Source organism: Mytilus trossulus, chromosome 13 (genome assembly GCF_036588685.1).
Source record: "Mytilus trossulus isolate FHL-02 chromosome 13, PNRI_Mtr1.1.1.hap1, whole genome shotgun sequence".
Classification (NCBI taxonomy): Eukaryota; Metazoa; Mollusca; class Bivalvia; order Mytilida; family Mytilidae; genus Mytilus; species Mytilus trossulus.
The window spans coordinates 39,687,018-39,759,106 of record NC_086385.1 but is presented as its reverse complement, the minus strand read 5'-3'; the positions used below and the strand labels follow the sequence as shown (position 1 = coordinate 39,759,106).

Genomic DNA, 72,089 nt, shown 5'->3' with positions numbered 1-72,089 from the left:
TTTTTGTAACGGAACCAGTCTTACTTAGTGACTAAAGCCAGTCCCAACTATTAGCTTGCGTTTATAGACGCAAGTGGATACTTGGGACTGGCTTTTATTATTATTTTTTTTCCGAATAAAGTTGCTTTGTATTTTCAGCCTACGGTAACCTTCTCAGGCCTGATTCCGATGTAACTGTATGTCCTGTGTATAGACTTGGTCTAGCTAGCACTTTATTTTTAAAATGTTTCCGAAACTATAACGGATTTATGAGACTGTTTACATTTGGAACACATAGAATGTTATTCAGCAAAATAACCAAGTTAAACCACTTTTTAACATTGAATTTCCATACTAACAAACTATTTTCTGTTTGAGTTTCAAAGTCTGCTTGTATTGTACTTATTCGCCTTATTCTATCCGTATTCTCATCCAAATAAATTTCCTTTTTCCATTTTGACCGAGCGGTGATTTTGACGACCGTTTTAACACGAATTAATAGTTGTACGGATTCCCGTTTTTTTATGCATCATTCTAAGTTTCGATAGATACATATAAGATTTCTATTTTCAAAAAAAATAATTCATGTAGATACGGCAAGCATCATGAAAAGTATTTATTGCAAACTAAACTAAGAATGAAATAAAGTGATAAAACTCAGTCTGTTTTGCATAAGAACATATAGATAAATCGTGCAGATGCTTAAATATTTAAAAAAAAACAGAATATAAATTAATAGTATATAGTAATTCATTTTTAAAGGTTAAAAATTAGCAGAAGAATTGCTGAAACACGACAAAGCAACCTATGTCAATGTAAATTAAGTTAAGAGGGGGTGTGTGGAGGTCAGTAAAAAACCTATGTGAATTCAGTTTTGTATCCTTCATTGAACTTTCGATGTCGTCCCTTACCAGAACAACAAAAACACACTAGCTAAGAGTACTTAAGTTACTGACAGCTATAGTTCACACTCTTACGTTTGAAGTCTTCCTGTCCATCATCCCGCAATCGTTATTGTTGAAGATCATATAAGTGAATGAATAATTCGATTTTCTGCCTCAGGACCTGCGCATATATGAAATACTTTACACTGAACATTGAACCTGGTTGTAATTTGCAATTTTTATTTGTAATTTTTCCTCACTAGGTAGGTGAAATTATGTATAACATCAAATGTATTGTAAATTGCGAAAATGCATTACGAGCATATTCTATACTTTTAAGTTTGAATTATAAAGAGTTTAATTTTTTTCAAATATTGAATACGCAACAAAATCTCTGTAATTTTACCCATGTATTATTTATGTTTATGTTAAAGGCGTTTGATTGGATATTAGTTAAAGGTAGGCGTGGTTTTCGGTAACTTTCCTCCAATCAACTGGCCTATTCGACAAACATGTGTGCGCTGATGCGTGCAAACTGGCTATTGTAACGGCACATGTCTTACATCAGAATCTATCGTGCGTGACCAATGTTTATTGTAAAATTTCTTGTCATGTGAGCAAATTATCTGACATACAAGTTCTAAAGGTTACAACTTGAATTTGCTTTTTGAAAGATTATTTTCTGCAGTGCCCCTGATATACGATGTAAAGTGTTTAAGAAAAACAAGACTTTAAATGAAGGATGCATATTACCAGAGAATATAATCTGGGACTATGCCAGATATAATACATGTATATTATGGCTCGGATATTAACAATAAAATGTTCTGAAAAAAATTAAGTGTCCGATAATTTGAATTATCTGATAAAGTTATCTCGATCACTGTCGACAAAATATTATTGCATGGATGGTAAACTGCTGATTTTTATTTCTAGACATGGTTTGTGACTGTTATAATAGACAACTATATGCATTCTGGTTTACGTTTACAAAGAACACACTATACATTTTTCTGAAATATCAATCCTTTTTGGACAGACTTGCTTTTTCCTTGTATTTGTAAAAAATATAAGACGTTTCATTTTATTTGAATACTTCAAACATTGCTTCAAAATACTATAGGCCTGTATTGTTGTTATTTTTTAGGGTCAATGACTTCCCCCCCCCCCCCCCCAAAAAAAAAAAGTAGTAAAATAATTGTATATTTGATTTGAATAATTGTTTTAAAACGTAATAGAAATAAAGGTCAGCCAAACCCAAATTCAGCAATAAGGAGTGTCATTCACCGGGTTTAATTTCTTTTACCGGTTTTGAACTTCTTGTTTTGTTCAATATATAATAGTAATCTTCTTATCTTGTTCAATAAAAAATAGTAAAATTAACTTTCCATACACATGTTTGACTTCCTAAATAACACTAGGAAATAAAATTTGTCACAATTTCGCTTTTGTCGTCTGCTCAAGTTAGTTTAATTTGGTATTGTAATATGCACATGAGATACTTGTCACTGAACGTTGAACAAACAGTAGCTATCCACCAATCCATCAGTGATTGCGATACTTCTGTTACATACCCGTCCTTTTGTCACATGTTTGGTACTATTATTTGAACAAAGTTCGTGTTGTAAGCCGAATTTGTCCTACATTTTAATTGTTCTTGTCAAGTAATACATTCCTTGAACTGGTTTAAATGTTTAACTAAATCCTATGATATCAATTTTGTGCATTGGTTTTTTGAAACACAATTTTGTTAATTTGAGCGTGTCAACACCTAGTCTAGTAGTGATTTCGGTTTGTATGACCATACAACATATTTACATATTAGTATTACAGTAAGTTATTGTTTCATTTTACATGTTTACCATTGATAACATCAAATAAAATGTGTTGCAGGTTGAACTAAACCATAGAGGAAGGATCTAAAATTTAAACTATGTATGTTTAAACTATTATGAATGCGGAGTGGGGGTATTGCACGATAGCCTCAGTAGTAGTATGATACTTTGATATCAAATGGACTACAGTTAAAAAGTTGCATTTACTACCAATCCATGCACAATAGTAAGATGTATGTTCCTGAGCGTATTATGGACAAAGAAAAGGGTTGTGGTGTACTTTAAAATTTTGAACTAAGTATGGTAGAATGGTTGCCATACGCCTTCATATTACAGAAACCACCAGCGTACACTACAGCATAATTACGACTTCAGTTGTTATAGTTCACACACAAATTAATTGGGCTAGTTTAATCTCCTGCATGGTTTATTCCATTGACAATCATATCCAAGAAAATTCATATTCTGTATGAAGCTTGATTGAGCCGTAGATTCACACAGATACCGATCATAGTTATCTTTTCTTCATTTACATAAATGAATGTCGGGAATTCGGAATATGGCAGTTATACATGTATCCTCAGTTTATATTTATTTTGAAGCATTATCGAACTAATACGACTTAAATTTCTCTTTAAAATTTACTTTGCACTAAATATCTAGTAAATGACTTTACATGGGAATAACTTGGGGTGTATTCTTGTATACTAGTATGTAATGATAATAAAAAGAAACCAACAACACTATTTGACGAAGACGAAATTAAGGATTGAATTTTAACGTCCAGTGACATATATTACAATGATGTCGAAACAGAACTTGAAATTGACAATAGGTATTCCGTCACTTTTCCAAAGAATTCACGCTTAGTTGCGATTTCACGTGCTATTTTGAAGAGACATGTTTTGTCGAAATGCACCTCTGGTGCAAGAAAATTGGTACCGTTAATTTTATTATAACTTCGGGTTCGCATTATAGTTATATTTGTACAAAATAACTAACAATAAAAAAATTGTGATGATTTCTTTAACTGTTCTTGAACGTTCTAGTTTTAATATTATAAATCTGTGATTTTTCTATATTCGTACTTTCGACGAAGCAAAGCAAGTTCGATCTAGACCTGGACAATTTGATGCATTTAGCAATATTCAATCGATTGTAGAACATGTAGAAAATCCGTCTTTTTCGGATAAAAAAATCTACTTTGTTAACTCGGATCGAAAACTTACAATATAGTTTATCCTATTGAAACATGAACGCGGACTACATTGAGAACATCTTGGATTAAAAGATTGCAAATCTACTGACCAATGAAATGCTTTAGATTTAGAACGCAGACCTCAACGAGAACACCTAGATGGATAACACACTGTAATCTTTAGACCGTCGAACAGATAGCGATAATTCCAGACTTCTTCTTCTTCTTTTTCTTTTAGTTCAAATAAGGTCACAATATAGAAGAATACAAAGTCATACTGCCAAGGAATTGTATATTAGGAATTGTATATTTACAATCCCTTGATGCTGCTGTACATGCCTGATTGACAAAGATTTAATAAAATTGAATTATTCATAAAAATGTGTATCACAATTTCAGTTTCTATATTAAGATTGTGATTAAAAATATGCATTTTATGTACTTGTTTTGGTTTGGATTTGTTCATTCAAAGCTCGCGAGAACAGCTGATCTCTTAAGGCCGTAACAGTGGTGGTGGATATTCACAGATTTTTTTTACATACAAACACACTATTACATATTCATGTGACAATAATAAAGTGTCTGTTTTTTAAACCAATTTAGAATTGATGTATATATGTCTCCGCTGATAATAATTCTATGTTAGATAAACATAATTATTTGGAATTAAAAGTTGTATAGTTACAATAAGTACATTTTCAAAATCATTTATTTATTTAGGCTTGATGAAGATCTACATGATTTAACGAATAAATGTAAGAAGATGTGGTGTACTTGCCAATGAATTAGATCACCGTACAGCCTTCAACAACGCGCAAAAACCTAACCGCATAAACGTTTATATCATTTCCCAAAATTACAAATATGAATTCAAACAATTCAAACAAGAAAACTATCGGCCTGATTGATGTACAACACTTATAGAAAAATATATACAAAAACGACAACCACTGGTCACTGGGGATTCAAACCATATGTCCCAATCGAAAAATAATTTCGTCAAACAAACGGGAGTTCTTATCTACAGAACAAAACCTGGGGCCTGTTTATCGAAGCTCTCTTAGGATTAGGACGTGTCCTAAGACCAACTTAGGACACATCTTAGTCCTAAATGGGTTTATCAAACATGTCGCAACTAAGGAAAATCCTAGGAATTGTCCTAACTTTAGGATACCAATTTAGGTGTCTTAAGATGGTCTTAGGATGGTCCTAACTTTAGGATACATTCGAATTTCGTCTTTTGTTCATTTTCACGCGTATTATTTTTAAAGCAGTAGTAAAAATATTTGAAATTCTCCGTAATGATATGAGTAATGCACGAGATTTGCATTTGAACTATTAAAGAATGAAAAGGTGACACTTCGAAATCAACTCACTCAAAAACATGTTATGATATTTACGTATTATATATCTTGTTTACACGTAGTTTGTTATTTTTTTGAATGTTTGTGTCATGTTTTGTTTCATACAGTTTAAATGAACAATTAGTTTACAAAAAAATATGTATTTAATTTAAAACTACATATTAGTTATTAGATTCTAATTAACCATGTTTGAAATAAAATTATTGATAAAATACATGTATGATATCATAATTTTTTTTTTCATATTCGGTTTGTATTTTCTTTTCCGCCAATACTTAAGACATCAGTTAGGACGTCCTAGCTAAGATATTCCTAAGATAGCTTCGATGTGCATGCTGAGACGTGTCGTAAGTCGGTCCTAACTTTATCCTAACTTCTGTCCTAAGAAATTCTTAGGACCGATCTTAGGACAGTTTCGATAAACAGGCCCCTGGATCCGCCATTGTACAGTCTCCTGGCTAGTATACCTGTAGGATAGTCAAAGATAATGGCGTTAAACAAATATTGTTTTTATTTATGTTTTTTATTCCATTCAGATCTTCAATTTATCGATTGATTAATAAAAAAACGAAGCAAATATTTTAGTTAATCTACCAGTAATTAAATGTCAGTACGATCTTTCTGATAAGATTGTAAGACTATATATTGCTATTTGGCTGTGAAATTTGGAGATTTAGTTTTATTGATGCATTAGAAAGTTAAACTTGAAAAAAATCAACCCTAGCTTTATGGTTTATGGAGAGCTAGGCGCTTATCCTAGGTCAGTATATGTGGAACACCGTATGGTATATTTTTTGGTCTAACATTGTAAACAGTTCTGATAGTAAACTATATAGATATATTTATAAACTCAACGTAGATGGTGGATTTACTTAGCTATAGAAAGTGGAAGATTTAATGGTATAGCAAGAAATAATAGAATATGTACTTTTTGTAAAAATGATATAGAGGATGAGTTTCATTTCATCCTCAAATGTCCACGTTTTCAAGGTTTTAGAACAATTTATATTAAGCCATTTTATTGGAAAAACCCGTCGATGTACAAATTTACTAAACTGATGAGTACTAATAATGTAACACCTTCTGCTGTCACATAGTCTGTGTTTATGTATGTATTATATGTATTATTGCTGTTGATATAATTGTATACCTATAGTTTATATAGACTTTGGTAATAAAGATATATACTTTCGATTGGTTGATTTGTATAAAAAATATCTTGAAAAAATATGGATTTTAAAATATTTGGTTAAATCAGAGTAACTATAGTTTTAATCCAAACTATTAAACAGATTGTTTTATCATTTTCAGCGGACTTGGAAATCAGAAATGGAATATTCTCCAAAAGTATTATGTTTAAAACTGTTTAAAGAAAACTTTGAATTTGAAGAATATTTAGACGTATTACGTTATAAAGATAAGATAACGTTATGAAGGTTTAGAACTGAAAATCATCGGTTACCTATAGAAACCGGTAGATGGCGTAGAATTATGAGACAGGAAAGGTACTATGTACTTTGTAACTCTCAAGAGATTGGTTGATATATTTCACTATATTCTAAACTGCACAGCTCTTACAGAAAGTAGAAGACCTTTTCTTAAACCTAACTATGTAAGCAGAGTAAATGTTTCGAAATTGGGCACTTTATTTATTTAAAAAAATATTGTGTTTTGAAAATTTTGTGTAAATTAATTTGAATCATATATAAATAAAAGTATGTTCTCAAGTCTGATCACCAATCGCTCATTCTTGTTGCTCGTTTCAAGTTGTGCAAATTGTCATACGCAAAATCTGTATGTTAATATTATATGTAAAAATATCTTTCTTTTTACCGTTAACTTGGTTTTATAAGAAATAAAGAATCTAAATTAAATAATACAATTAATTTTATTTAGTTTTTTGGATTAAATTACCTTAAATTAAAGGATGTGAAAAGGTATATAATTGTAACTTTTTCAAAGTTCAAGTTGATCAATTATTGATTTAAGTGAATATATCAAATTTATTTTCTCGAGGAATAAATCAAATCAGGAACATATATATTGTAAGGTATACTGTTCCCAAATTGAATAGTATACAAATCATAGTAATAATTATTCATCAGCGAAAAGGATAGTATTTGTATTGTGTTTGAAGAATCGTAAAAGTGTTTTATTTTCTAAATTCTATTTATTCACTCGGACATCGTTTAAAATATATTTTTTTTTTTACCATATCGGACTTCATATTGTGTATTGAATTGAATCACGAACGCGGACCTCGATGAGAACACCTGGATTGAAAGTGTTCAAATGTTCCGACCAATGAAATTCATTTTACTATGTAACGCGAACCTCAACGAAAGCACCTAGATGAAATATTGTGTATTGAATTGAAAAATGAACGCGGACCTCGATGAGAACACCAGGATTGAAAGTTTGCAAAAGTTCCGACCAATGACATTCATTTTGATATGTAACGCGAACTTCAACGAAAGCACCTAGATGAAATATTTTATTTGTACGACAATTAGTTTTTTTTAGACATTACCCCTTAAATATAGTTAATAAAAAATATATCAAAGCAACAGTGCATGATTGTTTCTTTTCCATTCTTGTTTATTTTAATAATGTTGATGTTGATTTTAATTTTGTAGGTAGACTTATATTATATGCCCTGAACGTAAATATACGTTTTTTTTTTAAAAATGCATTAGACGTAAGAGAATGTCGACTTAGAGCAAGTCAAGGTCGTAAAACTTAAATCAACCAACCCATCGTTATCGCAGACTAAAATTTATCTCAAATAAACAGAATATATGTTCATTTATAGCAAGACTTGTTGTAAGTCACGGTGCATGACAGCACAATAATCCCTTTACAGATCGGAACCACAATTCACAATTTTCGTAGTGTGTACTTTTCCACAATTAACGCCCGTTTCGCGTCAGTGACCGATATTACAATTTGACACAGTTTTAAAAGTTTATTGAGCTGTTCCTTCATTTACAATGTTGTGTGCAATACTCAACAAATGTCAACATTATGTTCATTAATTTTATTATGTAACACATCATTGTTTTTATTACAAGCTATTTCATATATCAATATGCAGCTAGGGAATATTTGTTGTTGACCGAAACTATAAGATACATCGATTTAAACTATGTGAAAAATAAATAATTTTTGTAAGTTACTTTAATTTCCGTGTCTATATTTAATTAACGAGTACACTATAGTAAGACAGAAAATGAGAAAAGGAAATATACAGGAATACCTAAAGTTTCGTAAGACATTGCAATGGACCATACGTCACTTACATGTCACAAGTTTTCATAGCACTCAGCGAGTTTTGCAACGAATATGTGAGATAAAGATCTACTGCATTTGGGCAAATCAAAAATATGTTAAACATCTAACTATTTTATTTTTAACAGATTCATAAGTTTTGATTTTTTTAAACCGTGCATCAATATTTTATAATTTTTTTATTTACATTCCTTATATGTTACGTGTATTGATCATTCATTTGTTTAAATTGTGAAGTATATTACTTTAATAAGAATACACGCATTTATATATATAATTTTAAGTCGATAAAGTTTGAAACAAATAAACGAAAGATACATCGATGTTGTTTTGCTTGAGTGATTTACCTGTTAAAAGCTCGGGTCGCAACACGGTTTAAAACGAATTGATACCAGTTTGAAATAGTTTAACGGGGGCGTGGCCTATTTGTTTGACGTAACTTACCACCAACTTGATTTAAATTGAACGACTGCAAGCGAAGCTATTTGACTGGCATTAAAATGATTTGATATACATTGAAATAAATTAAAAATGATTTTTAATTTTTGTCAATCTTTATCAAATGACGATTAATTTCATTTAAACAGCGTTAACACGTTTTTGTCCGATCAAGTTAAATTCGGGTTACTAGTGTATGTATAGTACCAAATGGAACATATATTCATGTATGGTAAAATAACACAAATTTCTTTATAAATGAGTTCGGTTCTGAAGAGATGGTTGCTCGGGATAAATATCTAAAAATTTTATTTCCCCGAGAATAAATTCCCGCATTGGAATGAAAAGAAGTGCCTTTTACACATTGTTTTAATTGAACCAAGTTTTCTCTTAACATATCAATTTATGCATGGTGTTTAGTACTTCTGACGCCCCCAACGCATCTTTACTAGTAAATAAGATGACCTTGTTTCGTATGTCGCTTCTTTACCTCCCACAACAAATTTATCAACATGCTTTTATGTCCTATAGGTATCATGCATGATCGGATGTGACATCCTCGCTAATGATTATTAAAGGCTAGTATTTCCGTCGTCGGACGTACTTTTAAATCATAGACAAGACTTCCGTTCAGGACTGTTTGAAAATTAAACATACTAGTGGACAAGTCAAAACTTTCGCTTTTTCTGTATACTATGCTCCTTCATATACTATAAATACAGTGTGTGTGTGTTATTTATTTTTTTCAAATCCAAGTTTACTATCATTGACCGTCATACATTATACAGACCATTGTAGTGTATTGACATGGCATATCAACGATCTAAGGAAAAGGCTAAGAAACGGGGAAATGCAAGGCTCTGCCAAAGCAATACACTATTATTGTCTCCATACTGCAGTCTAGAAAACAATTTTTTGTGTATTGTATTATTGTTATTCATTTGGAAAATGTTTGAAACTCTCCTTTACAAAATGCTAAGTAATATTATTGATCTGTTGAAACCATTGCGATGGTGAACAAATGTTGCTTGAGTATGAACTAAAATATCAACAATAAGCATAAAACATAATGATTTATATGATTTAAACAAAAAATATTAACAAGTGAAATATGTTAACCAAAAAGTTGAAAAAAATAAGTTTGTGTCGTTCCACGCTTCTTTGTTTACATTGATAATTCCGGATTTAGATATGCAGAAGGAAAAGGTTTGATTGGGTCAGTGACTGTATATGACACAGAAATATACAGTAAACGCAGTATGACTTCTCAAATGGAACAAGTGCAGTATAAATGGAAATTAAAAAATATGTCTGTTCATAGTACAAAAAGCGCAAAAAATAATTGAAATGAGTTAAAAAACCACAAAAATATAGAATTATGAAATGAGGAGCAGGGGTAAATAAAAAATGTTATATTTAGCAACAACGACAACCCCTGAATTATTGACTTAGGTAACAAATAAAGCATGAGGCTTGGTTAAACTAGTTTGAAGGCGCCAACACTCCACTTACCATGGAGCGTGGTTTTACAGTACAACATAAGAAAAAACTGAACGAGTCTGTTATTAAGGGCATAACTAATCAGATAGTTACCTACATAGGTAAAATACTTATTTTATTTAAGTGTCACAGTTCATTAAAGTATCATTATATCACAATTTATATGTGGTTCATTTAAATTCAACATTGAAATTGGAAGATATAACAACGTGCCTCTTACTGAAAGACTATGTTAATGTTGCAGTATGAAAACCATTGAAAACGAATATCATTTTGTAATGATGTGTCCAGTCTAAATATTTTTGACCTAATATTATTGTTTTTCGACCTGATATGTCAAAATGTTTATCGCTGATACATGTTCAATAACTTTGGTATTAAGTGTTAACTGAAAAATGGAAACTACGGTCCCAATTGATAAAGTAGATTATAAGGTACTATATGTTGAGACACAGATTTTAGAGCCATGCATGTTCATATAATATTAAATAAGTTTGATTTTAATTAACTGATAACAAAATTAATATCAATACCAATAAAATCAATATTTCAATGATTTCATTACTGTAACAGTATGCTTTTTCATAAGTTGTTTTGTTTTACTTGCAGATTGGAGAAAGGAGAAATGTATCCGTTGATTGCAGACAAACTCTATGTTCTTATCATCAAACCTGTACTGTTAGTTGCAGTTTTAAGCACAAACATTATAGTTGTAGTAGCATGGTTGACGCCGAAAAACAGATCATCGGTTTCCGTTATTCTATCTCTCATAGCAATATATGATACAGCCACGATAGTTTTTGGAACCATGCATACTTTTTCATCGTACATAGCTGGGAATCTACTAAGTGTAAGTGGTTGCTATATCAACCATGTAGCCGGTTCTTTAGCATTTATCTTTCATTCTTCATCGATTCTAACAACAACCTATCTGGCTTTTCAAAGATGTGTTATTTGTCTTTTCCCGTTCTCTGGACCACGTATATGCGGACAGAAAACCACGGTAGTATTTTCAGTTGTTTCATTTGTATTGGTCATAAGCATGCAAATTCCTTCCCTTTTAGTTCGTAGAATTGAAGGAGTGACGAAAATAACGTATTACAACAGTTCGGTTTTGTATTGCAAAAAACATTATATTATCAACAAAGATATTATGGATAACATTCCAAACATTATTTGGTTAATTCGGCTTTTTACACTTCATCTTATGCCAGCATTTGTTGTGACTTTTTCTATGATTGCATGTGTGCTTACTGTAAACAGAAGGAAGATGGTTTCCGGAAGGTCATCTGACCAGCGAAGCAAAAAGAAAACAACGGTGATGCTTGTCCTAGTGATGCTTATATTTGTCCTTGGAGAATTTCCGACAACATTTGGCATTTTCCTTGATGCGTTTTTACCTGCAGTACCAAACTGGTTTTCAACAGAAGATGGGATACAGTTTGGAAATTTTGTACTTGTTATTTCCTTTTTGCTAAATATATTGGTATATGTGGGAATGTCAAAGCAGTTCCGAGATAGTTTGAAAGAATTGCTCTGTAGGTCATCAACAGAACCAAGCGCGTCATAAATCACAGCAGACATTCTTAACAGGAATCAGCATATGCATTGAATGGTGAAAAGAAACTTCATGCTATTAGCAAAAACCTCGATACATGTATGCTTAAAAAAACCCAACAGAACTGGTAGATATGTCCACATCTGTAAAATTTCAGCAAATTAAAGATTAATTAAACGAATGCTGATACTGTAGATTCGTTGATATTCATGGGAACCAATCTAGTTTTGTCGATATAGGATTTCATGATTTGGGTAACGTTGCCATTCAAGATTAATCATAAAGGAAATGTGACTTTTAATTTTATTAATTTGATAACTGAGTAACAATTTCGGACTCGTAAAATACATACTGATCTTAGTCTATCCATGTTAGTGTAAGCAATATTTTATTTAGAAACAGATAAATAAATACGTGCATTAATACAATGCATGAATACTTTTTCATCTTACCTTCCCTGTTAAACTACATAAGTATGAACATATAAAAAAAATACACCTGTCTAAACCTCAGACGGTATCTAATCATGTTTATGTTTATACAAATGTATATATAAATACTTACTGATATAGGGAGTTACTGTGTCAGAATATTGTTTTTGAGTAAAAATTATTATAACATTACTGACGTCTTTGTTGATTTAATCACAATTAAAATGTGTTACTTAATGATAAACACATTTGTAAGTTGTATGAAATTCAAGTCAATGCGTAGTTTTGTCCGTATCTTAAACCAGACATAAAATCATTTTTTTTAATTGGAAACAGTGAGCCTATATGTGCATTTGAGATTCAGCATTTTATTTAGAAACGATGAAGTATGATTGCCAATGAGACAACCACTGGAAGTTTATAACTAGGAATACCCGTACTGCCGTCAACATTGAGGGAAACCAATACCTTGAAGTAAGCTTTAAAAGACCTGAAATCTAAATGTGGAACATATCAAACGAGAAACTGTAGAGACCTATAAACACATATACAAAATCATATACAGCAACGAACGTTAACAACAAGGGAGGTGAAGGTATAGTTCTGACATAAAAGCCCAAAATAATTACATTTCACACAGAAACTAACGAGCCATAAATACGTACTGTAAATTTCGCCCTTGCATTTTATTTAATAATTTTTTCGAGGACTGTCAGTATAAGAACAGTGGTATAGTCATAAGCAGCATTGTCAGAACATATACCTGTCTATACATATGTAATATAGGGGCCAGCTGAAGGACGCCTCTGGATGCGGGAATTTCTCGCTGCACTGAAGACCTGTTGGAGACCTTTTGCTGTTGTCTGTTCTATGGTCGGCTTGTTGTCTATTTGGCACATTCCCCATTTCCATTCTCAATTTTATATATGTTTTATAATGCCGTGCAAGGACTGTGATCACATTTCCATACTTAGTAAACCATGCAATAACCCATATCTGTCATACATTAGTCTACTACCTTTTGTGTATTAAAATTAAGTTGACGCAAAGCTTCGCCCTTCCTTCAAACTAACCCATATTCTGATTCGAATCGAAAGAACAGACGGAATCAAAGGGTTGATAAAAGGTCATAAATTTGGTTGGTTCGAAGCACTGTTTGTTATAAATCTGTATCAGGAACAATCAAGCATATAATCACAAAAGCCAATAATGTATACATACTTGTAACTGTGATGATAATGTAAACAGACCTTAAACGAATAGGTACCCTCAACTAATATAACTTTCATATGACGGAGTCTGAATAATTTACTAATATATCAACGAAACATGTTTTTTTTTGTTTTTTGTTAATTTTTTGTACATAAATTAGGTCGTTAGTTTTTCGTTTGAATTTTTTTCGATGTCATTTTAGAGCCTATTATAGCTGACTATGTGGTATGGGTTATGATAATTGTTGAAGGCCGTACGGTGACCTATAGTTGTTAATTTCTGTGTTATTTTGGTCTCTAGTGGAGAGTTGTCCAATTTGCAGTCAAACTTTTTTTAATATGGAGAGAAGTACCGCCACATTTGGTGCTCATAATGAAAAAACAAACCAAAACAACAACATTAAGATGATAGCTTCTGGTTTGGTTGCTTACTTTGAACATATACCTCAATACGTGGTAAAGACGTTTTGTGATTTGTGTCTTTTCTTGATAATCGCGTTCAATTGATATACCAACTTAAAGTAATATGAACAAAATACAATAAAAAACAAATTGCTCACCGAACAATTGAAAGTTTTTCTTTGAATCGTTCCCCATCGTTATATGATTGTTACTTTCATACTGATTCCAAAATGTATATGGTTTCTAAGGACTAAACATAATATAAGAGAGAATGTTGGCTTCTTCTGATTTATATAGTGCCACCTCTGGTCTCATTAGAGATCTGATTAAAAACAATATATGGTTTCTAAGTTCAATCGCAATCAGAATGATTATACTAGGGCATATCCTTTTCCAAAGATAGCTTACTTTACACTTTACAAAAATAAGGTGTCTATGAACTTATCTTTTCAAATAAGTGACAATAAGCTACTTCGTGTTTACAAAAAGGTAATTTCCAGTGTCGCTATAATACTTGGTTTCTGTGTGCATATTAACTTTCCTAATTCTTTTCCCTTGAAAAAGTGAAACCATAAATAATTGCTAATTCTAGTCTACAAAAGGTTGTATTACTATTTGTTCAAGATCATTTGTCGTCCTATGCTTTGAAATTTAGACGTTTAAGGGGCAATAATTCATTTTTACTGTCATCATAAAATGTTATCTCAGCTACGTAAATCTTGGACATCAGATTGTGTTTGTCTAACCTTTGTAGTTTGGGAGGAGATGCACACACATGCAAGTGGAAACAATGTTTACCTTTAAACTATAACCTTGACCAAATATTTCTTTTCTGTACGATTTATGAGTTTTTTTTATACATCACTTACAAGGTATTGACATTTTACTTGGAAACTCAGCATAAACCTCAGTGACTCATAATTAAGAGGAAATTGTGGATAATCATAGGTTTATTCTGTGTTCCTCTAGACTTTCAAACAAAGACAAATACCTGGAGCTTCCATTACTGTATCTTAATAGCTATTTCCTTACAAACAACGGTATGTGTGTCTTCCAAGTGCTCCACGAAATAAACTGCTTTCTAATTTATTAACATCAATTGTATCAGCAATCAAAGTTGGACTTCAAAGATATTTTTAAACTTCATATTCTAAAGTTGGCGTGAAACAGCTGTGGATTCTAAAATCATCTTTGAGAGTACATACAATCTAAGACCTTTTCATCTTGCAATAGTTTTAACACAGTTGACTGTATACAATTTACACAATTATTCCCCATTCCGAACTAAAAGAAAACTAAAAAATGTTTGGCCAACGTAAAACAGGTATCATCTGTTAGGGAAAGATTCTACTTTGTAAACAATCAGACACAATATTCTTTAAAACTGGCATGCACAAACCTGCTGCATTTGTTTGCACCTGTCCTTAGTCAATCACCTGATTGTCGTTTGTTGATGTGGATCATTAATGTTTCCCCGTTTCTCTGTATTTACAAAGATTAGACCGTTGGTTTTTTAGAACAGAATTACGCTTGTCATTTTGTGTCCTTGTTAGCTTGCTGTTCGATCTGAGCTAAGGCTCCGTGTTGAAGGCCGTACATTGACCATAATAATTGACTTTTACATATTGTCACTTGGATGGAGAGTTTTCACATTGGCTCTAATACCAATCTAAAATACATTAACATTTGGTTGCAATGTTGAATGCAGCTATTTCTCCGAACTAGAGATTATAGATAAACAGATTCAGAAGAGTCTGTCTCATATCTTAACTTAAATTCACATATTGAAAATAAAAGTCTATCAAAAATAACAAGTTACGAAAAAAGAGAAGATTTCAGCTTCACAATTGGGAACTTTTCATGTGTATGTGGCAACATTCCTACAACACCTGCAAGTTTTTAATCGTGAATTTACTGATTAAGGATTGCCGTTCACAATGAGTCATAAGTACAATCCCTTTTGCTATGCACAAAGGTGACCCACCGATTTTACATATTATAGGTTTTGTTATGAAATGAGCAACACGGTTGGTGCTACATGTGGAGCCAGATTTTCGGACCTCAGACGAATTTTTGAACCTTTCCGACACATGTGCGTTAACCCTGAGTTTTAACTTCGCTGTATGTTGTGTTTTGTATACTATTGTTTGTCTGTTCTTTTTTAACCATGTTGTTGTCAGTTTATTTTCGACTTTTGCCTCTAATATACAATATTTAGAACAGGTGTTTTTTTTTAACAATTACTTTACTATTTAATATTTCGTTAAGTAGTGTGTATAACTGAGCCTACCTTCATGATTTTGGTTATGGATTTTAAGATTTGACATTTTGAGTATGTGGAGTGAATATTGTAACCGACGGTACCAATTAAGTGTAAACAAATTCTAACATTTTTAACGTCCACAATTAACACCCTTTTCAAGAGCAAAGTTTTATAACTTAGTTTGTTTCAGGATTTATCCTTCTTTAAACGTTCAACTATTAACTATAAGATCAATCAAGCAACAAAGGAATAATTATTTGTTAACTTTGAAGAAATGCAGAAATAGTAAATACCGAAGAAGTTTCGATTGTATTTATCTTTTTGTGATAAAAACAGCATACATACGCCTCCGGGTGCGGGAATTTCTCGCTACATTGAAGACCTGTTGGTGACCTTCTGCTGTTGTGTGTTTTTTTATTTTGGTCGGGTTGTTGTCTCTTTGACACATTCCCCATTTCCATTCTCAATTTTATTAGCTTCACTTTACTATTTAGCGTCACGGTTTCCTTTTTTGAACAATTTTTTCTTTAAGCAGCAATACGTCTTTCCTGTGACATTCAAGATAAGAAATCAAATAGGTAATATATGAATGCGAGATAGACACAATCGATGTTTCTGCTTTGTTTAGTTTCTATTGGGAAACACAAATCTTAATTTATATAGATCAAAAAGTTGATATTCTTTTTGTTATTACAACTCGGGAGGGAAATATCTTACAGAGATATGTGCCCAATGTTTCTGGTTATAATTTATTCATATATCAACCAATGAATTGACTTTAGAATGTAACCGTTTCAGTTATTTTAAGGCGACGGGTAATACTTGCGTTTTTTTTGGGTCATTTAACGCATGTTGTCACTTGATTTGTCATATCTAAATAACGATGCACTTATTTTTCGTTTCTTTCTTTCGTATGATATAATCTATTTCAATTAGTACTGAACTACAAATAATGTTTAATGATAAGATGTTTTGATAAATGTGTTGTCTGTAACATTGGCTACATATTTGTGTGTACGCTTATTACAGCGCCATTCCTTAAATTTTTGAGAATGTCCGGTTTTCCTTTTCTTGAACACCGGAAAACACTCGTTAATGTCATAGGCTGTCCCACTGATTGTTTACTACGTTTCAATAGATTCGTGTTTCTTTTCCATTTAAACCTAATTCCAAGACTGAACAGTGTATGAAACAAACCATGTGTACCTTTAACAGGTTTAAGCTTAACAATAAAGCATAATAAACATGTTGAATTGCAACAAACAAAATCCAACAAATAACTGTTTCCGACATTGAAAAAAAATGTAAGAATATGGCGAGGTTTATCATATGTGTAAGCGTCCAATTCTCTAAAACCCCCAAAATAACAATGGAAGAGTACTCAAACTACTAGAAACCAGTACAGTGCCAGAGCTCTTTATAATTATTTGCCAGTTCATATTCAGGAGGTTTTCATTGATAACCAACTTATTCAAATATTTTTCAAATATTTCGAGATGATTCTTTTTATTTTGGTGAAGGAAGCCAGAATGCCCGGAAAAACCACTGACAATCTTAGTCAATTCAGATTGAAGTCGCGTGCACCTGCAAGACCTGGGGTCGTTCTCAAAGCCTCAGTGTTGACTGGCTAGTGTTTACAGTAGTTACTACTTAGACCACTCGGCCACCGAGTCCCTTTCGGTTCAGATTGAAGTCGGGTGCAACCGCACGACTGGCTAGTGTTTACAGAAGTAACAACTTGGATCACTCGCGATCGGCCACCGACGCCCTTTCGGTTCAGATTGAAATCGAACTCAAAATCTTAGTGTTGACTGTCTAGTGTTTACAGTAATAACTATTTAGACCACTCGGCCACCGCGGTTCTTTCGGTTTTGTGTTCATCAGTCATTCTCTAATCAACATATTAGATAGCAATAGACATACGCGGGTTATTCAGTGTGCAGCACAGTTTTGATGTTATTTCTTCATATACAGAATTCTTGAATAAAAAAGCATAGTTCCTTACGGGAAGAATTGTGCCTGATATTCTTATGATAAAGACATAATCTTTCAATCAGTTTAATTGAAGTCTGGAGCTGGCATGTCAGTTTACTGCTAGTAGTCTGTTGTTATTTATGTATTATTGTCATTTTGTTTATTTTCTTTGGTTACATCTTCTGACATTAGACTCGGAATTCTCTTGAACTGTATATTAATGTGCGTATTTTTTTACTTTTCCACATTGGATAGAGGTGAAGGGGGAGGGTTGAGATCTCATAAACATGTTTAACCCTGCCGCATGTCCCAAGTCAGGATCCTCTGACCTTTGTTAGTCTTGTAGTATTTCTAATGTTAGTTTCTTGTGTACAATTTGGAGTTTAGTATGGCGTTCATTATCACTGAACTAGTATTTGTTTAGGGATTAGCTACAGGACGCCTTCGGGTGCGGAAAGTTCTCGCTGCATTGAAGACCTGTTGGTGACCTTCTGCTGTTGTCTATTCTAAGGTCGGGTTGTTGTATCTTTGACACATTCCCTATTCCCATTCTGAATTTTATTGTTCTACTTGACCAGTCAATACATGTAGCTTCCATATATTCGCCTTTCATGAAACTGTTTGACTGCAGGCGACATTGTATTTCGAGTAATTTTAAATGCAGCTACAGGATAAGATAGTGTTGATAATATTACGGAATGTACGACGTGGCGTTTAATCTGTTGAATATTTTGGAATGACGTCAGTGCGGGACGTAGCTTTAGACACGAAGAACAATAGTGTGGTTGTCTTTCTGATTTTTATATTACGATACAGCCCTTGGATGGTGTAAACTTCCCACAAAAACGTGTATGGTGTAATGGTGTATGGCATATGGTGCAATGGTGTAAGGTGTATGGTGCTATGGTGTATTGTGTAAGGCGAATGGTGTAATGGTGTTTGAGGAATGGTGTAATTGTGTAACGTGCGATCGGGAATGGTGTGAATGATGCTGTACGACATTTCATTGGTTGAAAATGAAGTTTTTATGTCTTCGAATTGTAAACATAAACCATAATAATAATCTTAATATTTGAAATTTAATTGCATTATGGGTAATTTCGGATTATTTAGATAGAATGGGGAATGGTGTATGGTGAAATATGTAAGGTGTATGGTGCAAAGGTGTAACGTGTATGTTGTAATGGTACAAGGTGTATGGTGTAATGGGGTATGGTGTATGGTGTAATGTGTAAGGTGTATGGTGCAAAGGTGTAACGTGTATGGTGTAATGGTGTATGGTGTATGGTGTAATGGTGTATGGTGTAAGTGGGAAGTTTACACCATCCAAGGACTGTAGCTGATGAAGCCCCGACAATTATTATATGTTGTGTCTTCCGGATCACCTGAGATCACCCCCAGTTTTTGTTGGGGTTCGTGTTGCTCAGTCTTTTATTTCTATGTTGTTTCTTGTGTACTATTATTTGTCTGTTTATCTGTTTCATTTTAGCCATGGCGTTGTCAGTTAATTTTCGATTTATCAGTTTGACTGTTCCCTCGGTATCTTTTGTCCCTCTTTTAGTAATATGATAAAACATCTACTGACTGGATATTCGTGGAATAATAAGTTTAAAGTCCCTTCTTGCCCTGAGACTGACAATAGACTTACTATTCCATACAAACCCAATCAACAAGAATGGAATGTGCCGTATCCATACAAAAGCATTGACTTATTAGAAGATAAAATAAGACTTCATTATGTTTATGAATAAGCTTTTTCAAATAGACTTCTACCTTATTGAATTTCAAAGGTTAAATTATAAATTAAACCAATAATATGAGAAACCATTTTTTTCAAAGGTGGTGATTGCTATTCATTAAAAAAAATCTTTTTAATTTTATTGACATAATTATGGTTGTTTTTTTCATCAAAATTTAAATTAAAACAAGAAAGGCTTTTTATGTCGAAACACAAATGGGAAATGGTCTTACAATGTTATTTATCAAAAGTTGATCAATGAACCCTGATTTTTACAAAAAAACATGAAATTGATGGTTTGATAAGAAAATTAAGAACAAATTGAACTAGACTTTTTCAGTGATTACTAGGAAAGAAATTACCATAAAAAAACCAATTGGTTCTACTTTGTCATTTAGTTAATTTCATATTTTGACAGACACACATCGGGATAAGTAATCTGCGATTCATCAATCATTTTGTGCCCACAATATAATTAGTCATTTACATTTTTCAAATGCTTTTCACTAAGACGCGATTGGTATAAAAGTCTTAAGCACATAGTTTAAGCATCACGATTTTTTTTCTGCTTGCAAGGTAAGTGTTTTTTTAAGTTTTGTAGAGCTTGATGTAGTGCATATTGAGAAACAGCATTTTGGAGAGCATAATATAACAAAATCAAAGAGTGTATTTTATACCAATGTAATTCAAATTAAGATATCATTATATTGGAGCCATACGCACGTTTCGTCTACAAAACATTCTTTAAGGACGCTCGAATGAAAACAAAATTAAAAAACTGAAGAGAATTGAAGTAGTTTTGAATTCTTCTGGTGACTGATGATAAAACCCATTTGTTTTTATATATATACTTATTCATGGTTATACTTTGATTAAAAGCGACTGATGTGTAGTTTAATATTAAGACTGTTTGTAAAGTTTTCGAATCTACTTTAAAGACGATAGAATTGACAGTGGATAAATAAAAATGAAAAGCATCTTCTTTTTTTTACTCTGATATCTGACATGAATTAAATGCCAACGCCTTATGTACGTTTTGAATCGATGCAATATCTAAAAACTCCGTTATATTATATGATATAAGACAGAGTTCCTCTTTGAACTAGTTACCTTCATTTTATATATTACTAACAAAACCTTAAGCTATTTTTTTGTTTCAATTACTGAATACCTTGCACATAAAAACTTGTGTCTTTTTACGTATACCATGCATATATTAAAAATGAAATCACAAAAGTACTGAACTTCGATGAAAATTCAAAAAGGAAAGTCTCCAATCAAATGGCAAAATCAAATGCTCAAACACATCCATAAAATATTAAAAGTGTTTTCAAATATCTGTCAATGTATTCAGCAATCGGAAAATATATGGTAAACGCATATGTCAAATGTTTTGACCATTTCGACTTGAATGTACTTCAACATCGTATTTTAAAACTTCCAACTGTTTCATTCGAAAGCCTCTGACGAGTCTTATGTGGACAACGAGCGTTTCTTTATAGTGTCATACAGTGGAAATTTCGTTGTATATTTATTAGACGACAATCCAAACGTGTAATTTAAAGCGAAGCAAATAAAAATTGCATTAAACAATAATAATAAAACTAAAACATGACAGTAATTCTACAATGCATCAATAAAAATTGCTACATATTCCATACTGTTTAAAAGTGTTTTGGTTTACTTGTAGGTTGGAAAAAGGAGAAATGGATCCGTTGTATAAAGAACAACTCTATGTTCTTATCATAAAACCTGTACTATTAGTTGCAGTTTTAAGCACGAACATTATAGTAGTAGTAGCATGGTTGTCGCCGAGAAACAAATCATCGGTTTCCGTTATTCTTTCTCTCATAGCAATATATGATACAGCTACGATATTTTTTGGTACCATGTATACTTTTTCATCGTATATAGCTGGAAATCTTCTAAGTGTAAGTGGTTGCTATATTAACCTCGTAGCTGGTTCTTTTGCATTTATTTTTCATTCTACGTCGATTTTAACTACAACTTATCTTGCTTGTCAAAGATGTGTGATTTGTCTTTTCCCGTTCTCAGGACCACGTATATGCGGACAGAAAACCACGGTGGTATTTTCAGTTGTATCGTTTGTATTTGTCACAAGCATGAAAATTCCGTTTTTTTTAGTTCGTAGAATTGAAGGTGTGACAAAAATAACTAATGACAATAGTTCTGTTTTGTATTGCAAAACACATTACCTCGTCCACAACGATATCATAGATGAAATATCAGACATAATATGGTTCATTCGGTTGTTTACTCTCCATCTTATTCCAGCATTGTTCGTGACTTTTTCTATGATTGCATGTATGGTAACTGTTAACAGAAGAAAGATGGTTTCCGGAAGGTCATCTGACCAGCGAAGCAAAACACGAACAACGTTAATGCTTGTCCTAGTCTCGCTTATATTTGTTCTGGGAGAATTTCCGACTACATTCAAGATTTCGCTTGCAACGTTTTTTCCTACGGTACACAATTGGTTAAGAACTAGTGATGGTATACAGTTTTCGAATCTCATACTTGTGGTTTCCTTTCTGTTGAATGTATTGGTATATGTTGGTATGTCAAAACAGTTTCGAGTCAGTTTGAAGGAATTGATCTGCAGGTCATCAAAAGAACCAGTCTCGTCGACCTCACAACAGGCAATCTGAATAACCACTGCATAGTGAAAAATTACGTCATGCTAATAATAAACAAAACCTTACGGGATTGATTTTTCTGCAACTGTAAAATCAAGCAAACTTTGTGTAAATTTGTATTTAAGCATTATATTCATTTAGAGAAAGTGTGTACTTAAAAGTGTGTAATTTAACTATATAGTTTAGCAACCGTTTTAGTCTAGAGATATATCTAATTATCCATGTGATACCACATACGTATGGCTATATAAAACTACTGTACCTGTTAAAACAGCTAAACTGGGGAGAAAATGTCTGATGATATTTATGTTTTAACTACTGTAGTTTTTGTAATGAACAATGTTAAAAGGGGTTAAATAGGTTAGAACAATATTATTCGAGTAGAAATAACACGATTCATTGGTGTCTTTGTTAAATTTATGTGAATGTTTATTTGAATATTGTTGTCCTTTTGATGTAATATTACAAAATATATTCTGTTTGATTCCAAATCTTATATCAGGTACCTATTTTGCCTTCTTGTAGTATAACCCATTTTGTTTTTATGAAGAATATACGTCTGGCTTACACGTGGGATGTTTAGCAAATCCCGATTTTTTCGAAAAGTGTCTGAACCGAGTCAAATATACATAATATATGACAGCTGTATTTTACTCGTTTTAACATTTTTTTATGGATTTGACAGTTTTTGTTGAAAAGTATTTTAAAATTGTATATTTTCAACAAATGTTTTTTTTTGTGTTCTTCGTAATATCCGTTTATTCTACCAATCTATTTTCAGCTTGAAAAAAAACCAATATTCGACCTTTATGTCTTTTTGAAATAAAAAAATATATGTTTAAATGGATTAAAATTTTTTTTTTTTAAAAACTATGAGCCGATTTATTTTTAATAAACATATGAGACGTATAGTTTACATAAATTTTATCTGCGCTTCACTATGTCTTTAAACAAATATAAAATGTTTGGGTAATTATGGGAAAGGCAATCTTAAGGATCTGACATCACTAGTGTTGTACCATTTTGAATACAGATCTAGATATAAAATTAAACAAATGTGTGGGATGCTGTCTACTGAGATTACTTTCCACCAGCGACAAAAAGGAGTTAAAATTTTCATATTTAGGTGGTACATGTACCTACCACTACAGAGAGATAACTCTGTAAAATCAGCTAAACGTTTTGATTACGTTGTGTTGTTAAGGGAATATTAAGCTTTTCAATGATCAAAATAAGTGTCTGTCAAACTGCTATATAACAAGTGTAATTTTTCTTATAAAACGGTTGGTTTAAAATTTTGGAAATTTTTATATTTTTGTCAAATGGTTAAAGTTAATAAACTGTCAGAATTTTAAGAAAATTAAACGTGCCAAATTAATTTTAGTTAAAGTGTTGGGTTCTACCTTAAGATCATTTGTAATTGTTTTTAAATAATAAAAAGGTTGTAAAACTTCAAATCGAAAGACATGTGTTGACTCTCTTTTAAATCAGATGAACTTGGTTTTTAATGCCAGACTTCTGACATTTAGCGCTTCAGTGTAAATAAAGGTATTCATATTCAACACGATATATAATGATACAAAGAGCTGTACCAGCATCTCTGATGTTCGCTAAAACTATGTTTGTGTAAAAATTTATAGATTGTGCTAGTTTTATAATCAAAATAGATTGTCATGTTTCATTTAATATCGTGATCATACTGATGGAGGAGATCTTTTATCCGAAATATCTAACATTTGTTCATGTTATTGTTACTTTATGGTTATTTGTACCCTTTTAAACTTTTATAAAAAAATCTCGATGACAAATAAAAACCTAGGAACATACATTAACTATAACGGAAAAACAACGACACAACAGAAACACTTACGTGCAACAAAACTCAAATGGCAATCCAACACACATTTAATCGAACTATAAAATAACAACATATTTAATATGATATCCGTTGATTGCTGACGGGGTGTCAGATTTTGTGAAAAACGTAGTATAGTAGTCCCTTAGATGTTAATCTTTTCCTTTATAGCGTTCAACAGACAAACTAACTTAAAGCTAATTCTAAAATATGAATGGTTTCTATATAGTTTTGCTTACAATAAGGGGATACTTTACTTATTCTTGTTTATGAATTGTCACATCTTGTCTCAAAAGATAATCTTTGTTGCACTTCTTAATAAAGAAAAAGATGATCAGCCACTCCTGGTTTACAACAGGTCACATCCTGTTTCTTCCCTTACGCTGATTTAAAAAAGAAAAAAAAAATCTATGTTATTGTTTTTTTAATAAGAGGGATAATTACTAGAATGAGGGTATACAATAAAATTGAGAATGGAAATGGGGAATGTATCTAATAGACAACAACCCGACCATAGAAAAAACAACAGCAGAAGGTAACCAAAGGGTATTTAATGTAACGAGAAATTCCCGCACCCAGAGGCGTCCTTCAACTGGCCCCTAAACAAATATATACTAGTTCAGTGATAATGAACGCCATACAGATTTCCAAATTGTACACAAGAAACTAAAAAGTAAAATAATACAAGACTAACAAAGACAAGAGTCTCCTGACATGGGACAGGCGCAAAAATGCAGCGGGGTTAAACGTGTTTATGAGATCTCAACCCTCCCCCTATACCGCTAGCCAATGTAGAAGAGTAAAGAAAAAAAAGATCATTTCCGATGCCAATTAATATTTACGGAATGCTGATTAAAACATATTGTATCGTACTTCTTCTACCTTGATTAAGAAAACAAACCAAAATCTATTTTGAAGAAAGTCATTTCCGTTTCATATTTGTTCGCTTTTTGTCACCCTACCCTGTAAAATCACAGGGCTGACACTTTTGTCAATTAGAAAAAAAAATCATTCCTTAACCTTACAAATTCCAAGTTCAAGGTCAATAACTCCGGACTCCTAAGATGTAATAAGATCACTATAGATGAAATATACATGTATCATAACTACCACAACTTCCAATACTATTGTACACCTTTTGTTTTCTATCTAGTTAATGAATTTTTGAAGAAAATGCACAAACAAGCAAAACAAGCATTTCTTTTACCTTGAATTATGACCTTCAGGTGGTATTGGAGTCTAAATTAAAAATGACAGAATTTGTTGAAATTTTGACAAAACAAAGTATTATTTTGATACATTTTCTTAAGCTACAGGTTATGACAAAATGACATATTTTGTATGAATTGTTCAGGAAAAATCATTATTATGTGATAAGAAGCTAAACTGAATGATAGAATTGCAAAATAAAATACGAAAGCTTTCCGAAAACGTTTTGAGAATATCAAACGAAAAAATATGGTCACCGTTTTTTCCCGACAGGAATCATCCATGTAGACTATTTCAGAGTTACCGCCCTATAATATTCCAATAAAAACCATTAAAAATCAAGCTAAAATAATTAACACTTGTACAAGACAATACAAATCAAAACAAAGGAGTAGACAAAGACTCATAAACCCAAAAGACATTTACATCAACAGTTACAAATAATAGATAAGAAACACCACGAAATCAACTAAAACCGGAAGTAAAGTCAGGTGCTCCGAAAGGGTAATGATATGATATCTGACACACTTTTGTCATAATGGCCAATCAATTCTTGATGGCGTTCGTAAAATGTCTTGAGTGATGACCTTAATTTGATTGATTCATAGCCCTGTCTAAGCATTTTTTGAGAAAGCAGTATTCCTCATTCCACAAAATCAACATACTTTGATCTAGCTCTAGAGTAACGTATCAATTGAGACACATATACTCCATATGCTGGTGCCATTTGGATGTAGCTATACAGAAATGGAAAGTTGACTATAGAAAAATGGTTGTCATAAATTTTGTTATTCAACCTTCCATCAGTAGTCATTTCGAGAAAAAAGGTATAAATATGAAGCAGATTTATCTGTGTCGGTAGTATCTTTATTTTTATGTTCAGTTGAATATATTAAATGTAAGTGACCACTGAAGCTATTATTATTAAGAGACAGTACAACATCAATATACCGAAAGGCGAAATTAAAAGACTGGGCTTATTTTCTTTCTCCTTTCTGTACAAACCCTTGGATAAATTAATCATATTTATAAGTTACAATCTTTTATTTTTTCCTTTTAAATGAATATTTACATTTGGTAACTACTTTCCTGCATCACATTATGATAACTTGATTGAAAATCTGAACCTTAGATTATCTGTTTCCATAATCCAAGATCGCGAAAAACACCCATACCACCTTAATCTAATTTTTATGTTAGACGGTTCATGAGTTTCTTTTCTCTATCATTTATACAACACTTATAACTATATAGATGATGTTCCTTAACTAAAACATTGGTGAATTTGATCAACGCATCTATCCCATCGAACTAGAGAAAAGGGATACTGCAGATACATTTAAGTCATCATCATATCTTGACTTACATCTGGAAATAGAAATGGACAATGATGGTCGGTTGAAAATAAAACTTTACGACAACATAGTTGATTACAATTTTCTATGTCTTTGTAGCAACATCCCAGCAGCGCCTGCATACGGATTACACATAATCTAATTGATACGATATTTACGGGCTTGTATTTCCTATCATGATATCCTTGATGAAAAAAACTAGTTGTACATTTGTAACTATAACTTCATTCCCTTTTTTCGAATGTGATCTAGACTTATTCCGTTGTCGTACTTACATGATCAACACGACGGTTGCCACATGTGAAATATGAGCTACGTTCCCTTACAGATTATCTGAGATATACCCTCAGTTTTTGGTGGAGTTAGTGTTACTTAGTCTTTAGTTTTCCAGATGTAGCTTGTAGGCTACATGTATTATTTGTCTGTTTGTGTTTTTCTTTTTAAGCCATGACATTGTCACTACTGTTACTGTTACTTAGTTGGTAATTGATATCAATCTCTAAATGGATAAACCACGGTAAAATTTTCAAGTGCGTTTGTTGATCATAAATCCTTGAACTTCACACATTTCAAAGCGTGAAGAAGTTGTCACGTGTTGTATGATTACCAGATGTATTCGGGTTTGATAAGATTTGATAATGTATCCTTTATATGGGACAAGGTGATGAACCACTTAACCATTTTTCCTTTCACATTGGTCTACTGAACAAGTGCTTTTTAAAGGTAAGATATCTGTACAGTAGTAATAACACAGAGTCATATGTCCATTTATCGTAGTGAACATATGAAATTAATAGTATTTCGAAAATACTTATCAGCCAAAGACCAAATTGTGCATGTTTTTTTGGCGAGATTGAAAAATGAAGTTAAATAATACAAAATGTAAACCATTGATGAAAATTTCTATAATTGTCGAATCATATCGACTCGTTAAAGGGGAAATAAATAAAAAAAACATATGATTTGTATCCGTTTTTGGCGTCCGCTTATCCTGAAACCAGGCTTGAAAGAAGTTAAAACTATAACAGCTACGGGGACATGGGCATTTTATTCAATCCTCAGCCATTGATTTATTCGTTTCGATGTATGTTTTTAGATAAAATGTTTTGAATAATAATTTGAACATAAACCATGGAACTTAAACAATGCTAAATTAGTATAATGGATAATGAGAGAGAAGAAATAAAATCCAAAAAACATCCACCTTTTAATTAACTAAGATAAACAAAATTCTTACAAAAAATATTTCATTTATTTATTCTGCATTTCCAAATATAGTTACATTTTCATTATAACTTTGGCAATTGTACAATGATAAATAACGTGCATACATAGCATATTGAGTTGTCCGTTACCTTATAATTTGACGTTGTGCGTACTTTTATACCTTAACGCCCCTAATAAATGTTTGATGTTTTCGGTACAGTTGGATACTATTTTTAGCAAATATTTACCGGGGATCACACTTGGTGACGATATATTAGTCTAATGATGCATTTATTTTTACGATCGATATTTGAGTTTACCCGGTCACCTTTCAGTGTACATTACAACACAGTTAAACTAGAAAAACTTAGTTTCAATTGATCGTATTCATCGTGAATAGGGACAAGGAACATATAAGGGAGTCTACTCTATAATACTCAACTGAACGCTTTAGTAACTTACTGTTGTTTAATAGAAATTAAGCTTCTCATTGATAAAAATAAATGGTTGTCAGATTGCTATACATGCGTGTTTTAATTTTCTTGTACTTTTATGTTTTCGTCAAAAAGTCAGAGAAAAATGTAATGAAAAAAACCTAGCGAAATCTATTTCAGCTGGCTACCCTCAGAAAGATCAATTTAAATTCACGAGTATACGTTGAACTCTTATGCTGCTTTTAGACAAGGATCACTGTCAGGTTTTATAAACATGTTCCCGGAGCAATTTGACATTTGACATGTTTGACTTTCATGACTGTAATTGGGTAACTAGATGTACCATTTGACCGTAAGACCTATTTTTTGACTGATGTCAGAACAGTCTAAGAAATTCATGCAAATAGTGTTTACAAACGAGGTCAACATATATGCCTTATATCAGAGACACATACTTTTTAATACTTGATAAAATGCGAGGTCAATAAATATGTTCTAGAGGGTCTACGTTCTTACATATGGAAAGTTCTATTATAACAAAAATTATGTTGATTATTCGAATACTGGAACATGATCTGTTTGATGTACTTTGATCTTCGGACTCTCGACATATGAACTACATGTGTGAGAGTGGGTTCTGGAATCTTATATTTTGTGGAAACTAGCTTTGAACATCTTGATGGGGGTACTAGCCGTGGACAATGCCTTGGATGGTATTTGGCATTGCCGCCGATGTAAAGGCAGTCCGGCGTTGTTGCCGATGAAGAGGCAGGCCGGGATCGACCGACACCTATAAGTTTCAAAATTCAAACTTTGACGTCTCAAAGCAGAATTCCTACTTATATAGCAATCATTAAATTGATGTTATGCCAACGTGGCTTTCTTTGTCACGATTTGATTAGAACATATCTACTATGGTTACTGTCCGAAATAAGATCAAATGTTGCATAAGTGAATATTCCATATATAATAGAGAGGTCAATTTGACTTTGGGGATAACAAATAATCTTTAAATGACCAGAGAATTGTTTGCATTATCTAACGGTATACATATTGATTAAGATAATCAATACCTTTCTTATTTAAATAAAATTTTATTAATAATTTTAAGGTCAAAAATGTAGTTCAAATATCTGTCACAATACATCACTCTCCTTAGAAATTTTGAACTCCAAAATAAAATAAATAATAAAAAATATTTAAGAGAAATTGTTTAAATTCTATGTTTACTATATTAATTTGAAAATGGATTTATAACTTTTAATTATTAATGTAAGTAAATAATCAATATCCATATTTAAACCTCAAAACAATATAGAAGACAAGCAATTGAGTGATGAAAAATCAATGGATGTTTAAACATATAGCATTTAGTATTTGATTTTAAGCGATAAAAATTTTGAACTTATTTTTAATATTTTTCTCTTTTTTTCTTTTCTTTTTTTTTCATTATTTAGATTCCTTAATCATACTATTCAATTGGTGTTTTCGTTTTCCTTTTTCCTTTTTCTTTTTAATTTAATTGATGTTATGATGATAAGATACTATTAAGTATCAATTATAAATCGTTGTTCTTTAAAGTTTGTTACACACATGCTTACAAATGAACGTTTATCTTTACAGTTGATGAAATGTAGTTATAAATATATGAAAAGTGTTTAAACAAAATGTTGCAAAAATATATGAAATATGATAAACTTGAACAAATCTTAAACAGAATTTGATTTTGCTTTTATCAGTCTCTAATTTACTGTCTTATCATTTTGTATGGCGTTCCTTCTTGTGAGGTAACCCATTATATCTATTATTTGTGGCGTCCCTTCTCCTGAGGTGACCCATTATCTATTATTTGTGGCGTTCCTGCTATTCAGGTAGCCTGAGCAATATGCTTGCCTACATATGTATATATTAAATTAGTATAACTCTGATTTTTTCAAAAATGTACAGTAAACGGCAACAAGAATTTGACTAACTTGTTCCTTGTAGGTATCTTACAAACAAGGATATTTACGTTATGTAACTCTTAATGAAGTTTGAACCTATTCTTAAAGACGACTGATTGCAAATATTAATATTGACATACGTTTGATACATATTTTTGTACAAACAAAGTTCAAATTAACATCATTCATTCTGAAAAGTTATTCAATGGATGATTTAAATGAATAAAATTTTACAACATTTTATGAAAAACATTAATTTTATAACTTATTTAAACAGTCTTTAGAAAAGTTTTTCTTAAAATTTTGAGACATGAAACGCAATACGATTTGTGAAATGAAAATGAACATTTTGTTTCATATCTGTCACAATAGTTCACCTTAATTTAACCTTACACGAAAAGGTAGAAATATAATACAATTCATCTGAGTGTAAATATTTATATTACTCTAATGAATCAAACATTTAGAAATTATCCCACTGTATATACATGCGGTCATCTCAATTAATTCATACCAGCCACGGTAAAGTCATAAGTCATAACAGATCTATATTATTGCAAATATATCTTACAGTACAACTTTTCTAGACATATTCTTGTTCATATATCTCAAAGTACATTTAAATTGGTCATGTTAGATAAAACAAAAATGAGACTTTTACTTGACTTACTATTGACAGTTGTAGTTCTATCTTACGGTCTGACTATCCATGCCTCAAATTGCACATGAAATATTAATTTATTTTGTTGTTAAATTGATTATATAACCATGGTGCTAAAAAAAAAGAGAGAATTCAATTTTAATTACAAACTGTGTACACATTGTATAAAATATATCTTCCTTGAATATATTATTTCATATTACAGTTACAAAGAAGTATGTTATGATTGAACCTCTAATCTCAATTATAAACAATGTATTTTCTAATTAATTAAATGGAATACGTTTTTTTTACAAAAAAACAACTTTAAAAAAGAGAACAAAGCAGTCCTCTGGAAAGTGAGTTTTAGCCTGTGTATTTTTTGGTTAAAGTCAAAATGATCGAACGTGATACATATTTTAGAGAAAACATCTTTCAAAGAATGCTGAACAACCCATAAAAATTTCAATCCGTTCGTTTATGGCACTTGTCTCTATAATAATTATTTCGAAAATATTTAGAAATTTTTAATTGATGTTTATATTAATGTTTTATGTTCTGTCCGACTCGGCTTCTGTTAAAATCATTATTTATTTAGGTGGACGATAAACATTTTATTACTAGATTTATTATGTCTGTGGTAGAGACGGCAATGTTTTCTTAACCGTCTCATGACTTGGTGCACGTGTTAAATTTTCAATCTTTGTCAGGTTTATTCAGTCAGTTGCATTGATAAGATAGTAACAGTATAGAAGTGCAAACAATTCAAATCAATATTACTAGTATTTGGTTATTTCATAACTTTTAACTACTTCTTAAAAATGCCGCCAGTTCGTAAAAAGCGTGTTTCCAGTAAGAAAAGTAAGAAAAGTGACACACCAGTTATACAGAATTCTAATACAGAATTGACACTTGACGAAGTTAAAGGAAAACTAAGAAAGCAAGGCATCAGGGCTCCATCAACTTTCACAAAAGAGCAGTTATTGGAACTATTAAATGAGAATTCAGGACAGGATAATACAGTTATGCCCGAAATTCCAGCATTAACTCAACTTACCACCAGTTTAAACAACATGGAGCAAACTGTTCAAAATCAAGGAACTTTAATTCAGTCGCTATTAGTTAGAGAATCAAATATCATTAGTCAACCTGCATTCGTGAGTGATATAAATAATGGAGTACATCATGATACAGGATCTTATCACACTACCAAGGTTTCCTCAGGCATGTTTCCGCATGTTCAAGCAGTGGCACCGAACGTTCGGAAGCAGATTTTAGAAGGCAAGTACATTAATCTGGCTACCCTTCTTAACAATCAAGAAAACGTACAAGATTACAAAACCGTTGATGAATCTGACGGGTCCGTATTGTTAATCAAACATCGCGATCCCCGCCTTCAAAGAAACTTGTCTATACAAGAGTTTCTAGAAGCTTTTAATATTTACAAAAATATTATCTGTGAAAAGCAAGACCGACGAATCGAATTCGATATGTATATTCAAGATATCATTGATATCTCTGCAAGATATAAAGGTCCCGTTTTCTACGAGTATCACAAGGCTTTCGCAAATAAGGTAGCTGCTATCAAACTGACCCATGGTAAAGTTGTAGATTGGTCCATCAGAGACGAAAAACTCTATTCATCCATCACAAGTGGACAAATAATTAAAGAATGTGAAACATGCGGTAGTCTTGGGCATCTCACAGCTGTTTGTCAAACGTTACCAAGCTTTGGTCAATCGAATAATCGACCGAAACCAACTTATAATCAAACTCATTTTCAGAAATCACAAGTTGGGAGTAACGATCGTGTTGATTCCAATACAGATATACGAGGACGCCCTGTTCTTTTCTTTCGTGGTCGGGAAGTGTGTAACAATTTCTTATCAGGAAAATGTTTCAAGGGGACAAAATGTTCATTCGCCCATGTTAATACTAGATCATCTACTGGTGCTACTCCGAACAATGGGCCGTCACAAGAACAAGCGCAGGCCAAGAATACGCCTATTGATATCGATCAACTTGAATTTGAACTTTATCCAGATAAAAATTTTGTTTTTAATTTAATTAATGGACTTCGATATGGTTTTGACACAGGCATAAACGTACTACCAAGTAAATCTTTGGAATGTAAGAATTTATTGTCTACCAAGAAATTTCCCGATGATGTTACGAAACTGGTAGATGACGAACTTCGTAAAGGATACCTTATTGGACCATTTACAAAACCTCCGTTTGATACTTATAGAATTAGTCCGATAGGTATTGTTGAAGGATGAAGGAAAATATTCAAAAAAGAAAAGATTAATTCTAGACCTCTCGGCTCCTCACAACAATGATGAGCATCACAGCATCAACGATTTGATAAATAAGGAAGACTATTCATTAACCTATGTAAGAATTGACGACGCTATAAATATAATTAAGTCATTAGGAATTAAAAGTCAATTATGTAAGTGTGACGTAACCGATGCATTCAAATTAATACCTGTACATAATTCTTTATGGCGATTTTATGGATTAAAATGGAATGACATGTACTATTTTTATACTCGTTTAGCATTTGGTTGCCGTTCAAGTCCCAAGATATTCGATACATTATCAGTGGCAATATGTTGGATCTTACAAAATAATTACGGTTTGCGGCACGGTTACATTTGTTAGACGATTTTCTCCTGATTAACAATCCTTACGTAGATGCTACAAGGAATATGAACACAATGTTATATGTATTTAATAGTTTAAAGATTCCTCTCAGCGCTCATAAAACAGTTGGTCCATCTACTTCATTAGAATATCTCGGCATCATTCTCGATTCAATGCATATGATTGCTAAATTACCTGATGAGAAGCTTGTTAGAATTAAGGATATTTTATACAGCTATCTTAATAGACGTTCATGTACTAAGCGTGAAATGTTAAGTTTATTGGGTCATCTCAATTATGCATGTAAAGTAATTATACCAGGGAGATCGTTTGTGTCGTATTTATTGACATTAGCACACTCCGTTAAAGAACTTTATCATCACGTTACAATTACAAAGGGATGTAGAGATGACATGGCAATGTGGTTTAAATTCCTAAGTCAGTGGAATGGTATATCATTTTTTATCAGCGATAACGTTATTAATGCGTCCGATTTTCATTTATTTACGGATGCTTCATCAACAATCGGATACGGAGGTTATTTTAGGAAAAGGTGGTTTCAAGGCAGTTGGCCCGACGATTTTATTCGGCCCGATGAGGAGTCTTTCTCAATGGCTTACTTAGAATTGTATCCGATTGTTATATCTGCTATTTTATGGGGGCATGAATGGTCTACTAAACGCATTCTTTTTCATTGTGATAATATGTCTAGTGTGTACATTATTAATAAGGGTCGTTCAAAGTGTAACGTAATTATGAATCTTGTTCGCCGTTTAACTTGGTGTACGGCTAAATTTAATTTTGTTGTACATGCTGTACATGTACCAGGGAAAGAAAATAACATAGCAGATGCTCTTTCTCGTTACCAGATGAAGCGGTTTCGACAATTGGCTCCAGAAGCTTCGCCAAATCCATGCACCTGCCCTCCTCATTCCGAAATTGTGTGGAGTTAGACCAAGCAGTCGACAGCTTATGGAATAAAAGTATCAACGTGAATACCCGCAATGTTTATTCAACAGGATATAAATGTTTTATTCAATTTTGTGGCAATCATATCACTGGATTCAACTCAAGGACTTTCAATATGTCTAAAGTTTCGGAAGATTTATTGATCTATTTCGTGGCCCATTGCCAATCAGTGTTAAAACTGAAATATTCAACAATCAAATTATATCTCGCTGGAGTTCGTTTTCATGGAGTTAATTTTGATAATGTGAACCCACTTTGTGATAAATTTGGTCATACATACCAACGCTTGCAAAATGTGTTAAATGGAGTTAAAAAATCTGAGAGTAAGCCATTACGACAAAAGTTACCAATAACGTTTAAAATTTTACAGGAAATAGTAACTTGTTTGCAATGTGGATTTTTCAATCATGATTATATGGATTTAACATTTCAAACAGCGTGTGTTCTGGCATTTTATGGTTTTCTGAGATGCAATGAGTTTAAATGTAGAACTGTGTTTGATCCAGATTCAAATTTATGCGTTTCTGACACAAATTTCGTTTCAGAATGCGAAGTAACTGTTAATTTAAAAGCTACAAAGACAGATATATTCCGACAAGGTATTATAATTTCCTTGTTCAAGATAGAGGGCGTCGTTTGTCCGTATAAATTGCTATCCCAGCTGATGAGTGTAAGATTAAACCTAAACGCAAAGCAGAATGATTCGTTTCTCGTTGAAGAAACCGGAAAACCACTTTCCCGGAACTATTTTATAAGCAAGCTGAAAACAATACTCATAGCATTAGGATATAGTGACAAGGATTATAGCGGACATTCTTTTCGATCAGGTGCGGCCACAAGTGCTAGTTCTCAAGGTATTGAGGACAGCATGATACAAACACTGGGACGTTGGAAATCAGATTGTTTTAAACGTTACATTAGAACTTCCAAATTGGATATTAAATCCGCGCTGGAAAAGATTAAATGACAAGATACAATGCCGAAAACGTTTTTTACCATCGGTTATAACTTTGTAATTTGTCCTCCATCCTAGCCTTGTGTCTTTTCTTCTCACGTTGATCTCAATATTGTGGTTAAGGATTTTTATATTGACATTAATTTTTCTCTAGATCAACTTTAATTTTAACAAGACACAAGGCTTCATCAGGCACAACATCTTCAATCTTTTGGGGTTACTCAATATGCAACTTGGGCAGGCAACATAACGTTACATATTTCGTTTTGGGCTATGATATTTTATTTTGGCCAAATATAATATCGTTTCCCCAAAACATTTCTGAGTAGTTAGGGTGCCTACGTGCCTTAACGAGGAATAGTCTCATCTTGATTGCTCAACAGCTCTATTTCACGTCGGTCTATGCCCACAAAGATTTACTCTTATGCGGTACCACGTGGAAAATCAAGTAAGGCTATACCGCTCGGGAACGGCTTGCTAAAGTACTCTGAGACAAGTAGACTGGTAGTCGTACACACACGTGTATGCAAATACCCCTATGGTGACGCATTTCTGTCAAAGATATGTGGCTAGCTCAGGCACAGTATTTTAGCGGCAAATGATCCTTAATTATCTGAGAACACACTATCATTTTATGTACATACTGTGTGTTTTGTGTCAACTGCAGGTAGCATGTAATTTGTTTTGTTCTTGATTTACAATATGACAGAACTGAGTGAATTACATGATACTAGAGAAAAAATATCCTCAAGCATTCACACAGTGTGCCGCGCACACTGCTCGGATAGTTAAGTATAATGTTGGCGTCAGTTAGTTTACATTCATGGCTTTTTATTCACTGACGCCAAGGAAGTTTTCTGTAACATAACGTGTTGCCCTTAAGCCCAAATATTTATATAATAAAAATAATTATTTTATTATGTTTTATATTCTTTCAGTACTCAAACAATCAGACTGGGTATCTTGAAATACTTCCTGCTGGACGTTTACAGGCTTTATATCAACAATAACTACTTTCGTAATTATGGTATATTGTCTGTGATCGTTCTTATAGAGGTCATTAAAAGCTATCAATTATCTGCGGTCAAGGTTAATTTATATGTATTTGTACATATCTCTAATCATTGTTCACGCCTGTAATTCTCTTATCAAAGGTCTATTAAGGTCAACGCATTGAGGTTTTATTAGTAAATTGGCTTTGGTCTGCTGTGTCGGTATTAACTTTGGATCATACGCTTGATGTGTATTTATTATGTTTGAAACATGTTGTATAAATTAGAAATTTTTAATTGATGTTTATATTAATGTTTTATGTTCTGTCCGACTCGGCTTCTGTTAAAATCATTATTTATTTAGGTGGACGATAAACATTTTATTACTAGATTTATTATGTCTGTGGTAGAGACGGCAATGTTTTCTTAACCGTCTCATGACTTGGTGCACGTGTTAAATTTTCAATCTTTGTCAGGTTTATTCAGTCAGTTGCATTGATAAGATAGTAACAGTATAGAAGTGCAAACAATTCAAATCAACCCTCCAGCCGCCCCAACACCGCCGATTATTATGAAGATGTTGTGCCTTTATGGTTCACGTTATGTTACTATAATAAATGATCAGGCCAGACATTTATGAACATTTTCTGAGTAGTTAGGGTGCCTACGTGCCTTAACGAGGAATAGTCTCATCTTGATTGCTCAACAGCTCTATTTCACGTCGGTCTATGCCCACAAAGATTTACTCTTATGCGGTACCACGTGGAAAATCAAGTAAGGCTATACCGCTCGGGAACGGCTTGCTAAAGTACTCTGAGACAAGTAGACTGGTAGTCGTACACACACGTGTATGCAAATACCCCTATGGTGACGCATTTCTGTCAAAGATATGTGGCTAGCTCAGGCACAGTATTTTAGCGGCAAATTATCCTTAATTATCTGAGAACACACTATCATTTTATGTACATACTGTGTGTTTTGTGTCAACTGCAGGTAGCATGTAATTTGTTTTGTTCTTGATTTACAATATGACAGAACTGAGTGAATTACATGATACTAGAGAAAAAATATCCTCAAGCATTCACACAGTGTGCCGCGCACACTGCTCGGATAGTTAAGTATAATGTTGGCGTCAGTTAGTTTACATTCATCGCTTTTTATTCACTGACGCCAAGGAAGTTTTCTGTAACATAACGTGTTGCCCTTAAGCCCAAATATTTATATAATAAAAATAATTATTTTATTATGTTTTATATTCTTTCAGTACTCAAACAATCAGACTGGGTATCTTGAAATACTTCCTGCTGGACGTTTATAGGCTTTATATCAACAATAACTACTTTCGTAATTATGGTATATTGTCTGTGATCGTTCTTATAGACGGTCATTAAAAGCTATCAATTATCTGCGGTCAAGGTTAATTTATATGTATTTGTACATATCTCTAATCATTGTTCACGCCTGTAATTCTCTTATCAAAGGTCTATTAAGGTCAACGCATTGAGGTTTTATTAGTTAATTGGCTTTGGTCTGCTGTGTCGGTATTAACTTTGGATCATACGCTTGATGTGTATTTATTATGTTTGAAACATGTTGTATAAAATATTTAACAATTACAAACGAGGTCAACAAATATGGTCGAAACCAAAGTCGCATACTGTATAATACTTTATATGAGCCCAGGTCAATAACTAAGTTCTTTATGAAAGACGTCTTTGTCCTTAAATATGGAAAGTTTATCTTAATTGAACCTTAAACGAGAAGGTTTTAATTTAGTGCAATACATCTGAGTGTAAATATATATGACGCTTTAATGAATTATTTATATAGAAATCATCCCATTGTGTATGTTTGCGTTCATCTCAAATAATTCAGACAAGCAACGTTAAAATTATATGTTTGAAACAAATCATTACAAATACAAATCTACTCACAAGTCGTCTGTTTAATGTGATTTTAGTCTTTATTTCACCAAGGACATATTTTATATTCAAGAATAAAGAGGTTTCGCTAGCTAAAAAACAAGGTTTAATCCACAATTTTGTGAAAAGGAAATGCCGGAACCAAGTCAGGAATATGACAGTTGATATCCATGTAATTTCGCTTTTGATTATGCCTTTTGTCTAGGGACATTCTGTTTATGTATGTATATTTTAGAGTTCGGTATTGTTGTTATTTCATTTTACAAGTGGCAAATACGACATACGTACATTATTAGAGACAATATTAAATGATAAATAAGCACACAATTTATCTTAAAGTACAAGTTATCTATATGTTCTTGATTGTACATCTTCAAGTACAACAGATGTAAATATTTTTGTAAATAAATCTTTAAGTACAAGTTATCTATATGTTCTTGATTGTACATCTTCAAGTACAACAGATGTAAATATATTTGTAGATAAATCTTTAAGTACAAGTTATCTATATGTTCTTGATTGTACATCTTTAAGTACAACAGATGTAAATATTTTTGTAGATAAATCTTTAAGTACATCTTATCTATATGTATTCTGGTTAATATATGTTAAAGTACATCTATCACGTCTATATTACAATTTATCTTAAAGTACAAGTTATCTATATGTTCTTGATTGTACATCTTCAAGTACAACAGATGTAAATATTTTTGTAAATAAATCTTTAAGTACAAGTTATCTATATGTTCTTGATTGTACATCTTCAAGTACAACAGATGTAAATATATTTGTAGATAAATCTTTAAGTACAAGTTATCTATATGTTCTTGATTGTACATCTTTAAGTACAACAGATGTAAATATTTTTGTAGATAAATCTTTAAGTACATCTTATCTATATGTATTCTGGTTAATATATGTTAAAGTACATCTATCACGTCTATATTACAATATAAGTTTAAAACAAAATGAGGCTATAACCTTCGATACCTGTAAAGTACATCATGACATTCATTAGCTTCCAGAATATTTCTACAAGATTTTTTCTGTCTTTGCTTACCATTGCATCATACAATTATTCTTACTTAATTCTATAAAACTTTAGATTTACTTATTAAATATAGCGTAAAAAATTTGCATACAAACTGCGTCACTAATTGTATAAAACATTTCTTCCTTTGAAATATTAGTCCATGTTACAGTTTTGAAAGGGGGATTTTATGCTTTAATCTCTAATTTCAATAATAAACAATGCATTTTCTAAATAAAAAATCACTTTAAAAAAAGAGAATGATAGTTATTTAAGGTACAAGGCTTATAATTTAATACACTAGACGCGCGTTTAATCTCCATAAGACTCATGAAAGACGCTCAGATCAAAATATTAATAAAGTCAAAGTTGAAAAGCATTATGGACCCAAAATTAAAAAAAGGTTGTTCCAGATACGGCCGCTAATGAAGCCGTCTTCTGCAAGAGTGAGTAATTTGCCTGTGTCATTTTTGGGGTAAATTGAAACTTTCGCACGTGATTTGTCTTATAAAGAAAAATATTCTTCATTCCCATTATGCTTAGTATTCCATAAGAATCTCAAACCTTCGGGCTTGGGCACTTTACCATTTAAGTATAATTTCGACAAAACAGAATTTTCAATTTTTATTGCAAATCAACATTCAACTGTTGCACGTACTAATGTATGCCGCATATGCATGTTTCATTTCTTTATTAGATCTATTCGTCAGGAACTTTTAATTCAAGGACATTTCCGAAAGAAAAATACTTGATGTAAGTGTATTCATTATCGATATAATTAGATGCCAAAAAAAGTTGAGAATTCGGCCAAAATGGAGGAAAAAAACAACTTTTGAGATTTCAGATTGCGGACATCATCATGTTTTTGATTAAAAAAACCCACTTTAGAATTATAGATATCTATTTCCACGTACACAAATAATTAAATTGTTTACTAGTAACAGTCTTAACATTCAACATCTGCCAAATCAGCCAAAAATCTCAAAATGCATTTTTTTTTATTATCTAAAAGGTTTTTTTCCCTCAATTTTTATGTTCTAATTAAAAAATTAAACAATCGTAGGTGATTTTGTATGGAAAAGTCATCTCTCTATCTGACGATTGTTGGTCTTTTTTAATCACTGCTTATCATGATTGTGTTACTATCTCTAACTTAAGTACAATTTTATCGTTTTTGGAAGCTTTTTGTATTAATAAAGACAAAAGTAGAATACCGGTGTTTATAAGTCATCAATCGATTGATTTACATTTCGTTGATTGTTTACATCACATTTAACGCATAAGATTTGAAGGTTTATACGGATGATACTGTATACTGTTTTCTTTTTTGTACTCTTTTGACGTTTTGGCTCTCACTTCCTTTTTGCCGTTAACGTTTTTGACTCATATACATTGAATTAATATATGTTAGTTATTGAAACAATTAAAGGACATTACATTAGATAAAATTAATAGTGCAAAATGTTTCAGAGCACTTTTAAAACAGACCAAACGATAAAATATTCAGGTGTACCGATACTAAGTTATAAAGATATAAAGTGTCACATTCAATTGAAAAAGGTATATTTTATGGATGACTGTGTTGTCGTGTTGCATGTACACAACAGTTTTTGTCCTGTCTTTGGGTAATTAAGTTTATGTTTAAATATTCACATATAAATTTTGCGCAACATAATCACAAAATATTTTCATTTCTATGGGGAAGCAACACATTAGTTATTAAGAGGAGACTATAAAATTGAGAATGGAAATGGGGAATGTGTCAAAGAGACAACAACCCGACCATAGAAAAAAACAACAGCAGAAGGTCACCAACAGGTCTTCAATGTAGCGAGAAATTCCCGCACCCGGAGGCGTCCTTCAGCTGGCCCCTTAATTATTTCTTATTCTTTATCCTCTTAAAACAGTAATTAAACAAAGTAAACTCTCCAATCTTACTCAATAAATAAAAATAAAAGGGATGATGACCACTGTTATATAATCACTTTGTAATCACAATATATACAAAATATAATCATACGAAAGGTCATTCTCAGAAAAATTGAAAAAGTTAAATATCTGTAATTTCCGCATAAATACAATTGTTTTAAATACATTTTTCAGTGACAAAAACGCGAATTTTTAAAATTAACATATTTTAAATGAACATTTAAAAGTTTGACTTTTTAAGAAAATAATCTTAAATTGATACTGGTTTTACATAAATTGGGGTAATTTAAATTATATCAGATGACAAAAATGTTAACTTTGCATGTTTAAACATTGTGTCAAAGGTAGAATTTTGGCAAAAAAATGAGAAAAGTTTAGCTTTTGAAAATTCAGATTAACAACATCATACATTTTTAATCTAAGAAAATTGTAGTTATCAATCGTACTACGTGCATACACAGGTCTTTTTTTTGTTGATTTGTTTATATTTGATGTACGATTGAAGAAAAGTACACTAGTAAAATAATTGAACATCTGTCAATTCGACCTGAAGTCCTAAATTGCACTTAATTTTATCATCTTTGAATTGAACTGTTTTTTTCATTCTTCTTTTGGTTCGATTTAAGCAATCTACAGTGATGTTTTCACGGATAAATCAACTCTCTATCGTAAAGCTGTTCGTCTCTCTATGTCATAGTTCATAATGATTATCCTATTATATCTAACTTTTAAAAAAATCTATTAATTTTGAGAGGGATTTGATAGATTTTGAAAATTAAGTATTTTTTTTATCACATTTGACTCATTAGATTTGAAGGCTAACACGGGAATAACCATTTTTGCCATGACCGAAAATCAGAAGAGGTCACTGTCATTAACGTACAGTATAGCTTTTGACTCATATAATATGAATTAAGATCGGGTATTTATCGTTTAATCGAAGGACATTCTGTGAGATAAAATTAATAGTGCAAAATGTTCATAGCACTTTTAAAACAGGCTAAATGATGTAAATGATATAACATTCATGTAAACAGATATTATGTAACTAAAGTATAAAGTGTCACGTATTAAAATACGTACTATTATCCAAACATTTATATATTCCTTTTACACAACACAACCACCAATATTCCTATATCTTTAGGGAAGCAGTCACGTAAGTTATTAAGGGGTGGCTATAATATTTACTTCTCATTTTAATTTTGATAAAAAAAAAAAAAAAATTTGTTCTGGTTTCTGATAGACAAAAACTAAAGAAAACAATTTTTCTGCTTAAATATATTTGAAATATTTCAAATATGCTTAATATTATTAAATTATCTATTATTATCCATGACGTATTACGTGTATTGATCCGGAAACGTGTTCTTTAATAACCATTACATAATTAAAAATAACTTTCATTGTGTTTATATTTCTTCCTTGTTTGAAATTATAATATAAACTCTGCTGGATATAAACACAGTGTTGGTCTTATTTACAAGTAAATGTGAATGATTTTGATGTCAAAACTTTACATTTGATATATTATTTTTATTTGTCACATTACTTTCTGTTGAAGAGATCGATATGGTCGTTTTAGTATGAAAATTGGGCGGTGTTAGGAAAAAAATAGATATACAAATTAGTTTGATCTTATTTTGTTCATACAATAGATCTCTTATAATTTATCTTTTGATTTTATCTTAAATCATAAATTTTCATTAAAAAAAAATGTGTATCCCAATTGCATAGCATTATATAGTGAAAATATATATATTTTCTTCTTGGTTGTATCATGTAACAGTATATATAACAAAAAAAGGAAATATCATGGTACTGATCACTATGGATCATAAAATCAGTCTTAATTATTAATGGTTTATTTCAAAACATTGAAATCAGAGACAACATTGAAATAATAATAATTCTGCCATCAGCGGTCTATGCATATTAAGATAAAAGAGTTTATTAAAAACAAAAGTTAACTATGGATATAGGTCAATCAATCTGTAGACGTAATGTGTTGTTAGCATAGGTATTAAAATGAATGAATATTGACTTTAAAAAGTAGCATTCTTGTTATGCTTCTGACTGTGAAGAACTGAATATTGGATAAGTCACTTTATTTACAATATATGTAATTATTTGATCCAAATTCGTTCCTCAAATAACCTAGGAAAAAATGACATTTACATAAACTAGAGAAAACTCATGAAGTTATTTTGCTTAAAGTATTTAGTGATTTGCTGACAGAACACAATTTGAACTCTTGTTGTTTCCTGCTGTTTATCATTGTGTCATATATGTAATAAATGTTTTAACTGCCATAGGATATAATTTTTTTGCAAATAAATCATTCATTCATTCGAAATTAAAAAGACCCCATCAAAGACAAGGGATGTCATCGAGTGTATTCATTGAAATAATCAAAATGTTCACAAATCTGTTATTCAATTACTCTTTAACAAATACAAATTAAATAAACTTCGTTATGTATGCAATATGTTTTGCAAAAATTGATATTTCTACTTCAGAAAATGCTGTACAAATTAAAGAATATGACAGTGGTTATCCGTTCGTTTAATTTGTTTGTGCTTTTGATTTTGCTTTTTGATTTGGAAACTTTCAGTTTTGAATTAACTTCGGCGTTCGGTATTTTTGTAATTATACTCTTTGTTGCAAAGAATAATGTATAACCATTTTTTTGGTGGGGAAATATAACAATCGTTTATTTAAAAAAAAGTCGCAAAATACAAAAGTTAAAATGCAATGTAACAATTAATTTTGCATTTTGTTTCCCTTAACAGAAATAAACTTTCCATTCATAGACAATCCAAAGAAAAAATGGAAGATGATGACAGCAAAAAACAGCGGGTATGGTATTTGTCCGACGGTAATCCAACACAGGAGGAAAGGATTAAAGAATATGATAATTTCTGTTCTACATATGAACAGGTTAGATTTATATTCTTGTCATACAATCAGATGTAAATTAGGTAAATTAAAGATGCTCTTTAAGACAAATGCTGAATGACTACAATATATAAAGTGCTGCTTCAGCACTCTAACAAATTTTATATTTGTGTCACAAGAATGTTCTTGGGGTCAAATCATGAACATCTACATGAAGTGTTTTTTTGAATACCAAGTATGCACACGTAAAACATTAGAGGCTATTAATCATTAAGGATCTAAATGGAATAACCAAATTCATCACAGGTCAAATATGACTAACGGAATTAGGATTGTTATAGATATATATTTACTAAGTTTTATAAGTATAAGAAACTCTATTCAAGAACGTGTAATTTTTTGTTTGTGTGTATTTATGCACATTTGCGTTATTGCGATATATACCCACATCAATTCTCCGTTTTTTATCATACTTTTAGGTTCTTGGAGAAGAGGGTTGGCAAAGTCCGTATATTTGTGCAGAAACAGTAGGAACATATATAACTGACAACCGAGACAGAGTGGAAATACTTGATCTAGGAGTTGGAACTGGTCTGGTTGGAAAACGCGTAAGTAAATTGTATTTAAGTCTTCAAACCTAAACATAGAATACCTTCTAAAAAAAGAAGATGTGGTATGATTGCCAATGGGACAACTGTCCATACGAAACCAAAATGACACAGACATTAACAACTGTAGATCACCGTACGGCCTTCAACAATGAACAAAGCCCATACCGCTTAAGCTAGATATTATTGATTAAATATTCGAACAACGTCTGAATTCACAAATGCGCGTTTTCGATTTCTTGAATAGGATTTTATTTTTTATTTCTCTTGACTTTAAGCGTGAAAATAGTAAAATGCAAGAAACTAAACCTTTTCCATGCGTTTTTTCTTTGTTCTGATTACACTTTCTGTTAAAATCAAATGTTTTGTACCTAAATTCGTGTTTAAATCAATTGAAACAAATCAAAAGACAATGGACTCACATAACCAGAGTCCCAGCGAAATGTCTAGTTATTGGAATACATTTATCCATATAATACCACTGCAGTTTTGTAAAACATAAACATGGTCATGAAGGTGTTTCAAAACTTTTGATATCCTCAACATGTTGTGTTTGTTAATGTGTTGTAAAGCAAAATCAAATCTCTATATCACAGTTTGAAAATTGACACAAATTGATGTATGTTGAATAAAATCAACTTTCCATATCTAAAATGTTGACAACATGTATAATGATTATAATTTATATTTATTGTCAATTTTAGAAATAAAAATGAAATAAATCATTATATATTTTTTACAGCTGCATGAGCTTGGATTCCGTATTTTTGATGGAATTGATCCGTCACAGGGCATGCTGACCTTGGCAAAACAGAAACAGATATATCGCAACCTTTACTGTAAATTCTTTACATCAGAACCTACAAAAATTAAAGAAGGTAAGCATTGTTTTTTAAGAAACAAGTTAGGGACTAATATTTAGTAAACTTGACAATTAAAAAGATTGTCAGAAGTGTATCAGGAATAGATTACCTTAGCTGTATTTGGTAAAACTTTAAGGAAATTTTGGTCTTCAATGCTCTTTAGCTTCGTTCTTTATTTGGCCTTTTAAACATTTTTTTTTTCGAGCGTCACTGATGAGTCTTTTGTAGACGAAACGCGCGTCTGGCGTAATTGTAAAATTTTAGTCCTGGTATCTATGATGAGTTTATTTATCTGAAAAGACTTGACAAGACAAAGTTATATTTAAAGGCTTATTTGTCAATGTAAATAGCAATTTTATTATCTGATTAGTAACGTTACTATACATATTTGTGAATAAATAGAGGGATATAAGAAACTGTTGATAAAATTAAACTTTGTATACGTCAGACGCATCAGATGATTTAAACACAAATTACAATTACTAGTGTAGTGTTCATTTTGCCAACTGTTCTACAACATTTCAAGAATTGAAATAGTAAGAAGTATGGATTATCGTAGTCACTTTGCTCAACCTATATCGTAATAAATCGTACCTTCCAACTAATCGTATTTAGTAACATGTATACTAGATAATTTCATGATTGTTCTGATTCAACCAGTTTCATAGTTATAAACAATCATGTGCAATTGTTTTGATTCTTATACATCCTTGACTTTAAACTATTCGGCTTTGAACCTTCCTGATGAAGATAAATCTAGAAAAGTGCTTCGAACAAATATAATATTTCGTTTTTCTATAATTTATTTGTAATAATGACTGCATTCTAAGATATATTGCATTACTTATTCTATTCTGCAGGTTCGTATGACGCCATTTGTATATCTGGTGCTTTTGGAAAAGGTGACATTCCGGAAGACTCAGTGTACGAAATGATAAGACTTGGAAAACCAGGTAAAAAGTTTGTAAATATTACTTATAGTCACAGCCTCTGCTTTGTTAAACTTCGTACTTTCTTTGGCCTTTTAACATTTTTTGATTCAAGCGTCACTGATGAGTCTTTTGTAGACGAAACGCGCGTCTGTCGTAAATGTAAGATTTTTATCCTGGTATCTATGACGAGTTTTTTTTCCATATACCTGACTTGGTACAGGACATGTTTAGACAACATGATGGGTTGAACCTTATTTTAAGGCTAGCCAAACTTCTTGCTTAAATGCCTGTGTAAACATTTACACGACAAAATTACCGAAATAATCTGAACCTGTTTGCTTTATATATATATAAGAAACTGTACAACGTTAGATAATACAATGCATGATTGACAGGTATCTATATACTCCCGAAAATAGACACTTCCATACTCAATTTTATTAGTGTCGTAAAAAGTAAAAACACAAAAATACTGAACTCCGAGGAAAGTTCAAAAAGGAAAGTCCAAAATCAAAAGCCAAACACATCAAACGAATGAACAGATATTAAAGCAGTACACATATTACATATGCATGACATCATTGTCAAACTACGATTCTCTTTCCTTCAAGCTAACAATTTGAAAGTTGTCAGATTTATCATCCCGTTTTTAAGGGAACATATATTTATTCCAGTGAGATTCCTTCAGGCATGCTTGGGGGATGCTCCAAGTATTTTAGAGAAGCTAATATCGTTAATACACCATTACACTCCCATTAATGTCAATCAAATAGAAGAGTTTATAGTTAAGAGCTTGTAAGAGCTTTTTGTGAGCCTTTTGTACGCCTGTAATAATAAAGTTTTACTATGTTGCCCTAGAAAATTAGTTAATTGACACAAAAAATAGATACATTAAAACTTGAGGTTAAACAGTTTAGGGACATTTTATCAACATGAGATGGAAAAGCTCTAATATAACTAAAACATATTTATATAAAGCTGATAAAAATAACACAACAGTGGTTTTAAATAAAATCGAATACATCCAAACAGTAATAAGTCACCTTAACAATTATAATCACATACAAATAAATATTAACGTTGTTGTCAAATCTATAAAAGATATTGTTGAAAACTATATAGGAAAAAAGAGATTCATAAACTTATACTTTTTTGAAGAATGATAACGAATTAAAACATGGACACATATACCTTCTTCCAAAAATACATTAAATCAATCTAGAAATAATCAATGAGGCATTTAGAACTGGTCAAATAGGTAGCAACATACACATTTCTTACTGACCAATCATCCATAAGTGTAACTCTACCACGAGACGCATTGAAAGATTACTGGATCTAATTCTAAAACTATTATTGAAGAGTCATCACTTTTACAATCAAGATACGAAAGACTTCATTTATAAAATAGAGTCGCACAAGGTTAAGAAAGAATGCATTTTGTTTGCCTATGATGTAGCGTCAATGTACACAAATATGAAGATTAATAACTAAGAAGAAACAGTTATCAATGCATTTTCATCAGTTGACAAACAAGAATATGCTTTAAAAATTTCAACCAAACACAATAAACGGCATTTGTAAAGTTAAGAAACAATGAACTTGAATTATCTTGACAGTTATACAAACAAGTTATTGGAGCGCCTTTTGGGTGGTATATTTTTTCCGACATGCAGATTTACATCTGTCTGTCCTATTAAAAATATCTTAGATAAGTTCCAATGGATAGAAAACATCAAATTGTACTGTCAATACCAAGACGTCAATTTTATGTTCTTCACAGGCACATTAAAACAGATTGAAGATTTCTTTAACACAGCGAACACCATTGACTCTCTGCTTAAAACCACATTTGAAGTGTCTAGATTTAATATGACCTATTTAGAATTTACCGACGTGTACAAAGGTGAAAGATTCCATAATAATAACTTACTTTTTGTAAAATCAAATATACAAAAACGCAAAACGTATCAATATTTACTAATCACAAGAGCCCTTCCTACACACACATTAAAAAGTATTACAGTTTGTTAATATATATGTCATATTAGAAATAATAGTCACATCGCTGAATTAGATAAACATTTAATATTCAAATATTAGTACGTTTCGTGTTTTTTTTTTTAATTGAACATCAAGTATGTTATTATTTTTGAATCTTTTACCTCTGTACACTTCGGTAAATAAATAGGTCAAGCTAAATCTAGACACCTCAAATGTGATTTTAAGCAGAGGGACAATGTTGTTTGCTGTGTTAAAGAAATTTTCAACCTGTTTTAATGTGCCTGTGAAGAACATAAAACTGTCGTCTTTGTATTCGCAGTGCAATTTGATGTTTTCTATCCATTGGAACTTAATATCTAAGATATTTTTAATAGACCAGACTGATGTAAATCATATACCACCAATAGGCGCTCGTATTATTTGTTTGTATACATGTCCATTTAATTCAAGTTCAATGTTTCTTAACTCTACAAATGCCGTTTATTCTGTGTGTTTAAAATTTTTAAAGTATATTCTAGTTTGTCAACTGATGAAAATGCATTGATAACTGTTACATAATAGACATGGAGAATGCATTCTTAATGTACGTTGTGCGACTCTATTTTATAAATGAAGTCTTTGGTATCTTGAATGTAAAAGTGATGACTCTTCAATAATGGTTTTAGAATTAGATCCAGTAATCTTTCAATGCGTCTCGTGGTAGAGTTACACTTATGGATGATTGGTCGGTAGGAAATGTTTATGTTGCTAACTATTTGACCAGTTCTAAATGCCTCATTAATTATTTCTAGACTGATTTTATGAATTTTCGGAAGAAGATACATGTGTTAATGTTTTGATTCGTTATCATTCTTCAAAAAAATTATAAGTTTGTGAATCTATTTCTTTTTTCCTATATAGTTTTTCAACAATATTTTTTATAGATTTGACAACAACATTTTTATTTTCAAGTAATTATAACTGTTAAGGTGATTTGTTTCTGGTTTGATTTAATCCATTTTTTACAACCACTGTTGTGTTATTATGATCGGCTTTGTATACATATGTTTTAGTTATATTAGAGCTATTCGTTCTCATGTTGATTAAATGTCCCTAAACTGTTTAATCTCAAGTTTTGATTTATCTATTTTTGTGTCAATTAACTAATTTTCTAGGGTAACTTAGTAAAACTTTATTAATTCGGGCGTACAAAAGGCTCAAAAAAAGCTCATACAAGCTCTTAACTATTACTTTTATATTTGACTGCCATTAATGGGAATGTAATGGTGTATTAACGATATTAGCTTCTCTAAAATGCTCGGAGCATCCTCCAAGCATGCCTGGAGGAAGCTCACTAGAAAAAATATATGTTCCCAAAGTTCATTTTTTGACATGGTAAGACGGGTGAATATTTAAAAGAAAGAACAATGTTTTCCTTATTTTTTGGTTGATGCCTTCAACTGGATAAGACCGAGTAATCGCAAATCTGAAGTCAGTGTCTTTAATTATTTTGTTAGCTTTTTTATGTCAATCTGATGTGCTAAGCTTTCTCAGACGAGTTTTTTGTATGCTATGCCATTACACTACCGTTCAAGGACAGAAGATGATATAGCGCCCGCAACATGTTTTACTCGGCCATAATATGTATTAACTTGTTCTTAATACGGAGCCTGAATTTCAGTGATTGTCGTTTATTGTTGGAAACATGTATGATATTGAATTATCGATTATTGTTTTGTACAGAAATTATTCTGATAATTTCTAATTTGAATAATGTTACACTTGTCATTTTGGGCCTTTTATAGCTTACTATGAAGTATTCATTTTGCCTATTGTTGTAAACCGTACGATGACCTTAAATTGTTTACTTCTTCATTGTTAGGTATCAGCTGGTTGATTCGCTCATTGTCAATTACAACACATTATTACAAGAGTAACAAATAGAAAACCAATAAAACTGAAAATGTACCACTGAACAGTTTACTCTGTGTCTAAAATGCGTAGCTTATTACTATTGTATCCGAAAATATAATCAGTGCATTGACATTCATTATATATCGTGTATTGCAAAACCGTATAGTAAAAACACAACAAAATTGATAGTATGATATAAATCAAAGTGCGTTTGGAAGAGGTTATAAATTAAACGTCATTATTGAATATATATAGGGACAGTAACACAACCCTTATTGAGAGAAACACATAGAAAATGTTAATGTTTAAAACAAACACAGGCTCTATCAAAATAATCAACTATTTTTCCCGATTTCATTTTTTTCATTCAAATATGTCTCTATGCAAAAGAGGGACGAAAGATACCAGAGGGACAGTTTAACTCATAATTCGAAAATAAAGCAACAACGCGTGGCTAAAAATGAAAGAAGACAAAAAGACAAACAATGGAACACATGACACAACATATAAAACTAAAGAATAAGCAACACAAACCCCACCAAAATCTAGGAGTGATCTCAGGTGCTCCGGAATGGTAAGCAGATCCTTCTCCACATGTGGCACCCGTCGTGTTGCTTATGTTATAAAAAATCCTTATATAAGGCAATTGTGTTAGGACTCATCAAATTTATTATTAACATTTTCAGGTTGAATGACATCTTGAAAGGTATTTTTCATGAGTATATCCTTTTTATGTATTTTGTAGATTTATGTATGTTGAAATCTATTTCAGGTTGTATTCTTTGTTTTGTTGGAAGAACAGTAGCATTTGAATTATTATTGCCATTATTAGAAACATTGGAAAAAAATAAACAACTGAAGAAAGAGGAAATTACAGAAACACAGAAATATAGAAAAGATACTCCAGCTCTCATTATTGTGTACAGAATCATAAAAGACTAATTGCGCATTTTCTTCTTTATGTCACTCTTTCATTCTGATTCAAGCTGACACAGCTTTAAGGTCAAATGACTGGTTTCCGTCATTTAGCTTCCGTCTTCGTCTGTTAACGTTTACTTTTACAAAAACATACTATGTCAAAATAAACTAAATTTAACTGCCCATATTAATTACTTGGCAATTTGGATTATCTCCCTTGACAAACAATGTGACCGATATGACTAAAGATAAAAAAAATAAGGGTTACATACAGGTTGTGTTATTATCTTGACAAAGGCTCTAGAGAAAAAAGAAAGGGAAGTAATAGTTACGATGTATATATCCTCTTATTGTTCACTTACAATTATTCTCTTATACGAATACTTACGTTAGAAAATTTGCATTATAATGACGTTTAAACCTATTTCGGGTTTATTTGTAGATATTATCATTATGAAACTGTAATATATAGAGATGAATTGTTATAGCATTTATGACCAGAAAGGAAAATGATCAGCAAGTTTCTTATACAACCATGATAGACGATTTTAATAAAAAAAAATGCATGTCTGCCATTTAAATAGATAACTTGGATAGATATAAAGAAACGTCGAGATGAAAAACGATAAGCAAGCCAAGATCTACACATCTGTCTATGTATATGGAAGGATATTGAGAGAATGAATATTACCTAAATAAATGCCATCTTTAATGACTTGACAACGGTATTGTTATAACAATGTACGTTCGTGCTTTGTTTAGAATATTTCCATAAGCATGTTAAAAAGTCCCTAATCAAATGGTAAAAGATTGGACTTGAAGTACCCGAACGTATAAGATGTACATGCACGTTCATTAATATTTCCGAAATATATCTTTTTACCGATGATCGAATTTAAAAAGATACTTTTTTTTAAGTTTGTGATATCGAAAACCCTGGTGTTATAATTGTTTAGTAATAAAGAGATTTCGTTTGTTAAAATCAAACATATTTACATTGTTATCTTTTCTGACATCGGACTCGGCTTTTCTTTAAACTAAGTTTAACAGAACGTTTTTTTTTCTACATTGACTAGGATTAAAAGGGGAAGGACTGAGATCACACTTAACATTTATATACCCACGACATCTATTGCGCCTGTCCCAAATCAGGAGCCACTGGCAATTGTATTTTTTGTGTGCCTTTTAATTCTTGTTCGTTTATATGGTTTCGAGTTTAGCATGCCGTTTATTTTCACTGAACTAGCACAAATGTTTGTTTTGAGGCCAACTGAAGCCCGCCTCCGGATTTGCGGGAATTTCTCGCTGTGTTTGAATCAGTTTAATGGCCTTTTGTCTGGTGTCTGCTACTTTGTTAGATTTTTGTCTTTTTGTTGCAAAAAATATATCTTTCGGCGGTTTTGTGCTCTCTGGTCGGGTTGTCTCTTTATCACATTCCCCATTCCCATTCTCAATTCTATTAAATGTTTTCATGTAAAACTCTCCGGATAAATTCGAAATACAAATATACTGAAACCTCTACACTTTAACCGTTTTGATGATTCTTGCATAATACTAGTGATTAACCCATCTACTATAATGTCATATCTTAAATGAAGTGGATTTCACAGAAGCAAAGCAGAACATCTAGCACATTGGACGTGGCAGCGTATACATCCATCCCACTACAAAAATACACCTATTGCAGTTCTAACAGTTTTTGCTGTTACTGACAGCTAGTTCAAAGCTAAAACACTAATTTAAAATAGCAAGTATCTAAGACTGACACATCAATCAGTTCACATCCAGCATTCAATGAGTATAACTTTAAAAATCATTAACAGTCAGAGAAAAAAGTGACTTGTACACTGCCAAATGTAGGTGTCGACAGATTGTAGTTCCATGAATTGCATATGTGTATAACTGAAAAAAAAATTACAGTTTTGAATGGGGGACCTTCTAGAATAAGTCTATTTTAATGATGGATACATTAACATGGATCGTATCTTAAATTTCGGTCTGAGCAAAACCATTCATAAACCAAATGGCATATGCTATTCCGTATGAAAGAAGTCTTCTATATGTACAACTTAACTTGCTAACCAAATCTCTGTATCTTATAAAAGATGTAGTAAAGACTTGTTGCGGCATCGAAATAACTGACTAAAAAATTCATCAGTATTACATAGATTATACTAATTGAAATTATATTTTTTTTCATTAATACATAGATCACGCACATAGCACAAACTGCTATTTATCTTAACTAGCTTTTTGTTTTTGGTTGCAATTCACGAATGCTTTTTACATACATGCTTCATTATCCTTGCGAATCCACATTCAATCTACGCTTTTATCGTATGATGATGATGATGGAAGTGTTTAACAACCATGACTGGATTTACATCCTTTGCACGTTTTTCTCGTATTTATAGGTACTTGGTGTTAAATAGGGAGATTTGAATTGTCATGGTGAACAAGGTGAAGGCAAAATTTGATAAGTACTTCAAACAAACAAACAAACTTTATAAAATGTTTTTTTTTCTCTCTTTTATTCCAATATCACAATAGGGAAGGAGGACATAATCAGTAAATACACAAATATGACGACTATTCCTTATAATAAATATCTAAGACTAAGAGAATTTGTCGGTGAAGAGTTGATACACAGATATATCATAACATTTTGTCATGGTGAACATAACACTTCATAATTTGTCGATATCAGTAATTTAACTTCATCTTCTTATTAAAACAGAGCCATGTTTTAAGTATGTATGAATAATGTGTCGCTTGTCGTCTGCATTTGTCAATATCACTGACAGAATGTAAAACAGACGTTGCTGTATGTAGTAACCGCAAGTTACTAAGCTACATGGGATGCAAGCCCACATTTATATTTTAGTTATAAAGTGACAGAAAACGATCAATAAATCATCAATGTAATTTCAGTAAGATATTGCAGAATTGGCTAAAACCTTTTTGTCTGGGTCCTTGGAAGGTTTCAGATCATCTCTGCTTTATTTAAGTGTAAGTAGGAAACGAACAGCGATTTTAATTATAAATTCCGCTGAATAAAACCAAAAAATAGAAAGTTCATGCGAGGTAAATTGGACTATATTAACTGCCAAATAACAGTCTCTTGATATGAAAATTAATTTCAAACTACTCTACGTTTCGGTGAAAATTTTGTCTTTTTATGAGTAATTAAAACACGAAATGATGCATGATTTCAAAGTGAAAGTAATGTGTTCTCTAAAAGATAACATCAAGGATAATCTTGACGACAGAAGTATTATTTCATTTAATAGAAAATGATGTTTTAAATTCTCATTTTATACACGAACAGTTCAAAGAGTTTCTAAGTTGGAATTTCAATGGGGACTATCTGTGCACCACTTATTGCAAACCTGTTTTTGTATTGTTATGAATTACAATTTATGACTTAAATTAGCAAAGACCCATTGAAACAACATTTGATACCAAATTTAACAATACTTTTAGATATTTGAATGATCTATTGGCTCTCAATGATGACGACTTCAGTATGTATACTAAAGAAATTTATCCTGTTGAACTAACTTTAAAAAAAGCTAATACTAACAATGACCACTGCCCTGTCCTCGATCTTGATACCTATATCATTTACGGGAAGCTTTATACAAAAATTTATGATAAAAGAGATGATTTGTCTTTTCCTATCGTTAATTATCCATTTTAAATGGAGACATTCCCTTGTCACCATCTTATGGTGTTTATATATCTCAACTTGTACGATTCGCTCGTGTTTGTAATAACGTATTAGATTTTCGCTATGGAAATTTATGTATTACTGAAAAATTATTACACCAGGGTTTTCGATATCACAATCTAGTCAAAACATGTACTAAATTGTATCATCGGTATAAGGAAATAATTCGTAAATATAACTCAAAATGCAGACATCTTATATGTTCAGGTATTTCACATCCAATCTTTTATGGTAATATTTTTCACAAAGCTCAAACATGTCAGTATTCAACTCAAAAGCTTACAAAACCTTTAAACAGACTTATTAAGAAGGGATATAGTTACGATACTGTTGTCAGGTCATTAAAGATTGCATATTTTGGCTTTAATATTGATTCACTTATAGGGTCTTTGCATCGCACCTAAACACATTTATTTAAAATACAGTTGTTGGCATGACACGGGTTATGTTCTTCATATATATTTTATGATAGTATGATACTAAACCCCTAACGGGAGGGATTGTGCCTGCTATTCAAATGATGAAGACATAATCTTTCAATCAGTTTAATAGAGGTTCCGGAGCTGGCATGTCAGTTAACTGCTAGTAGTCTTTTGTTATTTATGTATTATTGTCATTTTGTTTATTTTCTTTTGTTACATCTTCTGACATCAGACTCGGACGTTTGAACTGAATTTTAATGTGCGTACTGTTATGCATTTACTTTTCTACATTGGCTAGAGGTATAGAGAGAGGGGTGAGATCTCATAAATATGTTAAGCCGCACCGTAAATTTGCGCCTGTTCCAAGTCAGGAGCCTCTGGCCTTTGTTAGTCTTTGCTATGACGTTCATTATCACTGAACTAGTATACATATTTTTAAGGGGCCAGCTGAAGGACGCCTCCAGGTGCGGGAGTGTCTCGCTACATTGAAAACCCATTGGTGGACTTCGGCTGTTGTCTGCTCTATGGTCGGGTAGTTGTCGGTTTGACACATTCCCCATTTCCTTTTCCAATTTTACTTAGTGCATTGTACTGCCGTAAGTTTTTTTTAGCGTGATGATATTGGCATCATGTCTTACAACTGTTAAAAGGTACTACTAATATAATGTACAGGACCTTTATTTTGTTAGTTTAAAAGGGATAGGTTGTAGTTAGAATCTTAGCTTTAATATCAACAGTAAAATCATTCTCGTCTGTGCTGATTGTCACTTTACACTTGCAATAATTTGTTTTAAAAAAGAGTAGCGATTAATCTATAAAAAAGATATGATTGCAAATGAGACAACTCTGCACATAGACCAAATGAAGCAGAAATTAACAACTATAGGTCACCACATGGTTATTTAACAATGAGCAAAGCCGATACCGCTAGTCAGCTACAAGGCCCCTAAATTACAAATATAAAATAATTCAAACGATAAATCAAACGGACTTATTCATGTATAAGTCATTTAGGTCATAACGTATTGTATTAAGGAGTGCAATAAAAATATGAATAAATAATATGTATTTTCAACTTTAAAGAAAAAAAAATATTACAAGTAATATCAACAGACGTCAATTTGATACCTTTTTTGTATTGCGTTACACAATTTCCCATTATATCAAGCATATCCCATCTTTGTAGGCATTTGCACGGCTCCTTGCTCATGTTGATTTGCAAAACGTTTTGAAATGACTAATTATCGAATGTTTTTGATTTGCATATACATGCAATTTTCCATCAGACGTTGCGTCAATGAATAACTTAATAGATCTATCAATCAGATCGGTTTGGTTGAATTTGCTTCTTGAAACAAGTTTTTGTCTCACTCTATACACAGGCTATATGGTGAAGGCAATGGGAAATCACTGCGTTTGGGTTCCTTCATAAAAATCAAGTTATCATTCCTTAAGGAAGATGGGGTGTCTAAATTATAATCCATAGAATGTTTTAATAATTTGCCAAAAAAATACTCTGCTTTTGAAATTTTTTTTTATAAAAAGAATGGGTCACGGGGTTATTTTCACGCTACACGGTATTCAAAATTGACAAATTTTGTATAGGTAATGCATGGAAAACCCAATTTTCTGCAATAAAGCATAAACTACACCATATAATTTTGAGATAATATATGAGAAGATAGCTTTCATAGCATGCTTTCATTTAAGAAAAAGACAAAAAGGGTCAATGGACATGTTTTCTTGCTACATTATAAAATAGGTAAATTCCCAACACGCTCTATTGTGAAAGTACCTTAATCTAAATTATCTGCCCTGTCATTTGAGTTGCCTCCCCTTCTGTGGAAAATTTGAAAAATTTAATCAAACAAATGTTTTCTGTTTTTTTGTAAAAACAACCATAAATATGACAAAACATGTCATTTTCTATATTGAAATGAAAGTTCTAAAACATGAATTACCTGCTACTCTAAAAATTTGCACATTCTATTAAAGATCTAGTTTTCTGGTATTTCCAAATCCAAGATGGAGGAAGACACCCTTCCTACCTTAAATGTTTCCAAATTGATAGAAAGGTTTTTCATTTTCTGTTATTCCGTTTAGATATTCTCTTCTTTTAAATTGAAATGCAATTACTAACCCTCATTTTGTAGGTTTTGTTTCAACTTCCTATTAAACCGTTCAAACAATTTCTTTTTTTAAATGAAATGCACATACAAATCCTCATTTTGTTCGACATTTTCTCTCAAACATCCCACATGTTTAATAAAAAAAAAAGATATTTATAACCGTATAAGTCTTTTATATTGCTTTTGCAAATGTCATTCAATCATATTTTAATTACTCATCGTAAATGGTCTTCGTTAGTGCGTCTTTACTGATTCGTTTTGCAACGTTGTAATTTTGTAGCAGTTACGTTTTGGTAATGGTATTTTTAAATGGAAAAATAAACAACATATTAAGTGAATGTAAACTCTTAATGATTTGGAATACTTTATCGAACTAAGGATACGTTGTATGATTGTCAACGATGTATATATCCACCAATGTTTACAAGACATGGATAAAAGCAAAAATAGGTCAAAGCATTCCGGTGGCGTACGGCATATACAAATGATAAATACCCATACCGTCTAGTTTACTTCGTATAACATAATTTTAATGAGTTGAACGTCTCGAATTAAAAGTTATCCGTTCGAGTTATTTCGTTAATAAAAATATTTCTCTTTGACTTGTTATCAATAATAGTGTGAACTTAAATCAGGTAGTCTATATCATGCTTTAAACACCATTTTGTAGGTTTTGTCGATAGAAAAATATGTTCTGATGTTATGTCTCGCCATGAAGTACGGTGTATAAGATTTTCAAACTAAAGACTTTTACCATTGTTTTATCAGTTATTATAGTTGAGTGTCGTTTAATCTTTTCATTTACTTGTGGCGTCCTAATCCCAATTGAGATATGTTGAACAAGTGTGGATTCTTGTACGACTGTCATACAAGTGAGACGTTTAGCTAGCTATACAACCAGGTTAATTTCGCCTTTTTCAACATCGATAATGTATATACCAAGTCAAGATAATGACAGTAGATATCAATTCGTTTGATGTGATTGAGCTTTTGAATTTGCCATTAGATTAGGAACCTTCCGCTTTAAATTTCTTTGGATTTGGCAAATCGGTGCACCCTGTATCGATTCTTTTGGAGTGTGTGCGATTCACCCAGGTTTTGTGTGTAACTGTGCCTTAATTTTTCTCAATCGATTAATGAGATTTAAATATCGATAAACTACTGTTGCTTAAATTTAAAAAAAGGAACATTCATCAACAATACAACTGTTCTTTTATTTGGATTCCAATAGTTTTAAAAACTGCATGCAACAATACACCTGTAAGGAACGCTATCAAACATCGTTATTCTTTAATTTATCCCAATCGACACTGATGTATTCAGCAAAATTTAATTATATTATTACAAAACGTATAGGCGTTACTCATTAGCACTTCATGTCAGTTTTTTTACCCTGACTAGAAAAAGAATGTTTAATCTCTCCGCGTTTTTGCGCATGTCCCAAGTCAGGAGCCTCTGGTCTTTGTTTGTCTTGTATGTTTTTTAATTTAGTTTCTTGTGTATATTTTGGAGTTTGTTTGACTTTCATTATCACTGAACTAGTATACATTTTTGTTTATGGACCAGTAACGCCTCTGGGGGCGGGAGTTTCTCGCTGCATTGAAAACCCATTAGTGGCCTTCGGCTGTTGTCAGGTCTTTGTTCGGGTTGTGGTCTCTTTGACCCATTCCCCATTTCCATTCTCAATTTTGTTCATTGTTGCATTTAGAAAACCTTGTCTCTCGAGAATCAGGATCCTGTAACTAGGTGGTTTTCGTTGGATGATTGCGGTCATATTTGTTTTTTGTTCATTGTTTTGTTAAAAACAAGGCCGTAACTTTTTGTTATTTATTATGTCGTAGTCTTTAATAACCGACTACACGGCATTGGATTTTCTCATTCATGAAGGCCGTACGGTTGCCTATTATTGCTTGCACCCCTAAGCAATATGCGGTGACATCAGTTGACTATAAATACAGTTAAAATTCGTATAAAGATTCCGCTATATGAATCAGTATTTTCACAACGTGCTTTGTGGCTTAGCAAAGTTTTGGTGTTTGCAAACTTGGACAACCACGATAATGACTCACCATGTGACTTTGGTTCAAAAAGTGTGCAAAATGACAATTGGAGCCAGTTTTCTTTGAAGGACAGACGGCATTAGACATCCTATAAGATATTATTTGTCCGTGTATAAGAAGAACAATCTTGACAGGAAGCATGTGTTTGCAAAGAACATGGTCTTCTTTGTACGGATTTATAGTTTTGTCAAAATGTAGGTAGTTGCAACAATGGCCAGGCCGTATCAGCCGACGCTTCTGATGACAGAAATGAATTATCATGAACTTTGTTTTTAACTTTATTTTGAATTTTTCAACGTTTCATTTTGTACGGAAACAATAATGTCTTACTATTTATATTTGTTATATGACACGCTTTCACTCATTGCAGTAATGTCGACTAAAAATTAAAATCGCATCATCGGACAAGTCATCATTCATTGGGACAGTTGACATTCATTTTTAGAAAATTCAGTGACATGTCGAATCCCGGAAAACTTAAACAAAAATTAACATGACTGCACATTTTGTCTGATTTATCAACAAACCATTTCGATGTTCTTTCGAACACTTATATTCTAAAGTATTCCAGAATGCTATTTGTCTCGTTCAAATATCAAGGTATTATGTTACTGTAAATTATTTAATGGGTTTGGAAAAGTTTTGACGTCATTTGCAAATATCGACAAACATCTAGTATGAACTAATGTGTTGTTACCTAATACTACTTATATAATATATTTCATTTGTTATCAATTCTGTAAAATATCATGTTTTTTTTTCTGCAGATGAAAATAGGAAATTTTTAAATGAGGAACTTTGATCTTGATTTACGGCAAGATTGTACCGGCGGTTATATTTACGACGCATATTTTCAAAAAGGACACGATTTCAGCTTTCCAATGAGCTTTTATAATGCCATGAGATAGTTAGCTTATTGAAATTTCTGAAAAATTGTCCTCTCCACCGCTCCACTATATTAAAGAAAATTGTCATAGTGAACGTAACACTGCATGTTTGTCAACATCAGTAGTTAAACGTCATATTGCTATTAGAACAGAGCTATGCTATTAAAGTATGTATGTAGGATGTGTCGCTTGTCGTCTGCATTTGTCACAATCCCCGACAGAATATTTCTGTATAAAGTAACCTTATATAAATGGTGAATGTGTCAAAGAGACCACAACCCGAACAAAGAGCAGACATTTTAATGCGTTTCCCTCGGTTTAAGTTTGTTGCCCCGATTTAGTTTTTTGTCCATGGATTTATGAGTTTTGAATAGCGGTATACTACTGTTTCCTTATATTCAATTTCACTTAGCTGCATGGGATGCGAGCCTACACTTATATGTTAGTTATGAAGTGAGAGGAAACGATAGATAAATCATAGATATATTTCATTGCCAAGTTAAAGAACTTGCTAAAACCTTTTTGTCTGGGTCCTGGAACGGTTTAGTAAAATTATGTTTATTTAAGTGTAAGTAGTTAAAGAACAATGATTGAAGTTATGATTTATAATGGATGAAAACCTGGAAGTTTGTGAAAGGTTAATTGGGCTACACGAAACCTAGCAAGAAACTATCTCTAAATATTTGAAAAAAAAAATTAAAACTTCACTACGTTTGGTTGAAAAAAAAGGCTTTTATTTTGTCTTTTTACAATGTTTATGTAAAACACGAAATGCTGCAGGCTTCAAGTGTGAACCTCAAATATATAACATTATTGATAAACTTGACGAAAGTAGTATTATTTCATTTAATGGACAATTATGTTTTATGTTCTCATTGTATATACCAGCAGTTCAGAGAGTTCCTTTGTAAATTGTACTACCGTAAGATTCATCACTCAAGAAATTTTACGGTCGCCATCATGAGCTGATTGGCCATTATGACAAAAGTGTGTCAGAAATCATATCTGATATTCTTCCTCAGTCATAATAACCTTCCATCATTACCGAACTGAACAAAGAAATAACACGACGGGTGCCGTATACGGCGCAAGAAATTCTTACCCTTCCGGAGCACCTGATTTCACTCCCGGTTTTTAGTGGAGTTTGTGTTGTTTCTAATTTATTATTTATAACTGTGGATGTAAATGTCCTTTGGTTTTTTTAGTCTTTTTTTACTCCTTGGTTTTGATTGTTATTGTCTTATTAGTGTGATAATATTTACATCATTTCTTATAAATATCAAAAAGTAATACTACTATATCATGTATAATATACAGGACCTTTATTTTGTTAATGGGCTTTTAAAGGGGTAGATTGTAGTTATAATGTTAGATTTTAAAAATATAAACAGTAAAATAATTCTTTTCTCGTTACAGGAATATTGTTGGTATGTGTGTTGATTGTCACTTTAATTGCTTCTGTATGTTAATACATTGTAGGTACTTTCGTTTATAAAATTCAACAAATTTTACGGCTGAATCCAAAGAAATGTATAAATAAAACATAGAAAAGCATGGTTACCCTCATAAAGCAGATCCAACTACCAATGTGATACTCGTGTACTCTAGACAAGCGCTTTATCTACAAGACCTGGCCTTGCGGTCATAAAAATTTCGAGTCAGTTTTTGGTACTCGTACTAAAAAATTAACCAATCAAAATGCTGGATTTTATGTTTCGAGCATGATTTTTGTGCTCCAAGCACTGAACAAAGTGTTATGACTTCAACCCCTGGTATTCTGTATTGGGTAATCATTGTTGTATTTTTGTTCATTTTAAACCTTTTATCACGATGTCTAAAGTACAATAGTTAGTTTTTAAATATTAGCTGTTAAATTCATTTATGTCATAACATACTATACTAAGATTTGCCAGGTAAGAAATGTTTTTTTTTAATATAATATATAATAACACCAGATATCCATTTTATACCTTTATTTGCATTTACAAGGGTCCTTGCTCTTGTTGGTTGCAAAATGTTTTGAAAGAGGGGCGAAAGATACAAGAGGGACAGTCCAACTTATAGATCGAAAATAAACTGACAACGCCATGGCTAAAAATTAAAAAAGACAAACAGACAAATAATAGTACACATGACACACCATAGAAAACTAAAGACTTGACGAATCCCTTCAAAAAATGTGATTATCCATTTTTTCTCCTTACTCTCTATAAATAATATATATGGTGTGGGCATTGAAAAATAATTGCATTTATGTACCTTCATAGATATCGTGTTATCATTCCTTAAAGGTTTCTTAATTGATACATGTAGAAAGTTTTTTTCATCTCCTGTTATTCCGTTTATAAATTATCTTCTCTTAAGTTAAATGCAATTACTAAGCCTTATCTTGTTGATGTTTTTTCTTTCAATCTCCTGTTAAACCTTTGCCACAATTTCATTTTTAAATTGAAATGCAAATACAAATCCTCATTTTGTTAGATATTTTCTAACAAACATTCCACATGTTTAATTAAGAAAAAGATATTTATAACCGTATTGGTCCTTTATATTGCTTTTGCAAATGTTATTGTGTCAATCTTTAATTACTCGCATAATTGTTCTTCGTAAGTGCGTATTTACTAATTATTTGTTTTGCAACGTTGTAATTTTGTAGCAGTTGAAAATATACTGGAATGGTAAAATCAGTATATTAAGTCAAAGTTAAATCTTTATCCGATGGTTATAATGAATAAAAATAAGGCATCGTTGTATGGTTGTCAACGATGTAAATATCCATCAATGTTCACAAGACATAGATATAATAAATAACAGGTCAAATTATATCAGTGGCGTACGGCACATAACAATGATAAAGACCCATACCGTATAGTTTACTTTGTATGAAATAATCTTAATGAGTTGAACGTTTCGAATAAAAATTTCGAGTTATTTTGTTTATAAGACTATATCTTTTTGACTTATAGTGTGTACTAAAAATCAGGAAATCTATCTAATTCTCTAAACGCATTTCTTAATGTTTTGTTGATAGAAACATCTGTCTCGCCATAAAGTATTGTTTATAGGATTTTCAAAATGAAGACTTTAACCAAGGTATTATCATTGAGTGTCGTTTAACCCGTGAATTTACTGATGGCGTCCTATTCCCAATTTAAACATTTTGACAGAGTGTTCATTCTTATACGACTGTCATACAAGTGAGAGGTTTAGCTAGCTATAACACAAGGTTTAATCCACATTTTCGAATTCCCACATAAAAATGTATGCACAGAGCCCGGAATATGACATTCGTTCACTGTGTTTGAGCTTTTGAATTTGCCATTATGTTAGGTACTTTTCGTTTTGAATTTTTCTCAGATTTTTGAATTTTTCATAATTTTTTTTCTCAAAAAAAGCTAATGATGTGCATGTAAAACAAATCGATGCACTCGTTCTCGATTTTTTTTGAGATTTGTGTGATTCATTCAGGTTTTGTGTGTTACTGTACCTTAATTTTTCTAAATCGACTTATTAGGTTTCAATATCGATAAAATACTTTTGCTTATATCTAAAAAAGAAATGTTCATCAATTTTTTCGTTTATTCAGATACTTACAGATTGCAAAATTGCATGCAACAATACACAGATAAGGAACGATATTCAACCTCTTTATTCCCTATTTTATCGCACTCGAAAATGATATATTCAGCAACATTTGATAATATTATAACAAGTTCAAATTAACATGTTTGCAAAGTTCCTTTTTTTTATAGTGAAGATTAGCGCGAATAACGAATGTCATTATTATATTGATATGAACAATAACTCGAAGGCAAATACAATGCAAGTGAACTTAAACTCATTTCAAGGTTTTCTGTATTGATAATTATTCAAAACAAAAACAAAAAGTGAGTGTTGAAGCTGTCTGAGTGCGTCAAGTCGGGAGAAAAATGTCAATGTAATTACCATTGTTAACAAGGATTGTCTTTACATAATTCCTTCTAAAAATGGTTATAAGTTAATAATATCAATAATTATTGTATTTGATGAATGTTTATTTCTGAACTCTTATTTTTTACTTTCCACTATTTTTTCAACTTAAATTGTATTTTATTGTAAGCAGAATATAAAATTAACCTATCTAATACATGTATCTATAACATATTCAAAAACCAGAATTTGGTGGACGAGGATAAAATATGAATGTTTTATCATGGTAAGTTATTTAGGTGTTTAGGGGTGACAGAAGATTCAGATAAGACTTTTTTTCTCTCAAAATAGTTGTACCTTTGTGTCCTGAATGATCGACTGTGAAGGATATAGTGTTGTGCATCATAGATGGAATGTCAGAACTGACTGATAAATTGAATTTGTCTTTGTATTTCAAGCTGAGATATGAATTTAATTCATCTCTCTCTTCCTCAGAGATGCCTTTAGTTTTGTCAATATTATCATTCAACAGGCTATCTCAAAACTTTTGGCAATGATTTTAATGGCTGGCAATTCTGGAGATATTCTTCCATTTGACCCTTCATCTCTTTTGCTTTTTTTACTAAGGAGGAGGGCCTACCTGACGGAAATATTACACATTTACTTCCTTTGAGAAACTGGTTTTATGCCAAAAGTAGTAAACTTAAATATAGGCACTTAAATGCCCTGAATATATTTATTTTCCCGAAGTAGGGCGAACGGACTCGATGAGCGAACAGACACAGGGCGAACATATTATTAAGGCGAACGGAGCCGATTCCGAAATTAACAGGAATAAGGGTGATAAAAGGAGATGGGTTATCTGCACGGGAGAATGTTTTAAACAAACGCATTTTATGATGAGCAAGACAATAATTTAATGCATAAAAGCTAAATGCACGATTGAATGTCAAATTAGAGAACACACAAATAGATGCATATAAAAAAAACAAAAAAAACGTTGCACAAAATTTACCCTTGAACACCCCATAAATATTTTGCTATGACACAAGCGGCTTGTTTCGGGGCCAAGGACAGCCAAGTAACAGGGGGAATCATGAATTGTAAACAAATAAGCTACATAAGGTGAGATTTTGACACAAACTGCAGAGCATTTATCTTATAGGAATGATTTAAGAAAGCACACAAGACTGTCATTGAAAATGTCGCAGTCTACAACTCATGATTGTAACGATAAAAATGCATCTATTTTTATTTCGAAGGTCAGGGTCACTATTTGGGATTCCCCCGGTTGTATCTTTGTAAACATTGCAGACGATAAGTAGCCTTTTAATTAAATGTGTCATGTGAATTTTGGAATGAAAAGACTGTTTAAAAAGTATTATTACAGTAATTTGATAACATTTTAAACATTTATTAACTTCTGATCCCTCAATTAAAGTTTCCTTACCACCGGGAACTCCATCAAAAGAGGCAGGGACTGTCCCTCATACAATTGATTATGTTTTCCTCTGCATGGGAAGGCTCGGTTGGAGGAGGACCACCACCAGTTTGTGATCTTTCCCTCTGAAACGTTGTGAAGTTTTGCTTGGCCCCACGGGTAAGGTTTCTCCAACGGTTTCTAACCTCTGTCTCTTTCCTGAGACACACACCCAAGGCATTTACTTTACTTGTTATGTCTTGCCACATTTCTTGTTTCTTGGCATTAGTAACCTCTGGAGAATGCTTCTCCTGGAGTAATTAAAGGTGGGTTGAAGCCAGCTCACTAATCAAATTACTCTCAATGGCAGTGAAGTTGAGTTTTCTTTCCCTTGTAGATTTTGCAGACACATTTGCAGCCATGTTGATTAATACAGGAAGTTCAATTTTTCAAAGAATTGTGGGAATTTTATTTTTTTAATCACATCGTTAAATTTAACACTGCGTTAACTAACAATGTCGTTAACATTTTTTGAACAACAATATTTAACTCATTGATTAGTTAGCGACTGCGTTAAGATTTAACGACTCGTTAGGCTAAATCATCGTTAAATTTAACGACACTTTTGAACAACTAGGCCCAGATTTCAATTTTATACCTTTATTGTAGTGCATTGCAAAATTTCCTCTTAAATCAAGCATATCTGATCTTTTTAGGCATTTGCACGGCTCCTTGCTTATGTTGATTTGCAAAACGTTTTGAAATAACTAATTAATTTTCCATCATACGCTGCGTCAATGAATAGATTCATAGATTTATCAAGCAGATGAGTTTGGTTGAATTTGCTTCTTGAACCCAGTTTTTGTCTCACTCTCTATGCATGCTATATGGTGTAGGCAATAAAAAATCATTGCATTTGGGTTCCTTCATGAATATCGAGTTATCATTCCTTAAATATTTCCAAATTGATAGAAAGGTTTTTTATCTTCTGTTCTTCCGTTTAGATATTCTCTTCTTTTAAATTGAAATGCAATTACTCTGCCTCATTTTGTAGGTTTTGTTTTTACTTCCTATTAAACCGTTCAAACAATTTCTTTTTTGAATTGAAATGCAAATACAAAACCTCATTTTGTTATAGATATTTTCTCTCAAATATCCCACATGTTTCATAAAAAAAAATTATAACCGTATTGGTCTTTTATATTGCTTTTGCAAATGTCGTTCAATTATACCTTAATTACTTATCGTAATTGGTCTTCGTAAGTGCGTCATAACTGATTCGTTTTTGAACGTTGTAATTTTGTAGCAGTTGCATTTATGTAATGGTATTTTTTAATGGTAAAATAAACAACATGTTAAGTCGATGTAATCTCTTAATCATATGCAATACTTTATCAAAACAAGGAGACGTTGTATGATTGCCAACGATGTATGTATCCACCAATGTTCCCAAGCCATGGATATAATCATTAATGGGTCAAATCATATAAGTAGCGTACGGCATATAATAATGATAAAGACCATTATCATATACTAAGACTAAATAACATATGATTTTTACCGTTTGATAATAGCATTCAATTCAAGTAAATTCCAAATATTGCGAATTGGTGCTAAGCGGGCTGACATGAAAGGTTTATCACATACTTCGATTATTACCACATGCCTTTCCGTAACGTTATGCGGCTCTTGGGCTGATATTGAACCCAGGACTGATAATACATGCGATATAAAAAAGGTTATGTAATAGTCTGATAATACCGTATAGTTTACTTTATATGAAATATATAATCTTAATGAGTTGAACATCTCGTTATTTCGTTTACAATAATATATCTCTTTGACTAGCGAACAATAATAGTGTGTACATAAATCAGGAAATCTATATTATGCTTAAAAAGTGTTCTGATGTTCTGTCTCTCCATGAAGTACGGTTTATACGGTTTTCAAAAGGAAGACTTTAACCAATGTATTATCATTGAGTGTCATTTAATCTGTGAATTTACTGGTGGCGTCCTATTCCGAATTAAAACATTTTGACAAGTGTGGATTCTTAAACGACTGTCATACAAGTGAGAGGTTAAGCTAGCTATACAACCAGGTTAAATCCACTATTTCGAATTTCCACATAAAAAAATGAATGTTCCAAGCCAGGTTTCCATTCGTTTATTGTGTTTGAGCTTTGAATTTGCCATTATGTAAGGTACTTTTCGTTTTGAATTTTCCGTAGATTTTTTCATATTTTTTTTTCTCAAAAAACATGTACATGTAAAACAAATCGATGCCCCTATCTCGATTTTTTTGGAGAGTTGTGCGATTCATTCAGGTTTTGTGTGTTACTGTACCTTAATTTTTCTAAATCGACTTAGGTTTCAATATCGATAAAATACTTTTGCTTTATATCTAAAAAAGAAATGTTCATAAATGTTTTCGTTTATTCAGATACCAAAAGATTGCAAAATTGCATGCAACAATACACAGATAATAAACGATATTCAACCTCTTATTCTCTATTTTATCGCACTCGAAAATGATATATTCAGCAACATTTGATAGTATTATAACAAGTTTGTTCAAATTAACATGTTTGCAAAGTTTCTTTTTTTATAGTGAAGATTAGCGCGAAAAACGAATGTCATTATTATATTGATATGAACAATAACTCGAAGGCAAATACTATGCAAGTGAACTTGAACTAATTTCAAGGTTTTCTGTATTGATAATTATTCAAAACAAAACAAAAAATGAGTGGTGAAGCTGTCTGAGTGCGTCAAGTCGGGAGAAAAATGTCAATGTAATTACCATTGTTAACAAGGTTTGACTTTACATAATTCCTTCGAAAAAATAGTTATAAGTTAATGATTTAAAACACATTATAGACTTCTGTAGCTTTCGATGCGTAATTGTTTTTATTTCTAGGACGGACGTTGATCTAAACATGCTAACATATACAAATAAGAAGATATGGAATGTTTGCAAATGTGTCAACCCGCCTCCAGAAACCAATTTACAACAACTTTAACTACTTCTGCATCTTCCTAAACAGCATATGGTCTCTGTAAATAAGTTTTATCGTTAGCAATTATACTGCACCCCCTGACGATTGATGAATGAAATTCTTGACGGAAAAACCAGAACGTACAAAATGAAATGTAAAGCAGGTTGAGAAATAGGAAATTAACAAAGACATCCAAAAACAGCAAAACATGATTTTAATCATTGTTAATGTTTACCTTAATTTACTGGTAGTTGCTAAATTTAATAACAAAAAAAAACCAATGAGGGATGAAACTTTGAACTGATAAGTAATGCTATAAATCATAAAATACTTCTAGAACTCCAAAGTTCAGATTGAACAGAAGGAAATCTATAAATACATTTTTTTAAATCTTTAATCAGAAATATTTTGAATTGAATAATACGTCATGAACTTAAGATAAACGTGTTGATTCTGATCAGTGATTTTTCTCGACTAGATAAAGACACGAAATCAAATGATATACAAGTAAGGAAACCAAATTACTCCAAGCGTAGACTATCGTAGATCTATTTAAATGCCAAATTAAGATATGAATTGAGCCTAAATCAGTGGTAGATATCAAATACTTAGTATATTGTATGTTATTTGGGTCTCAGATAGGGTATATACTGAGACATTCCCGGCTTAGAGTAAATATCCGCTGAGCTGATGATCCCATATTCAACATACGGTTAATTGTGTTGAACAATATTAAACTTGATAAATTATTATTGAACGCTTTTAACTATTTAATGTAAACATGATAAGATGTGCAAGGTTTGTTGTTGAAACAACTCTCCATCGGATACCAAATGACGTTGAAGTTAACAATGCTGTATTCAGTATCATTACTGTCAGAGAATTGTAAAACTGGCAAATACTTAACTTTATCAAACGGTTTAATTAAACAAACAGCACACAATTGGATAGTAATATTCATTAAAAGATAAATAGGCTTTTTAAAGCTATAAAGATAACGGGTGAATTGTAAGTATGTCAAATAATTTACTCCAAAAAATCCAAAAAAAAAATAACGATAACATTTATTAAAACGCTTAGCGAGAAAGGATGAATTCTTTTTTTTTATTAACTGATTATTTTAATGATCTTTACACCGCTAATTATATTTCGTGTAAATATAATTGATAATTTTATGAAAGGAAATTAAATCCTTCCAAAAATTGACTCAATATTTAATTGTGAATTTATTAGATCTATTCTAAGGGAAGGTGTATGTATGTGTGTGTATGTTAAGGATATTACTATCCTTTATTTCCAGCGATTGCTTGAACAGTTCCAATATTATATATTGAAATGAAATCCTTCCAAAAAATTGACTAAATATTAAAGTGTAAATTCATTAGATCTATTTTAAATGGAAGGTGTGTATGATTGCGTGTGTATGTTCATGATATTACTATCCTTTATTTCCAGCGACTGCTTGAACAGTTTCAATATTGTATCGCGCTGAAAGAAATTCATCGACAAAAGATTTATTTTCAAATGAAGATATGTCAACCATTTTGAATTGGTTTTAGTAGGCCGAATGTATATCTCTTCGAGGTTACTTGTTTTTTTCTCTATTTTCTTTTACAGCAAATGTATTTCTTGATTGTGACGAAAACTTTGATTTCAGCCTCAAAAGGGAATATTTATGAAGAAAGGTACAAACTATAGTGCGCAAGACATGGTATTCTATCAATATCAAGAACATACACATGAAAGAAAAAAAGATAAGTCATCAACTTTCAATCACAGCTTTTTTTTTAAATTATCATCAATATTAGAAAATTTCGAAGACATGCTATCACTTAACATGCTTAACATGCTTATGAAAGCAAAAAAAAAAAAAAACCGTACCCTTAAGAAAACGTAAAGTTCTTTATGAAATGGCAAAATCAAAAGTTAAAACACAGTTACCGAATCAGAAACACTTGTATTTTGTTTTTTGTCCATGGATTTATGAGTTTTGAACAGCGGTATACTACTGTTGCCTTTATGTAATATTCAATTATTACACTTATCATGTAATATGTGAAATAACATGACAAACTTGCAATGTTGACGGTATATATACCCTGCAACGTTTAGTCAGTACGTTTTTTAGATATGTTTCTGTTATTTATCGATCTGATGAGCTAAGCATTTTTGAACTGATTTTCCGTTTATTTCTCAACAGCAACATTCTATATGTACTTGTCCCAAGTCAGAAGACTGTAATTCAGTAATTGTCGTTTGTTGCTGTATATTATGTTTTGTTTTGTTTCATTGTCTTGGTCAGGAGTAAGGCCGTTAGTTTTCTTTTTGTCATTAGTCGGATAGTTGTTACATTGGCTCTCATACCACATCTTCTTACATCTTCTTACTTTTACATGTAATCAATGTTAACCAATTCAACGCGGAAGAATGTTTTGAAAAATCAATTAACAATTCTAAATTACCGTACTTAGTGATGACACGTGTACACGTGTCGTTAACCTACGTATTATACAAGTGTACCAACTCCCTGTAGACTCAACGACTATTAGTTGACAATACTTTAAATCAAATAGGGAAACACGTTTTTATATTTCCTGTTATTGCGCATATTTG

The 72,089-nt window shown here is 31.7% G+C and overlaps 1 protein-coding gene across 1 annotated transcript; it reads left to right on the top strand.

Annotated features, from left to right (window-relative positions):
* The first annotated feature begins 42,918 nt into the window (after positions 1-42,918).
* LOC134694867 (uncharacterized) lies at positions 42,919-52,104 on the top strand. The gene is made up of 6 exons (XM_063555969.1): positions 42,919-42,964; positions 44,598-44,745; positions 45,183-45,311; positions 46,054-46,189; positions 47,035-47,127; positions 51,776-52,104. The coding sequence occupies exons 2-6, from the start codon at positions 44,635-44,637 to the stop codon at positions 51,943-51,945; spliced, it is 639 nt and encodes a 212-aa protein (XP_063412039.1). The 5' UTR covers positions 42,919-42,964; positions 44,598-44,634; the 3' UTR covers positions 51,946-52,104.
* Positions 52,105-72,089: the final 19,985 nt, after the last annotated feature.

Excerpts from the sequence above, each read along its gene's own strand:
- LOC134694867 (XM_063555969.1), top strand. The coding sequence starts at position 44,635 with ATGGAAGATGATGACAGCAAAAAACAGCGGGTATGGTATTTGTCCGAC. Across the intron at positions 44,746-45,182 it reads TCTGTTCTACATATGAACAG|GTTCTTGGAGAAGAGGGTTG; the intron begins GTTAGATTTATA and ends TCATACTTTTAG. Across the intron at positions 47,128-51,775 it reads GATAAGACTTGGAAAACCAG|GTTGTATTCTTTGTTTTGTT; the intron begins GTAAAAAGTTTG and ends AATCTATTTCAG.